Source organism: Excalfactoria chinensis, chromosome 8 (assembly GCF_039878825.1).
Source record: "Excalfactoria chinensis isolate bCotChi1 chromosome 8, bCotChi1.hap2, whole genome shotgun sequence".
NCBI classification, from domain to species: domain Eukaryota; kingdom Metazoa; phylum Chordata; class Aves; order Galliformes; family Phasianidae; genus Excalfactoria; species Excalfactoria chinensis.
In genome coordinates this window covers 4,444,028-4,516,116 of record NC_092832.1, presented here as the reverse complement: position 1 = coordinate 4,516,116, position 72,089 = coordinate 4,444,028, and the positions used below count along the sequence as shown (strand labels likewise).

Genomic DNA, 72,089 nt, shown 5'->3' with positions numbered 1-72,089 from the left:
CCCAAGACTTGTGCTCCAGACCCCTCACCAGCTTCATTATCCTTCTCTGAACACACTCCAGGGCCCCCACATCTTTCTTTTAGTGAGGGGCCCAAAACTGAACACAGTATCAAGGTGCAGCCTCACTTGGGCTGAGTACAGAAAAACAATCACTTCCCTGCTCCTGCTGGCAACACTATTCCTGATACAAGCCTGGATGCTGTTGGCCTTCTTGGCTACCTGGGCACACTGCTGGCTCATGTTCAGCCAAGCATCGACCAACACCCCCAGATCCACCTCCTCTACACAGTCTTCCTGCCGCTCCACCTCAGCCCTGCCTGGGGTTGTTGTGGCCAAAGTGCAGGACCCAGCACTTGGTCTTAGTTTGCACCATTCTATGTATTTGGTGTCAAACACTTAGTATGTTACATTTAAAGGCCATGTTGTATAGATTTGTATTTTCAATGTTGTAATGGTATTGGGCTACAATTCCAGTATCTTTTCAAAATGTTTAATGGCTGTCAATATATAGACAAAACTATGCTGATGAGGTCAACTAGATAATTAGCTGGAGAACTAGAGTCTTAGAGGTTTGATTAAAAAAACAGCTGAAGTGAGTGCAATATTCATAATCACACAGATTTGTTAAACTCCACAAAAGTAGTGTATAAAAATAAGCTGGGGAGACATGATTACTGCATTTGCCTAAAGCACACAGCATGAAAGCAGCACAAACTTCTTTTCAAATCTGCAAATGCATATCATCTTCATATGCACATGAGCTGCCTTCCATGTCTGAATATTTCTCTCTTGAGAGTATAGCAATCATGCCAAATAACGTACTTTTTCTTCAAACAAAATGAGACTTTCAGAGCTCAGGTCTTCCAAGGTGAAATTGTTCAAGTCCTAGAAATGCTTGCTGTGTCAAGGCAAAGACCTTTTTTTTTTTTTTGTCTAAAATTTGAGATGCTGAAACCAGGGATACTTGGGGCTTAGAAACAAGTTCTCATCATCTGGAATTCAACATATTCCCTCTTGATTCATGCACAGCATATAAAAGGTAGTATATCGAAACACAAGCAATAAAAATTCTAAGTGTGTGGGGGGAGTTAAGGATCTAGATTATGGCCTTATTTAAGTGCTATACTCCATACAAAGAGCACTAGACTGGCTTGTCACTATTTTTCCACTGTCACCCTGGAATTGCAGGTAACATACACACATAAATATAAATTAACATGTCCTAAGTAGCATACAACTCATTACAGATCCAACCCCTCCTCTTACTAAAATACTTCACTAACTCTCCTCCCTCCAGTTTCCAGTGACCCAGTTTAACACAGCGTGGCAGCAATTGTGGGGACCCTCAAGCTTAGCATATGGCAGAATGGGGACTAGGCTCTGACCTCTGCCAAGGGGCTCCTCAACAGTTTCTAGCAAAACAGACCTGAAGTTCAGAGGCAGCACTGAAACAAAGCTGGATTGTGTTCTGTTAGTTTCACTTGCGTTATTCTACATGTTTTCTGTCCTCTCCTCAGACTGAATAATCACCATGCAAGCAAATTACTCCATGTCAGAATTTTGCCTATATACTGGAATGTTTGCTACTTCCAGTCTGAAGTATTTCAGTCTCTGCAGGGAGGAAGATGTCAAGCTAAACACAATTAGTGCTCCTTAATTGCAAATCCACCAGAAATGTTAAACAGACAAATCTTAAAAAAATAAAAAAATAAAAAAAATAAAAAAATTAAAGAAAAAAAAAATAAATAAAAAAGGAAAGCTGGCAAGGATTTCTGAGTAATCCATGAGACCTAACAGAGCATTTACAAATTATATCACATACCAGTGTGACTCCTATGCTGATACAGAGAGTCCTAATCAAAAGTAGCTCACCTCCTCCTCTTTTGCTGCAATTACCCAAACCAACGGAGGATCAAATGTTTCTCATTTCTTCCAACTCATTGAGTATATCTGTGTAGAAAAATAATCATATGCTCAAGGGTGAGTAACCTGCTGTTCTTACATGAGCAATTCCTGAAATTCTGAATTCAGGCACACAGAATGTGAAAGAGAGAACACCTGAGATCATGCTTTAGATAAACAAAGACATATAGACCCTTGTTCCAAATGTAATTCAGAAATACTTCATAGATGAACTATTCATTGGCAAGTCTTTCTTGTCCTCTGCTTGTAACAGCCACACACCTACTCATCTCATACCTGAGTCAAGAGCTAAAGTTCAGAACAAAACTTGCCATATGAATCACAGCTGCTGTTGCACAGACAAATACATAAAATAATTCAGGAGTACCAATTGTTTTGGTCTGTGTGCTGTAGGAACTGACCCAGGTAATAAGGCAAGCATCAGTGATGAAATGTTATTTGTTGAACACTTACCACAGATATAGCATACTTCACTATACAGTAATTAGCTAAATCATTACTAAAGTCCATCTGAAACGTTAATTGTGTGAACCATCAACCTATACTACTAACTGAGATCAAAAAGGGAACTGTCTATTTGGTGAAAGAATCAAAAGGTCAGTAGTCATCTTTTGGCCTCTGCAAGCAATTATTAATTCCTTTAGATCCTCAGATCAATTTAATAGTGATGGTCAAAATACTCTCACTCAAAGTAATTCAAGGCCTTGGTACTACTTTAATATGAACTGTAGCCAATCAATTTCCACCCAACCTAGCTTCCAATTTCCAGAGACCCGAACACAAACACTCAAAATTTGCTCTGCCTTTTCAGCAGTATTATAGGGACCAAAAATGCATTTTTCTTTTAGGGTTTCATTGACTAATACTTTTATCTTACACATAGACTTTTATGGCAACTGTTTTCTTCCATGACTGAAGAAAGTGGAAGTTGTAGTATGCGTGTTCTTGATTCACAATTACTTTGGAGTAAACTGAGTAAACTTTCTTTTGGGTGAAATGCTTCTGACAGTTCCTGACTTCACTTCTTAACACGCTGCACTGTGCGCACTTTCTGATATTAGAAGGGAAGGAACACAGTCATTCATTAATTGATTCCAACACTTCCAAGTTTGCATATTAGGTCCATTTCACATTCAGCAGTGATATAACATTATATGCAACTAATAATCAAAGAATATCAGTATAAATTCATTGTTCATATGATAATTCATACAATTCTGTGATTCTGTTATTGTTAGCTGGTTATAATAACATAGTGAGCATCTTCTCCTATGACAACACTCCAGTGTTAAATTTGATTACATGGAGACATAATTCCCAGATATTTCCTAGGGAAAAACAGAATTTACCTTTATAATTAAAATAAAAATTTATAAACAAAACAAAGCACTGACAGTTCTGTCTCATTTTTAAACTGATATATAAAATGTGAACAGTTTTCACCTGTTTGGAGTCTGAGCATTTAACATCAGATTTATATTTATTCCAGTGCCAGGTTGGTCTAGATCATAACTTTTTAACTTAAATGTACAAACAAGCTACCTGTTCCTTCCAGTTTCCTCCTCCAACCTTCTTTCATTCTAAGGCAGAAACAAACTCAGATAGGGAAACATAAAAGAATTAAAAGGTTACCATAGTACCTGTTTACAAGCAGGCTAGATCTCACAGAATGTGACAGACCACATACAATTAGGAAAACATTAATATTTACTTCCATACATCTTAAAAATATAATATTATGACAACGAACCATTCCAGAGATCTGACAAGGCAGAGGGCTCCTGGAAAGAGAAAACTGAAAGAAAACCCTTAGCATTAGGATTTATCCCCCTATATAACCCACATCTATTTATCCTAGGAAAACTGTCAGTAGTAACTGTGGTGATGAAAGATGGCTGATGATGGGTATGATGACGGCCAAAAAGCTAATGCTACAGATGGATCATTCTTCTTTTGATTTGTAAGGTGAGCTGGCAAATGTGGGAGGAAATCATGTGCAATCCTAACAACAACACACACTTCAGTTGTATCTGCATTCTCTCCTCCTTTAGAATTCTGTTTTCAGTTTGAAGGAGAGAAAATATTGTTAGAGAATATATGCTTCCTGCTTTCAGAAGTAGTCCTTCCTCGTGCAAGGAAACAGCAGTAAAGAAACAAAACCTAAAATGAATCTGCCAATAAAGAACAGCAAGAGCAGGGTTGGTCTCTTCTCACTGGTGACCGGTTGAGGGGAAATGGCCTTAAGTTGCACCAGGGTAAGTTTAGGTTACATATCAAGAAGCACTTCTTTACAAAAAGGGTTGTTAAGCACTGGGATAGGCTGCCCAGGGAGGTGGTTGAGTCACCATCCCTGGATGTGTTTAAAAACAATTCAGATGTGGTGCTCAGGGACATGATTTAGCAGAGGGCTGTTAGAGTTAGGGTAGCACAGTTAGGTCATGGTTGGACTCGATGATCTTTAAGATCTTTTCTAACCTGAGTGATTCAATGATTCTAACTGTAGTTCCAATTAAAATTAAATCAGAGTGGCATTAGGAGTGGGTGAGATAGCAGTGAGAGCCCAAGGACACAGAAGATCAGCTTATACATAATTAATACATTAATCTTCCATACTATTTCATTGAAATGTGTTATTCTCTCAAATACAACCAAAGCAATGACAAGTTGTCTTTTTCTGTGTTTTTATGTGCATGTGTTCTGCACCGCAGATTTCCATAATAAATACAACAGGACGTTGGTGTTTTAACATCTCTCCTAGCATTCTGGGATTTGTTTACTTTGTCTTGATACTGTTTAGTATCACAGTTTTGATCAATCAGAATTTTCAAGGACAAGAATCTATAAACAACAAACAGCACTGTTTTTCTTCATAAAGAAATCATCAGAAATTGATGTTTCAGAAGTAATTCAGTGTGACACTTTGCTGTTAAAACTATTTTAAATTGTTATGGTTCAATCCAAAATTCAGAAGAGTGCAAAACTTTTTAACAGATTTTAACAAATCTGTGTTTTAGTTTTTGCTAACCATACAGTAAAGTGTGTTCAAGATAAACCTTAAAGTATAGTTAACAAAAGTATAGATAATTCCTTAGTATAGTGAACTATTTTGTATACTGCATACTGTAAGGGAATCATCAATAACAGTGAGAGACAGGTTTTACAATGAACACTTTCATAAATCTATGGACTCCTAGACTGCTTTGGTATCACGTGACAATTCACTGCCTTCTCTCTCCCAAGAAGATAATAAGTCTGAGAAGATAATAATCAGCTGGATGCTTTTAAAAACGCTATCAAAATCTTTCCATTTCCCAGCTGAAAAATGATGCTAAAAGACAATCGTACTTTGAAGTCTTCAAAGTACTTTCATCCACATAAAACACTGAAAAGGATGAGAAGACAGTTGTAATATTGTCTGTTAAATACCTTCTTTTTGAGATCTGTATATACCTATTGTTGGGGTGTTTAAAAATGTGAACACCCAGCAGACCAGGAATTTATCTCTAATCAGAGAATATGGTTAACTGAAAAAGGTTCAAGGAATACGGTGATACCAGCATTTTAGAAATCAACTTAAAATGGTTTCTTTTGTACAAGTAAAAATTTGCAAGCACCTTGTGGAAATGAAGGTTATATTTTACCATCTACAGCTTCTGAGCAGGAGCTGTACTATCAAATGCTTCTACTGAAGCTGCAAATGGTAAGACATGTATTCAACTGAAATGATATTCCACCAAAAGTCTTTTGATCTCCATGTGTTACTAAAAGAAAAATCAGGCCACAAATACAGGGGACACTGAATACTATGGTCGGTACTAATATAAAGAATTTGGTGCTGACTTTGAAAAAGTAAAACTATTGTATATAAAAATAAAAGTGCTGTACCTCTGTGATGACTGGTGAGAGGACGTTGACCTACACCAACATTTGATTACCTTTTAGCACTGATTTTAAGCTGAGCCAAGGTAACATTCGGTCATTACCAATTTCTTTACTGTTCCTGTATAAAATAGAACATCAGAAGAGAAAATTTTCTCATCATCTTCATGCAGTGGGACATGAACACATCTGGCAGCTTTTAAAAGAATTTACTTTCAGAAAATCACAAGGTTCACCTAGACTTCACATTCTCTTCTTGTAGCTCAGTTACAGTCTTTTATCTTTACTGCTGTACTGGTGTCATTGCAGGCAGCTGGTTCAGAGCCTGCAGCATAAGTATTCTAGGAATCCTTTTAAAGGAGTGCTCAGACTGCACCTGTGTCTACGTTCATGGGCACTGGACCTGATGCTCAACAGTGTTGTGGTTGATGCCCCGTCCCTGAAAACTTCAAGGCGAGGCTGGATAAATCCCAGGGCAACCTGATCTAGCTGTGGTGTGTCCCTGTTCATTGCAGGGGAGTTGGACTAGATGGCCTTCACCGGTCCCTTCCAATTCTAAAGATCCTATTATTCTATGAAATGCACTCTGTTCCCTCCAAGGCATCCTGTCTGACACAGAATACAGTACCAAGGAAAATGAGGAGCTTTCATCCCTACTAACGCGTCAGTCTTTTAAAAATAAAACACAGGATATGGTAACATACAACAAGCAGAAAACATATATCATCTTAAAATCATTCATGAAAAAAGGTTAGCAGTCAATGGCAAACATATTAGATAGAAACTATATTTGGACTGGGGAGGGATATGAAGTTGAAAACAGTGCAGAAAGTCATGGCATATGGGGAAAATCCTGAGCTTTGAGGGAAATATGGATTAAACTGGTATGAACTAAAATATCTACTTGTATAGGTATAGCTCTTCTGCTAGCAAGACAAGCTGTCATTTGGAGCTGAGCAACAGGTATAATATTTAGACTACTGCAATCTACATCAAGGAAAATGTCAACTAAAGAATACCTCAATTCCTGTCCAACTCAGAAATGCTTTCTCTTACAGTGCTAAGTAGCAGCTTGACTTCTGGGGAAAAAATAAAAATAAAATTAAAAAAATTGTTGGTTACCATGTAAGTGTTTGATATTAAGTGTAGGGAATATATGCTTCTCATACAGATTCAAGACATCTGTTAAGACCTATTAAGTACTGGCATGCACCATGCCTGAGAGTTAAAAAAAAAAAGAACAATTTTAGAACTACCTTTCCAGGATAAGAGTTTATAGGCCTGGTTGACTATTATTACACTCAAGCTAAATAAATAAATAAATAAATAAATAATGTGTTTTAACTGCATCTGTTCATCATCTCTCAGCATACAGCTAAAAGTTCCGAGCGCCAAACATCTGCTTCTCATCTGATTATTATAATAAATACAAGAGTGGAAAGTGATTCAGGATTCATTCATACAGATGATGTAAAAGCTGATGGTTTTTTTTTGTTGTTGTTGTTGTTCTTGGTTTCAGTATTCTAGCTACAATGAACCAAATTACTGCAAAAAGTAATGAAAGGTCATTGCAGTTGGTCTTAGACTGAATGTTTAAACATGTAAACAAGGGTGAAATTCATTTCACTATCAGTGAAATAAGTGTGGCAGAACCTAAGTTTGAAATAGACCAGAATTTGAACGTTCTTACATTTCTTACATCCATAGAGTTTTACCTGCATTCCAGCATTTAGATGACAAATTATAATGCACTCTTAAGTCACTATTTAAAGAAAAAGAGATTTGTTGCAGTCTCTCATATTTCAACCTGAAAAAATTACAACCTTAATCCCTTCTTTGTAGTTATTATTACAGTATCGTATGTGCAACTCCTGTTTGGTTCAGGTATAATATTTCCCTGAAGACAAGCTGTACTTTTTTTTTCCCCCCTAAAAGTACACAGAAATAATTTTCAAGCTTCTCAAGTAATTATCTTAGAGCTTCCTTATTTCTAAATAAAAGCAGTCTTGAACTTCAGGGAATAATTTTAATGACCATAAGCTTCTTTAATTTTTTCAGTTTGCCCCTTTTTTGTTTTGGAACTTCTTATTTTCATGCACACACACACAAAGAAAAAAAAATAAGAGAAGAGAAGAGAAGAGAAGAGAAGAGAAGAGAAGAGAAGAGAAGAGAAGAGAAGAGAAGAGAAGAGAAGAGAAGAGAAGAGAAGAGAAGAGAAGAGAAGAGAAGAGAAGAGAAGAGAAGAGAAGAGAAGAGAAGAGAAGAGAAGAGAAGCAAAATGATTATGTTTAAATAATTGTTTCTATAAAATACTGTTAATGTTTATGGGTATAATTAAAAGGAATTTTCTGCATAGTGAAGTTACTCAATTAAAAATAAGTTAATGTGCTGGATTAGCAGGGTGCTGGGAAAAGAATGAAACAGTTACCTGGCAATTGATCAAGGAGTCTTGTCTTACAGAACAGTATTAGCATAAAAATAGCTTATAAATCTGAAAGGCTGAATGCTAAAACCATTGTGGGAGTTTTATTTTTTAGAAGAATATTGAATTAATGAGAAATAATACAAAAGAGAAATTTAATTATTTGGAATAGAACAATTTTTGAACCAAGCCTCTCAGGACAGGTCTGATTATGTAGGTCACAAATCAGAAATGACTTTTATGCATATTTCATTAAAAGCCACATTTTTTCTTGAAGGATAGTCAGCAATAAGCCCTGTTCAGACAGTACTCTCTCTACAGTGCCTTAAAATAAAAGATATTTCCTTTGTGGTTATGGAGCACTTAAAACGAGCAGTTAATAAATAAAAAACAATTGTTTTGAGGTTGTTGCTTTCACATAATAATGGAGTTGGGTTTTTTCCTCACTTCTTGTTCCCACCATCACATCAAACGTATAACAAAGGATTTTGAGCAGGACTCCTACTCTGTTTGTGCTTCTAGAGGGCTACTATCAAACCAGTGAGGAGAACAGATAGGCATTTTCACATACATTTAAACAATGAGATTTTAGTTTTGAGTTCTGTCCGAACCCAGAGCGAGACAAGTTGACTTCTAAGAATTTCAATGAAATTTTACAAATCTAAACAAAAATAAATAAATAAATAAAGGCCCAACAATAATTAAATTCTTGATCAAAAGTATTAAATTTTCTTCATTGGCAAACACTTTGCCAATAGATTTCATATAGAAAACATCTTTATACTCTTTTTAGTGTTTCTCAGTTTTAATTCTTAACTGGATTTCATCATGAAAAGCATCCCCCCAGATTTATACACACAAACACTTTCAGTGAAATACATACACAGCCTTAACACTGCTGTCACCTTTTCTTATCTGCTAGACTGACATTGAGGGGTTTTTCCTTACATGCAAGAAATGGTGGAAATAGCCATCAGCAAGTCTACTTAGAATTTAAATTATCATTTTCTGTTTAGTCTTAAGAAGCTAATGTGCATAGCATGGGATCAGAGGGTCTATCCACCAAACTAAACTAGACAACAGGGGAAAAAGCTTTCTATTCCCCAGAGAGGCTAACAGGACACTTGCAGCTGACAAAAACGCTAGTCACACACTAAATCAATAAGAGAATGGGTGAGAGGATGTTCCTTATCTACATCTCACACCAGCAACCTTTATGTTCTTCCTAACAGTGGAAGTGTAAAAGTCTCCAGGACAGATTCCCAACAACAAAGTGACAAGCCCTACAAACCCTGCCATACTCCCACAAGGAAAGACTCTAGGAAGAGTCTACATTTTAGTCTAACATAACCACATGGTTTTGGAATCAATACCTTCTCCTGACTAGTTTTTTCCCCATAGGAATTTATAATATTTAGCAGATCCCACACTAGCACAACCCTGCAGCGATTCATACACAACACAACTGGATAAGACAAGTGATAGAATCATAAATGTTAGAAAAGACTTCCAAGACTATCTAGTCCAATCATCCACCTATCAGCAATATTGCCCACTAAACCATGTCCCTAAGCGTTACATCTACTCTTTCCTTAAACACCTTTAAGAAGACTGACTCTACCACTTCCCTGGGCAAGCAGTTCCAAAGCCTAACCACTCTTTCAGAGAAAAAATTCTTCCTAAAATCCAATCTGAACATCCCCTGTTGGTACTCGAGGCCACTCCCCCTTATCCAATAATATATGCTATTTACCTGGGAGCAGAGGCCAACCCCCACCTCACCACAGCCTCCTTTCAGGGAGCTGTACAGTGCAATAAGCCTCCCCTGAGCCTCCAACAAATTAAACAATCCCAGTTTCCTCAGCCACTTCTCATAAGGTCTGTGCGCCAGATCCCTCACCAACTTTGCTTGCCCTCCTCTGTACATGCTCCAGGGCTGTGATGTCTTTCTTGTAGAGAGGGGCCCAAAACTAAACATACTACTCTAAATGTGGCCTCACCAGTGCTGAGTCCAGAGGGACGATCACCTCTGAATCTGAGCTGCTTCATAATTGCAAACAACTCATGAGCTAAACTTTGGCTCGCATAGGGCCACTGAGCATCTACAGAAGAATAAGTATTTGAATTCTTACATATCTGCTAATGCAAAGGTCCTATGGCTAAATATTTAAGCTTATGGATATCTTTTGTACTTAACTTTCCATCTTGCTTGTGATTATAAGTTTCTGCTAGCTTAGTTTTCATATGCTGTCTGTATTTAGAGTATTTAATCTGGCATAAAAATTGCTCCTGGTCTGCACAAGATGAGATGCTGCACTTAGAGAGCCGAGCAAATACAAGTAAGGAGCTTTCATTTAATCTCCTATTAACTTGCAGTAATCTAGACCACAGTGATTTGAAGGAGTACCACAGCAATACAAAATACAAAAATAAATAAAGTGTAGGGACCACTGCAATAACTAGATTGTATCTGACCCTGAACACACAAATTGTGAATAAACACAGTACAGGCAGCACAAGACTGATCAGAAACAACATTTTTCCAGCAATTATATTTCTGAAATGAACAGAAGCAGCAAAACAAGGTCCACAATCTCTGCACCCCACCGTTTTTCCTCTACCATAAACTATCCCCAAGTTCTTGGAAGCAGTTTGATTCAGCCCTATTGTTCCCAACGTACTAGCGTTAGAGCAGTTAAGCCTGAGCCTAGAAAAGAACCCAGAAGACAAAACTAGCTCTTATCTAAACAACTAAATACTGGGAGGCATGCACTTAACACAGATAAAGAGTGAGATTTGAATAAAGTCAGAATTTTCCCACCTACATGAGTGATCCTGTCTAGCTGTACTTATCCTTTAATATACCTGAGGTTCCACCTTTTAGCTCATTTCTATTTTCTGAGACTATTTTATAGATAGCAGTACAGTGGGTGTGCTTCCATGCAGAGCAACTGGTTCTTTCCCCCAAGACATCACCACAAACAGTATTTGTACTCTAAGACACAGGCTTTGCCAAATTCTGACTAAGGCTCAGATTGGTTTATCACTCAAAAGTTCTGTCTTAGTCATGTTCCCTCTTTATATGCCTCCATTCACAGCCTCTCCCCTTCTTTTGTCTCATTTTCAATTTGATATATATATATATATATAACTATATATATATATATTTATACACACACACAAAATAATTAATGAATGTCGTCTAGAGTGTAAGCACCTTCTACATTACCATTCCAAAGTGTTAAAAGTCTATAATGGACTAGGTCAGGGCTAATAGGAAAGATCTCCTTCCAAGTAATATTCTGATGTTCTTTTAATTACCAAAAAAAACCAACCAACCAGACAACAAAACCCATCAGCAGTATTTTTCCCAACAAAGATTGAAAACTGTTTGCCAAAATCATGAAAACTGTTTCACTTGTTCCTCTATGCATGTAGGTCCTATATACCTGCAATATAAAATAACAGTTCTCATAGGAAGTGTTCAACCAGCCCAAGTCTATATTCTGAAGTCTACTAAAAAACGAATAGCAAAATTTTACATGAGTACTTTAAATACCTTGCTTTGCTAGCTTCAATAGCTGCGCCATTTTTGTAAATCTTTCTTATCTGATGTAAAGCATCTTGAAAAAGTACCCACTGCTAGATCTGATTTTACTCTTAGATGAGAGCCTTTGATCCTGCTTTGATCTTCTTGTTTTAGTCAAGTCTCGTAGAACTTAAGATTCAAGCCACATTAGAATCCCGAGCATGTTTTTAAAAGCTATAATTTAACACTTTGGGAAAAAGCAAGGCTGTTAAAAAACTTGCAGTAATATTTCTTTAAAGACTTGATTGAATGAGGGTAGTTTAAGGAGCTTTTATTTTTTAGTGTCAGTGTCAGTCACAATTCCAAGTAATTTCTCAACCGATTTAGGTAAAAAAAAAAAAAAAAAAAAAAAAAAAAAGAAGAAGAAAAAGAAGAAGAAGAAGAAGAAGAAGAAGAAGAAGACAATCCAGAGTTTCTACTTCATTGTTTTTAAACAAAAATGTGTGGAATGCCTGCCAGTTTCTTTTAGGTGGAGGATAATTCCTTGTGAAATTACATTTCAGAATATAACACCACGTTTCTATAAAATCTGAGGGAACAAGGCTCATGTACTTAGTCTAGTCAAGATGCTGCTTCATAACTGCATATTCTGCTAATGCCTTAAGTAATTCAATGGAAGTTTTCATTAAATCTTTGAAGATAGGAAATATTTTAATGTTTTTTAAAAATCATTGTAGATGTCAAGGAAAAAAAGAGAGCGTTGTCAATTTTCTATCAATAGTAGCAGAATCACTGAAGTTCAATATACATTTTTCTCAAAAAAAGAAAAACTTAAGAAGTGCAACGCACTGTATTGATTGTACTTCCACAATCAAATTAATGTCAGGTTAATTTTTATATCTAATATTCCTTCCAGGGTACTTAAAGTACAATATATTATAACAGCTTCTTTTAAAACATTATAGAGAAAAGTCATTTCAGCTATTTTTGGTCTTTTCACACATAGCTTTATCTAAGAAGAACATAACAATCTTCGCTGTAAAATTAAGGAATTAAAAACAAATTCTTAATGATACTAAGTTCACGTGAGCTACTTAAAAAACAAACAAACAAAAAAACCTTCAAAAATTCCCAAATATATCAGTAATAGTATAAAATTGTACTTGTTCTCTGAAATGTAGCTTTGGATGTTTCTTTATAAAATTTGATATGCTCAGAAATAAATGTCCAAGATGTCAATTGGCTATGAAATAGAAATTCCAGAAGCTTCAGCTTGTTCCCTTTTAAGTGTAAATACTTATAATACAGTGAAAGCAGCAGTGCAGTAACTTACAAACTGATTTTCATAACTCTCTCAATCACTTTTTCTTCACACAACTATGAGGTCACTGGCAGACCAAAAATTCATATATTACAAGAAAACTTGCTATGTCTCCCATTTCAAAGATGCACTTTAATACTGATTGCAAATACTGGGATAGAAACAGCATGAATTACAAAGAGAGTACTGAAGCTGTATATACACACACACATTCTTTCAGGATGCAATTGGTAAGGTGCTACATAACTTTTCTAAGCTCCCTTTTCCCATGAAAGGCTGAACCCCACCATCTTTTGAGGTCCCTCCCAACCTTGTATTGTATTTTTTTATTGCTTTATGATTCTGTACACAACAATGAGCTTATAAAATCAATTTATATCTTGCTGACCAGAAATTCATCATTATTTTCCACATACTCTTCCGTAAATATTGCAAGAAGAAAGCCTGACTCAAAAGAAATACAAGAGAGTCATTCTGAGGTCACCCTTTCCCTGTCACTATCAATCTTCAATTTCCATACTACAGAAAAAAATTTAGAGAGCACGAGTAAACTAAAAAAGCAAATGTGAAAGTCAAAAAATAATGTAAACAAAATTAAGCTCATTAGGAGTTAATTCTTCTGCTACCTTTCTTTGTTGTCTAATATGTCAACTTGGCTGTAGGAGATATGTTAACATTTCACAGATATTTAATGCTTAGGATGCACACTTTATACCTACACACTTCCTCCTTCATTTTTAGAGACCCTTACAGTTCTAAGCTTGTACTTTTATTTGAGCACAGAGTCACCAGGCTCATCAATCTTCTGAAGAAATTCAGTTGTCATTACAAAGCAGGAAGAACTTAGTAGAAGACAAGTTTGACTCTACACAAAAGCAGAAGAGCCTAGGACATACAAATCAAGATGTAAACAAATACCTTTTTGTTTGACACACAGAAAATTATTTTAAAAGGGTGGAGGAGGAGAGGGAAGACAAATTGCCTGTCATTGCAAATTGTCTTAAGCAGTTATCATACGCTTCCACTGATCTTATTCAAATAGTTGATAGTATGATGACTGCACTATACTGGATCCAGCATTACCCTAAAAGAAACATGGCTTAATTCAAAGGACATGAGCATTGCTGATAAAAAAATAACACACAAACCTTTGTTTGGTTACAGCGTAGCATTTTGCATGACTTTGCAGGACCTGTTCTTCAACACCCAATCCTGGTAGTGCTTCAAGATGTACATATGAAGATACGAAATTTGAAATTAAATGCTGGGGTCCTGAATTTCACCCTGGTTCTAATCATTTTCCTTCTTCCAATACAGTTGGAACAGTAACAGTAACTGCTGTGATTGCCCCTTCAGGGTAAAGATGATAATTTTTACACTGAAAGATGAAGTTTCCAGTATGACTGACCTTGAAAGCACCAACAAAGTAATTACTCTGCTAGTCAATGACATGGCATCTTAAAGATACAAGCAGATACCCAGCCAGCTAACATGTATGCTGCCATCTGCTGAATATAGCAGCAAGAAATTTTAACTACTCTGAAAGAAAAACTGCATAGAACCTTCCAAGAAATATGGCATCCAGTCCCTCATTCATAGCTTATTTCAGAAGTCAAACAGAGGCAGTCTTCTGCTTCTGTAAGATAATTAGTAGTACCTTATATTTCTTTGACCCACAGCTTTAAAATAATATATATATATTCCAAGAGCATTCATTAAAGCTTCTGTTTTCAGTTACAGCATCTATTTGCAAAGTGCTTTATGTTCTAAATTATGAGAAGTATTTAATATTAAAACATTACAGACATTCCTAAGGCACAGCTGTGGAATTAATTTTCTGATCACCTTCCACTTAACTTTAAGATAAATATTTAGTATTAAAACATTCTACGTTACTAAGGCTTAACCAGGGGATTAATTTTCTGTTCATCTACTTAGTCCGACTTCAACCATAATTTCACACGCTGCAAATATTTTTAGATGTGAATATTCAATTTTAAAATATGGCATTAAGGCAATAATAAATGATAAATATTTTACAGTATAAAAATACTATTTCTATTTATATTAAGCATTAGTACCCTCTCTAGTTTCAAAGCCTATCAGCCACCTCACATTCCTGTCAACCCACTATGTTCTACTATCTACACTACAATTCCGATGTAGAACTGTAGTTTTCCAGGCTTCACTTATTCTATGTGATCATACTATTTTAACATCAAAAAATCCATAAAGAATAATACATTTGCCATCCCTATGGTCTTTTATAAGAACTTTTATAAGATAATCATAATCCTCATGATTAACCTCATGATTAATTTATTTAATATTATAGGGGCAAAATTCACATGTACCCAAAAATGCACTCTAACTTCACTCCGTTGAGATACTTTTTATTGTACTTGTCCACATTTTAGAGAAAAAATACTAGAAAGTAAGAAGCAGAATTCCATAACGTTCCAGGGTGAGCACTTCTGGTTCATAAGCATCTCTGAATTTTTCATATATTTTGTTGCATTCACAAAGAATGCCATTCTAACATTTCACTCTGATGTAATGTTTAATTATATGTTTTTATTTCTATTTATACAGCAATTTATATTTAAATGTAACCGATTTTAGATCTGAAAAGACCAGAGCCATATGGTGATCTAAAGAAAAGATGATGTTTACTCATAAAAGAACAGAAAGAGGATTTATTCTACTAATTTGTTTTCTAACGCATAAACAAAGTCCTTGATAGAAAAGCTGAAGTGACAGCTGAAAGAAAAACAAAGCAAACTGAGTTACCTCACGTCAATATTTAAAAATATTCATATTAGCTTTAACACAACTTATATTTCCGCAGAATGAAATCTTAGTATGAATGCTAAATACCCAGGGATGACTTACCAGGAGAGTATCTCCACAAACTAAACTTGAAATCAAATGTCAACACAAGTAAATTGCAAACACAGACCACTTCTTAACAGGAAATGATAGTTTCTTAAGTGCCTAACTCTCTGCTTCCCTATTAAACCTGCCTACTTCATGCAGTACCCACACAAGTCTGTATTTCTGTCCTGTGCAACTCCATATATTTCACAGATGCCTGTAAGAAAATTATGCTTATTAACAGATGCTTGCATCTACAGTGTACTTCCAGACCAGCTTTGCCAGTAATCTCATTCAGAAGTGGCATTATAGCTCTTCAGAAACATTAAGTAGTTTCAGTGCACTCGTAGAAAGTATGACATTCTTCACAGACAAGTTCCTCCCCAAAAATGTAATCAACTCTAAAGCAGACAATAAAACACTTTTCTGGAACATTGTTTCAGCGCTGCTTCTTTAAAAACACAAGGAAAAGGCAGACACCAGAGAACTTAACATCTAATCAAGACTGAAAAAAGAAAGAATTACATATTATGTCTTATTATCATCCCTGAATCAGATTCCCTTCACTCTTCTTTCACCTAACCAGCTAATATAAACTGAGTTTCTCTTCATTCCACTTCCTACAACCCCAACTGATAGTAGCAAACCACACCAAAATAACAGGGATGCAACTAAGCATAAAATCAAAACAAACCAAAGCAATAGGGATGAAGCCAATAACCCTCTACCTACTTATTATTTCTATCTCTACGCACAGTAACTCCGTACCCAGTTAGCAGCTGTTTCTTTCTCTCCTTCTGTGGGACAATGAAAAAGAAACGCTCTGCAAATTCTTAAGGGGAGAAGAACAATAATCCAATAACACTGTGATTAGAAAATATGGAATGAGAGCATCATCTTGTCAGTCAGCTCCAAGTAATAGAAATTAGCCAACCTCCTAAAAACAATGATTTGTTACAGTTCCTATTTCTGCTGTGTATTTAAATGACACTCTGGTTAGTTTGGTGAAGAGGAAGACCACTACCACTGAGGGTTATAACATGGTATACATTATAATAAAAGCTAGAAAATCCAACACAGCATCCAGAACGCAGGGCTCTTTAAAATAAAACATTAAATGCTGTTAGGTTCATGACACCATTTAGAATCACAGCTTTAGGATAGAGCTATGACAACAGAGAAGACATGTTTCTTGGTCCAGAATTAGGATGAAGAGAGCAGAGAGACTCACTTTTACTGTTGATCAGCAGGTTTTAATTCCCTAGACAAACCATAACTTTAAAAAAAAAAAAAATCAGATGTTATCTCATCAAACAGATAGTTAAAATTAATCAACAGCAGTAACAGCCGTAGGAAAGAAGTCCTTCAGCAGCCACTACGGGGCAGCGTGTAAGCAGAACTGAACTAAAGAGTAGTTGCTTTCCTACTCCAACTCACACATATCACAGCGTATTTGAGAAATGGTAACACGTGAAATCTAAGATTACTTTGACCATAGATCAGGAACTTGAGTCCTGTGAGGTAAAATGATTAAATTTTTACCATGCTTTTACAACACCAACAGGCAGGTGATGTTATAAGTACGACTAACTGACTTTCTGGCCATAGACAGCTGCACAGACTGTGCAACCCTGAGGAAACCAAAGCTCATCCCTGCCTGATCTTCCCTATGCACGGTGGTGGAAAAGCTACTCTGAAGCACAATATAGGCAGACAGCACACCCAGAGTCTTGGTGGGCAGAAGTGTTGCAGAAGTGTGTGTGTTCAACCAGAATAAAGGAAACTTGGGTGACCATCACACATCCTTAGGGAGGCATCTATGAGAATTCTTCACCCATGGACTCCCCTGACCTTGACTTCTACAGGCTTTACCTCTGCAGCTCATCAGCCAAAGAAAAGGAATGCAGATGTCCCTTGCAGGTCCACACTCCAGCTGGCAGGTGGAGGGGTGGCCTCTTCCCGTCACCAAGCACTGGCTCACTGACTAGAGAAGAAACTGCCTGAGGTAAAAAGGGTGGGAGCCCCCTGCTAAGTTCTCTGACTGTCGCCCTCCCCTGTGGCAGCACCCAGGGCTCCCCAGCACACCCAATGGCCAGCCCGGGGATGCCAGGTGTTCCTTTTGGACAAGCCGCACGTCCTTGCCTGCACTTAGCAAGAGCGCAGAGCCCGGCAGCTCGACCAACAGAGCCGAGAGCTGCTGCCAGGCCCCGCAGAGAACTAATACTGGGTTGGTACGCAGGGTCTCGGAGAGCCGCCCTGGGACGCGGAGGGATGGCTCCCCAATCTCGGCCCACCAGCGCAGCGGCACCGTCGGTGGTGATGTCACACCCCGCCCATCCCACCGCCTCCCGGGGCTCCAGGCTGGGCGGGGCGGGCCGGGGCAGCAGAGTCGCTCCGGCAGCGCCGTCCTCGCCCGCCCTCCCCGCGCCGCTGCTGTCTGCGGAATGAGCGTCCCCCGGGCGGCCGCCGCCGCTTCCACTCGGGCTCCGGCGAGTGGGCAGCAGAGCGTGGCTGCCGACGCGGTCTCCGCAAGGAGAGCGGAGTGAATGACCGAAGGCAGCGGCGCGGAGAGGCAGCCCCGGGATCAGGATGCGGGCGCCCGCCAACATCCTCAACCTCCTGCTGCTGTCCTTGCTGGCCGGTCTCGATCCTTCCAAGGTAGGAGGCGGCCGGGCTCCGCGGCTGGCGCCTCACCCGGCCCGGCGGAGCGGAGCGGGCGGGCGGCAGCCGGTGCGGCTCGGATGGGTCACGGGAGGAAGGCGGCTGTGCGCCCTTGGCCGCCCGGGCTGGACAGCTCCGGGGACAGCGGGGGCGCGGCCCAACCTGCGGCGGCTCCACCAGCTGCGCACCGCCGGGCCCGCCCCGACCGCCTGCTGCGGGCCCGGACCGAGGCACGGCCGCAGCGCAGCGCCCAGCGGCTGCAGCAGCCGCGGCTCAGCAGGGCTGCGGGAGAAATCAGTTCGTGTTGGGGAACGCGGGGCGTGGGCACGTCAGGAAGCTGCTTTGGAGCCCTGCTTCCGAGCACCGCCGAGTTTCATTGTTGTCAAATGCGTTCGGGTTGTCAAAAGATCGAATCTAGTGCTGAAATAACGCGAACAACGAGCGGTACCGTCTTAGCCGTGCAGCCTGTGACAGGGAGGGTGGGTTTAGATGAAATCATTGGAAATAAGAACTCGCAGCACTGGAGAATAAAACTCGCTGGGCCTGCGGATGGCTGTGGTGCTATATAACTTACAACTTCACCTTCATCTGTGTCATGCAGGTTTATACACGTGAGCATCATAAGAACGAGAGAGAAAAAAACATTCTTATAGCATTGCAGTCCCCCAGCACCCAATGCTGTGCTGCCATGATCTGTAATGTGCTGGTGAATGACATTTAATGATGCCATTTCAGTACCAGATGACCATACAAAACAGCACTTACCTCTTCTGATGTGTTGGTTTTTTTTCCTCCTTCTAAATAAAAGAATTAATCACATGAAAACATATACAGAATTTGCAGCAGTATTGAAGAGGTATTCCACCTAAACGTACACATAAAATAGAACTTAAAAAGCAATTCAGTGGCAATCTGATCTACAGCTGCGCTATTTATATTGCTTTCCTATCTACGAAATACAGTGAGAATATAACAAAAGCAGGAGGTGATGCAGAATTAATAACATCAGTTGATATAGAATTACATCTCCATGTTTTTGAACTGCAGCTCTTGCCGTGTTCTGCAGAGACTTAACCAGACAACGCACAGGAGTTCCACGTCTGTGTCAACAGGAACACATGGGCACATTACTATAATCACGGGTTTCCACAGTCACTTTTTCTATTGTCAGTTGCACTCAGATCTATTAAAGTCAAAAAGACGGCCTGAAAGCAGGAAAAAATATATACCACCAAAATTTGGTCACCGTCCGCAGAAGACTAAAACACTGATGAAGCAATCCAGGTTCAGCTGGCAGAAATCTGCTTAGCTCAGGTGTCAGATCAATGTCCCAAAACAACAGTGGGAAGACATGCTCCATCTTAGGTGTCTGTCACTGACCAGCACTGAAAAATCAGGATGAGCCACCACAACCAAGTCTCATCACTTAGCTTTGAAACTTTGCTTCTAGTCCTTTTTGGTATGGTGTCCTGTCTAAAGGGCACTAGAAAGGCTTTTTATTCACCCTTAGGCAAGACATTTTCAGGGATATTAAAATGCTAATTGCAAGCCCTTTTAACTCTGTGAAGAAGCCCTGAGCTAAAAAGATCTTAAGACCTTAAGAATAGGTAAAAATGTGAGCCCTTAATCAAAGTCTGCTGTTTACTGGAGCTAAACTGGGTTTTCAGAAATAAATGAGAGTTTTGCTGGTTATTCACATCCCTAGCAAAGATACTACAGCACATTTAGCATTTAAGAAGGTGTCACGTGGCAAATAATAATTCAACTTTGTTGACTACAAACATCACATTTCACCTTTCTTTGAATAATTATCTGTGGACTTATGGCTAATATTGCTGTTTCTGGGTTTTGGGGGGGGGGGGTTTCTTTGTTTTTTAGCAAATAAATACAAGCTGCAATGGAAATCACTTTAGAAATGGAGTAATGCTCGAATATTTATCTTACTTCATGCTAAATGGAGATGGAATAACAATTTTCTGCCCTGTAGGCTTTGAAGCAAATAGATCATTAGACATTTGTGATAGGAAACAAGGAGATGTTCACTTCACCTCTCCAAAACACTGTGCTTTATATTATGCTCATGGCCAGATGTACAACTTTTTCATGCCCTTGACACTCACAAACCATTCAGCTAATGAAAATAAATTGTCTCAGCTATTTCAGAGTATATACAATATATTCCCATTTATGACCTGCATTATTACTATTCAAGCAATAATTTAGGTGATCAATTACTTAATTTTTTTTGCCTGCAAAAGAAAAAAAACACCTTTTATTTAGTACCAGGCTAACACTGACTCTTAAGACTGTTGTTCACCGCCAGTCTTATTATGACGGGGTTTTTCTGCTAAACTTAGTACATTCTCTACAGTTGTAAAGTATTTAGGTATCGTCATCTTATGGCAGCATATGTAACCCCCAAAAAGTAGGGTTCATCACCAAAGTTTTGACACGTGAAAATGTTATTTCAACAACAGCCCTTTACTGCCCATGCTGTTGTATTTCCCTTCTTTTTCTGATAAAGAATATTGGCCAGCTCTGGCAGTTCTCCTTTAGCAAGCTCACTACTGCTTGATTTTAAACACCTATATTGCTAATTATAGAATATCAGCTTTAAGACTTATTAAAATGTCATGTCTGTTAATTAGATTCTAATTTTGTTCTATATTTATGCAGGGGGAAAAAAACAAGAAGAAAATATAATTATTCATCATCATGTGTTTCAGTGATTTTTTTTATTTCCAGCAGAGTGATTAAATACTCAGCAGGAAACCAACTTTAGGAAAAGACTTGCAGCACATTATCTTTCTTTTCTCCTACATTCAAATGTAGTATCTTAAAAGAATGAATAACTACTAGGAAATTTCTAAGAGTTACTGCTAGATGGCATCTCTGTGCTGCTTTTCGACAAGCCTGGAGTTTTTTGAAATGACCTTCATAGTTTTCAAAGTGGACTTTTCTAAGTTACTCTTATTGGCCATCATTTGATTGCTACCAAATTATCACATTAGTATAACCAACAAGCATTTTACAGCAACATAACGCTGCTCCATATAACAGCAAGCTCATCAGGTAGCAAAATCCAGGTGGCATTAATTTTATGCATTTCGATGGATCTAAAAAATATGTATTTTTATCAACGCAGTTAATGAACTTTATGCCTTTATCTTTTATGTGACTGTACATCCTTGATCTGATGGCTTTCTATTCTTTGAATTCTGCCCCCCAAAAAAGTAGTTCAAAAGATGACTGGTGGGTAAAATTCCAAATACAAACTATGTCTAGTATCATTAAAGGACAGTTGCAAAAGGCAACTATTATCCATATCCACAACTTGGAGTAACAGGATATTTGGGAGTATTAGCCTTAAAATAATGCAGTTTTAAAAGTTGACTATTTTTGAGTGCATACTTAACCTCTGCATTTTGATTTTTGGAATAGCTGTGTTTCTAGACTTCAAAAACCTACAATTTTCACATGTAACCAAACTACATAATTAACCACTATGATCTTTCTTTCTCCCAGAGACTAACAGAGCTTGCTGAACTGCTGTTTTGTAGTAGAAAGCCATTTATCCCTGTCGTGAGACTGTATAACAAGAACAGTATATACAAACACGGGCTACTACAGAACAAATTTGCTGTTGAAAATAATAAGCCTTAGTGCCGTAATACTGCAAATTTGCCTGAAAATCTCATTCACTTCTTGGGAATTAATTTACACTGTTGTCCACACTATTCTTCATTAGTCAAAGCGAAAATCTTACCTATTTACCATGCAGGATTAAGAATGTTGTAAATAATGAATTGCGGAACGTGGAGAACTCGTGCCTTAACATTTCCAAGCAACACAATTCAAAAGCCAGGGAAGAACACTCTAGAGCTGTCTGTTTGTCCTGGGTCATCTCTCCTGAATGTGATTCCAGTTGTTATTCTCCATTAACTTCAGTTACTGGTTAACAGTCCACAGAAAAGCACTGCAATGGATATCAAGACAGCACCCAGCTGTAACTCTAAAAGTGGTGGTTCTAACTGGCTACAGATTAAGAAGTTAAAAATATCAAGTTCAGATCTTCAGAATCCATAACAGACCTGTTAATAAATCAACAGGGAGTATTCAGAAAGACTTAGTTTATGTTGGGAACCAGAAACCTCTTTTCCAGTACTCCAGTATGATACAAATGCTTTGGGACATCACTTAGGTATTCTTCATGGATCTTCACTGAAAACGAGGTAAAATTCAAAATCTGAGTAAAAACCAGCAGAAGCCTGGGATGAGCCTTCTCAAAGTCTGCATTTCACAAGAGTAATCTGTCCTACTACTTCGCTTCACAAAGAAGTGGATTTCTTACCAAAGCTGAAACCAAGAGAAGCGAGTTTTGTATGCCTTGTTTTGCGTAAATAACTCTTTCATGAGGGAGAATACCAGCAACCAGGAACAAGCTGAAAACTTCATCCTATAAATGAGCTGAAAAATCCAGAATTTCTTGCAGTTAAGACTATTGGTATAAACAAAAATAAAGAACACTGCAGAATCCCATATCAAATCTGTTTTTTCAAATGTTTTTAACTAAGATGTTAGTATAACATTAATACATTTCTACATGGATTAATCATCCTACCCATTTGGAGTCCCCATCCCTGCAGAGGCATTTAGAAGATGCACAGACATGGCACCAAAGACACAGTTTAGTGATGGGACTCAAAGTCAGGTTGACCACTTCATTTCATGATCTTGAAGATCCAACCTTAAGTGATTCCACACTTCTAAGAACCTCACTACCTGAATTCTTAGTCTTCCAATAGAGATATAAACAAAACTATACACACACACACACACATAGTAGCAGTGCATAGTACTCTATAAAGTATTTAGAATACTCAAAATACTCTAGAATATTTTCTAGATAGAAAAACATTCAGAAATGAAATGTTTTTATATATTTCAGGAATTCCAAAAGGATGATCCAAGAGCTTAAATTGCACTTGTTTAGCATAAAGAGACAGTGCGCACTCCTTTTGGCATGGTCAGCTAATAAACAGGTACTTGGTGCACCTGCAGAACAGAACAATTTACTGTTCACCTGATCTACCATTGTTTTTCAAAAGGTCTTTCACAAAATAACAGCTCCAAATCTGTCCCCTTCTTCATTTTTACTTTTTTTTTTTCTTCCCCCCTAATAGTAATGATCTTAATGTGTTCACTAGAAGATCTCTTAAGAACCCTTAAGGTACACAGCATCAATCTTCACGTACTTAGTCTTGGCATTAATGGTGGTTTTGGTGAGTTTGCTGAAAAAACAGATGAGTGAATAAATTACTTGCTAAGATATTTATCAACTGGGATTTTTTTTCCCCAATGCTAGAAAGATAGACATTTTCCAAAGGACATAACTCCTCTTATATCAGTACTACATTATCTTTATCACCAATTCAGAAAGGGGTGGGAGGATGGGCAGAACAAGTGGAAGACTCAGTTCAGAGAGCTGCAGCTTGATGCAATCCCTGATGAAGCACCAATCACAACACTGTAAATAACTGCATGAACTACTACAGAACAGTTTATCTTATAGAGTTCTTAATTTACCAACTTTTTTTTTCTATTTTTTTATGCAAATATTTTAAGATATGTTTCAGTATATCACTTTAAAGGTAATAACTAAGCACTCGAATCATTTTCCATATGCATACACATATTTAAAATTGTAGATGCTTTCTGACCTTGGATATTGCTTTCTAAATTGGATTTGTAGAAATACATTCTTCAATCCATTTAGAATACATTACTAGTACATTTATACATATTGGTTAAACTGGTCCAATCCTACCCCCAGTACTACAATTACTTTCTTTTATCATTTTTCCATATAGCTTTTCATATGCTGTTCTCACCAGTCCACCTTCTAATAGGATGATGTGCATTTTCAATATATGATATTGAGACTTCCAAGAAAGTAAGAAGTAAAAATATTACTGTAATACCAAGTAATAAACAGTATGGAGAACACAGACTGCAGTGGCAAGGAACTCCATTACCTTTCTTAGACTAGATGCAACTTTGAAGTGAAATTTCTCTGCTTTTTAAAACTGAGCTATTAGTAATTTGCTTTTATTTTCATTTGGTCTGGATCCAAGTGAACCAGGACCTTTCTCACTGAATTGAATAGGCATTTCATTGTTTTTCTTTCACAGAGGAGATCCCATTAGTTGTAGCTTGCAGCTCATTGGCAGACCATTGTTTTCCAATTATCTATTGGTAACCCTAAACAATGGAAGTTCTTAAAGCTGAAGTTCCCCAGCAGCCTCAAACTGTTCACAGCCACCCCAGCAATACTTCTGCTCTGCACGACTCAGACCTTTCATTGTCAGTTTCAATGCACTAACCCAATAGAACGCTACGGTTTTTCTAAAGGTGAGATATGCTCTTCTGTTTGACTACTTTAAACTTTTTAATAATTCTGAAACACGAGAGCACACTTATGATATTCATTCTGTTTGCATAGTCTTAAAATTTCCAAGGGCTGTCGCATGAAAGTTTGGCAGAGAAATTACAAAGAAATTGTCTTAAAGACAAGACCTCTCCTGCATACTGTAATTTACTTAGCAAATTAATGCTGGTTGTTTTTTTCCTCCTTTTATTTCTTCCCTTGCATATAAGCAAGAGCTGACTAATTTTTCAACCTTGTGATTAAGTGTACATACATAGCAGTTGTATTAAACTTACACGTCACTTGAACTTGTACTAAACAGCAGATCCTGCTGCGCCACTAATTTTCACAGTAAAGACCCTTTCAGTTCTGTGCCTTGAAGACAGCTATCTTGGCTCTGGGTGTGATATAAACTATCATACAGGTAATGGTATGAAACATACAGCTGTAGATATATATACTCTCCGCTCTCAAAGTGAGTGTGTAACAGGTTTGGCTTCATAACAAGATTTCAGATCAATATTATTTGCAGGTATTATTCACAGGAATCTGTGAGAACTTACATGCCTCATGCAGAGATGCATGCTGAGTATAGTAACAGACAAGACCCTTTTGAAGCATATTTAGCAGCTAGCTCATATTTGGAGAAATCAACTACCAGTTCAGTCCAGTGTCTTCTCACAAGTCAGATAAGATCAGACATGACAAAAAAGGCTACAGTTAAATAAGAAAAACCACTATTATTATGTGATAATCATTAGTTTATCATTAAGACCATTGCAAAAATGAATGACCAAAAAACAAACAAACAAAAAACAAAAACAAAAGAACAAAACAACAACCCAACTGGTTAACTAAATGAAGACTGCTTGATTCTGAGTTTTTCTAAAGAATTGTGACCTCCTGCATTATTTACAATACATCCTGCATAAGTAGCTCTCAAACTGACAATAAATAAAGCTTTTTGAAAACATATTATTCAGACAAAACTCTTCGGCAAAACAGATTTGAACTGAAAACTTACTTCTGTCACCTGACCTTAGCAAAGGAATTATTTTAAAATATATGTTTAATTGATCAAAGAATGTTTAAAACTGTGGGTGTTTGCTTCATGGTAAAATTACATTTCCTATGAAATCAGCATCATTCAACTGCGCACCTATTCAGCCCATGCAACATTTCTGTTCCGTTAACTGATTTATACAGACCACCAGCTACTTAACATGCTTTCAGGAACGAATATACAAAGAGGGGCAAAAGACTGTTCAGACCTCCCTACTATCAGTCTCAGTGCGTTCCTGGATCTGTCCTATAGCACAGGCTCCCCAGTCATCATGTCTTCATGACAATAGTACAGTGACAGAATCAGAACCTTGCACAACTCTTTCTACAGTTTTAGAGGTTAACCCTCCTTGTAATTATTTCAGTACACATATATGTAGAAATTTAAATAGGCAAGTGCAAGCCTCAAAACAATCATAATGCAATGTAGTGTAATGAAACTAAAAGAAAACACAAGCTATTTACTAAATTCTCCCCACCTTAATTTTGTGTGAGCTTATTCACAGAAGTAAAAGACTAAAAGATAGTTTGGGAGTCAGCAACCAAAAGCATGATGATAAACTTCTGACTTTATCAAAGCATCCTTTTTGTTACTAATCCCTACTGTCACAAATTAAACAGAAATCGTGTTTACTGTTTTTTTAATTGCTTCCTTTTTCACAATATAAACTCAGGCCTGACAAGACTGACAATACCTTATAGAAAAATGAGGGACCACATCTGGTTCCCTGCTATTCCATTTGATTATGTCCTTGGTTTTCTTATAATGTGAACAATGGCACCTTATAAATACCTTTGTTGAAAAATAAAATATTACTTACAGAGAAAATCAGTAACTACAGGTAGTAATAGTAGAACAGTCCTATGTTTTTAGATTATCTCACACAGTTTACATTTCAAAAGCCAATACTGCTTTTGGAACTACAGAGTTACTAATTCAACAGGACTGTTTAGAGTTGGTGTATTTTTAAACAGTTTCCATTACCATGGGATTACCAAAATGTTAATTCTTCCTATCAACAAGACAAAAAGAGATGAAAATTGGGACTTTTAATTCACTTTTCTTTGTCTTTAATTCTAGATCCAGTGTGGGATCTTCTACAGGGCACACAAATGGAAGAGTATTTATTAAACGATTACATATTCTATTGAAAAATAATATTTTGGAAGTTTTTGCTCACCAAACATCATATTAATGCATACATAATTGAAAATGTATGAAAAAAGGTGTTATTAATTTAGTATTGACTGACTGTAAGGCTAAACTAATACTTTTATCCATTTTAAATATAACCTTAAGTAGGTGGGCAAAGCTTCTTCACAAACTCCTGAACAGCTGGAAGACATTTTGTCCAAAACAGTTCACAACATTTTTTTGGTGCAACCACAGACTTTTGGAGAACTTACTATTATGACGATTTTAACAATAATTAACACAAAATGGCCTTCAAGTAAGCATATCTCAAGCCAAATTTGCTGTTAACCTAAGAAAAGCATCCCAAAGTGCCAAGAATTCACATGATTCTAGATCATGTACCGTACACGTCTGATTTTACTTTAATAGGCCAAAACAGACAGATCTGGTAACATGTTCATTGGACTGGAAGGACATTTCAGCTATCCTTGCAAGGGCACATATCCAAATTGTGAAACTGTTACTCCAATTAATATCAGCTTAAATAAAATGCTTTATGACAGGTAGGGGGAGAAAATCACTGCCTAAAGCAACTCACATATATATTTGTTGCTTCAAGGAGGCCATGTTTTAATACAAGCCTGTCTGAACAAAATATTCACTTCAGCAACTAAGGATCAGCATACCTACCACCATCAGTTTATATGTAAGCTTAAGAAATGCCTTAATCTGCTTGAGTCTTTTAAACAATGCCTAGAGTTCCACTGAACAGTCCTGACAAACTCTTTGCTGATTCTTCATATTTTATGATATTCTTATTTCAAGATGATTTTGAACTGCACCACTGATTGTTAAGGGAGAATGTGCATGATAGCTATAGTTTCTGGTATGTTTGCCCTAGAAAACCTTTCTGCAAGTAGAAATGAGTCCAGACGACAAAGACTAGACTGAACAGCAAATACATGCTGTTCAGAGGCTTGATTTGTTCATAGTCCAGACAGATACCTGGCCTGTGAGCACCAGGACTTCTTTTCAGCTCTCCTCAGGTTTGTCACCCACTGAAAACAGCGCTGAAATCCAGGCAAAATGCCCAGAGCCACTCTGATGTGGTGCTGGTGCCACAGTCAGTACCCATAGCTTGCAAACATTCTCAAAAAACCCAAGTTTAGAAAGTCAGTTTAGCAGACAAGTGCATTTCAACACTTTTTTGCTACTTCAGTTGTCATGTGGTACATGGAAATCTTTTTCCTTTGAGGAACAGTGTATTAGAAATGCAGAACGCATGAAATATCTGACTTACAGGGTAGACTGTAAAATCAATTTTACATAGCAGACTGTGATACAGTGATAGCTTGGAACAGGAAGAAGGATGAAAGGGTAGGTTTAGCAGAATGCACTAAATAGCATGGGTACATTGTGATAAATGCACTATGTACACTGAACAATGAAGAGAACAGGCTTAGGCAATGATGATAACAGGAAATCGAATGATACAGTGTGAGATTAAGGTAAATAATTATACTGGAAACACATTGAAAATTGGAATGTCCAGGGGGGAAAAAAAAACAAAAAACATTTCTTCAGGACTATTTTGTCTTTCATAAATGTATTTTCATAAACCCAGTAAATGAGTATATTAAAAATTAGATGAACAGTATCAAAGTAAATTGGCATTGCATTGGGATTTCTTTCATTAAAAAACATACTGCTGTTTGCCCAAAGAAACGCCTATGGCTGTATCTCTCACTGCCATTCACCAAGAACAAAAACAGAAAATCTCCAGGGAAAAAGCAACGGCTTCAGCAGCAAAGTTAGATTCATTTCTCACCTGCAAGATCAGTCATGAGTGAGAATATGTTACTAGATCGATGACTCATCAGCTTGCCTGTGCCTGTCAATGATGGGCGTATGAGTGCAAGATGCCTGCAAAAAATAAAAATAATAAAAGAAGAAGATTAGAAAGAATAAAGTAAATCAACATTTCTAATGCTACTTCCGTCACTCCAAAAGTAATGCCTCATATTTATTTCCATAAAAACTGCAACAGCGACAAAGAGCACAATAACACTATGTGATAGAGAAAATTACCAGCTACAAAACGCTATTTTTCAACATGGTCACCACTATTAGCTATGCATTTCTGCCAACAATGAACAAGAGTCTCATGCTATACTTATAAAAATGTTGATGAATGTCAGTGGGTGCCATTTTTTGCACATGGAGGATTTCAGTGTCACCCTTTTGCTCCACCCACACTTCCATGTCAGATGCCATTTTGTCAGACTGCCCCTCCACTGTCATTTGTCACATAGCAATAAAATGCAATGGAATATTGCTGGGAAGATTCAACTTCTACTGCTGTACCATCACCATCTCCTCTGACATTGTGGGCAACATTATTAAAACAGAAGGCATTACTTTCAGAGCAGCCCTTGTTGACAGGAAGTACAAAAATAAAATCTTCCATAAGCATTCATTCCAATACTTCTACAAACAGCTTTAAAAGCCTGTGCTCCTTTTCTACCAAGTGAAATTGATGCTTGAGTAGAATAGTAGCATAATATTGTAAACTGTTTTTGAAAATGACTATATAATTTTTACTTGCATTTGTACTTGCCTACTCATTTAAGAAATACCAGTATATTTTATCATTTATCAATTCAAAGCATCTCAAATTTTAACACTCAGATTTGTGAATTATTCATAGAAGCAGTGCATCAGGAACTATGTATGGAAATGTTGCTGAAAATAGTGCTCTGTGTTACACTAATTCTAGTCAAAGAGGAAACTAATTTTGTCAGATTGGTTAGATCGCAGTATCTGCTCAGCCTCGTTATTGAGTATATTGTGCATTCTATTTTTAACCGTGCCAGTGATGGGAGTCAGCATTTTACAGAATATTACAATACAATTACACATTGTATCGCTGCAATTTTTATTTCCCAGTTCTTCACAATCAGATTCAGTCCCTAGTATAACAAAATCACCCAGAGGGGCCCTTCAAAGTTTACACAGAACCAATTCTATCTCCTTCTGCTCCGCTAGCTAATGGGGTCAAAATCAGAAATCATAAGTATCGTTCAAGGAACACCAAACAATATCTGTGTTACTGATTGGCAGGGAGGGGAAATGCATGGTCCCGAAAGTCTTGCTAAAAAATAATTCCATGCAATTAGAGCAGACAGTAGAGAAAATAGGCAAAAGATATCTGACTCATTGTACAGAATCAAGGAAAAAAAGGGACAGAAAAGGAACAGTCACTGAAATATTGCAAACAAATACTGAATACTATTCCGTGGCAAGAAAGAAAAAAAGACTAAGGGATGGTTTTCCTTCAACCTCAGAAATGTGTCAGTAAGCAAATAAAGCAAGGAATAAACTACTATATATTTGAAACAGAATCCTAAGCAGTATGATTTACAGCTGTTTTTTCCATGTTTTCATTTACATTTAGTAGCCATCACTTTCAAGCAGTTTGCAACAAGAAAGTTGTATCCTACTTCTGTTAAACATTTTTCACAGCGCTGTGTTTACAAAACTTTGAAGCCATTATTCATATATTTAAGTAACGTGCACAATTAAATATGTTTTCAAGGTTAAGTGGAAATATTATCTGCACAGATTTTTAAATATTTCATCAGATCTCTTTTTCTTCTCTTATTGTATACATCTTTGAAAGATGGATCTAAAGAAATACATAGGTGGATGTTCATGAATAGAAAAAAGTCATAGTAGTCATCATAAGATGGTATTTTCTGTGGTGCTAACAAGTTACCAAATAGCATTTCCAACTCTTAGTATTCTCTCATATTGCACTAAGTATTATGGGGATTTTCCACCAATTTAAAAATTAAATAATATCATTATCCATAATTACTTTTTTTTTATTATTATTATTTTCAAGACCATTTTTTTCTATTAGATTTTCATTAGCCTAGATGTATATAAAATTTCAAAGTTATAAACTGAAGTATTTGCATAAATAAATGTTCTTAAATTTAGATGGGCATTTACACTAGAAATACTTGACCAGGTAAGATACAAAATAAGCACGTACAAGACCGATCATTCAGAATTAACCATATAAATTGGAAGAGTGGATGCTGTCAGAGGCAGATGTGTATCAAAAGCTTGAAGGCTAGATCTGAAGTAGTTCAATACCCTTAGCTTTTCCCAGAGACATGAGAGGACATTCCTTTTATGGCAGATACATTATGTCTGATATTTTTAGCAAATAGACAACTCCAACAGTTGTCTTTCTAGGTGGTTATAGATACATTCTACAATAGGTCCACTGGGTGCTTCTATATGAGAAAGAGTAAACTAGACTGCTACTGTGGGATCCATAAGTAGATTCACACAGTACTTGTATAGCACAATTTCAGGGCTATAAATTTCCTTATTCTATAGTTAGAACAGAAATATGTTGAAGTTAATTTAGTTACAGGTACAATTAAAAAGCATTAGAACATCTAGGTCAAGGATCAATACAGTTGCAAATAGTATCTGCACTGCAGCAAACGAGTAGAGGTGAAGGACTGACTTAAGCCCAAAGAACATCAGAGAGGCATCTGATCCTAAAAGTTCTGCCTGCTCAAGGAATACAGAGGCCTGAGCTATTTTACAGTTTTTATTTATTCATGATGCAAAGCTATAAAGACATTGTATCAGAAAATATGAGCACCAGCCTTCCAAAGCAGGTCCATGGGGGAAAGAGTGACTTTATTTTCCTATTTATTAGCCTTTTTCTTTTATTGCCTGTGATTTCCAAAGATTTATACAGGGGAGGGGAACGCCCTCTTAGAATGAGGTCTGTAAAAGCTTCAGGAAATGGAGAACGGAAAACAATTTCTTCATTAGTGGTATTGTATTATGTTATTCATTAATACAATTAATGAAGAAATCTATTGTGACTTAAGGGGAAGAGGAGCCACAACAGATCAGTGCAGTCACCATATTACTTGCATCACACTGCAACTCTGGCAATTTCCCAAGAACAGACCAAGGCTGTACTATGGATGACAGGACTTGCAACCATTCTGATGAGCCCTTTTGCCTTGTCCATACAACTTCTACATGGTGCAAGAAGATTATATAAGATTGATGGTGCTCCAGCTTTGTTAGCAATCACACTGTTAGCAGTGATCCTGCCATCCCCAAGCCAGTAATTACCAGCTATGCCTGTAATGACAACCTATGCAGCACTAAAAAGCTCGTGGAGTGATACAGAATCTGGCCACCATTATTTTACCTCCCCACCTTCATTTTCCTTCTTTCCTCCTCCTCACTAAAGGAATAGAAAGGGACATTTTGGGAGACATCCCTGTCACCAAAGCTTCTTGGAGAGGTCAGAGTCAGTCAGGAGCCGCATTCATTCTACTGCTGAAGAGAAGTCTGTTTCATGTGCAGGGAAATTCTCAATCGTCTTTTCTGCTTGAAAGATTTGTAACAAAGAAAGCCATGCTGCTATTTACTCTGTATTTGTCATTAGGGAAATAAAACTACCACATATTCTGTCAAGTCCTTAGTATTCGAAAAATACCAATGCATTCTGACAAAACAATTGCTCATTACTACAGGTTACTCTGAGCTGACCAGGCACATACAAAGATTTTCTTCCCCTAAACAATAAATACAATTTTTATGCTTTGGAAAGCAAAATTCATCATTTTCATTCTATTTAAGTGATGAACCAACAGGGAAAATCAGTGCCCAGACAACAAAAATCTGACACCCCTTAAGTTGCTTTAAACAAGGCAGTATTCTGATGACAGCTACTGAGTCACTTCAAGTTTGCTCTTAGATTATCTGAAGACTCAGTGGGGTTCATTACCTTCAGAGAAGACAGGTAAACTTGCATAGTCCACTTCTGTTTAATACTCAGAGGCACCACTGGTGATCACCTAAAGGCAAGCTCAGAGTTGCATTTTGTACACAGAAAGGCCTATGGAGCTAAGCTTATTTGTACTCACCGAGGATCTTGCTCGTCATTTTTGTATTAATTAGCACACAGGCACTGTTTCAGTTATCTGCTAACACTGGGAATGAAAATCCACCAAATACAAATATTGTAGCTTCAAAATACATGCTTGTTTTGTTTTTTTTTTCCTCAGCTCAATTTTCAAATACTATTTTGAGAACATTGCAATAGCAGGGTGAGAAAAATTGAATTATATCTTTTGTCTCTGCACACAGCAATAGCCCACACAATTTCTCTTACCATGCACACTTACAGTCCAGAAAGTGCCGTTGATGACAAACAGTATGGAGCAAAATCCTCTATCTTTAACCTAACTGAATAACAATTTAGCTCAACATAGAAAATGCTTCACATTATTAATGTGTCTACCTTTATAATGTTTAATGATTTAATGATAAGATAGTCTGCTGTCATCTGGAGTCTAGTATTTATTGTACAAATGCACATCTATTCTTCATAGGCTGTGAATTAGCATATAGACATGCTGATAAGAGTTACACCGAATACATACTTATAACACATGTAAAATAACCCTTCTATTCCAGATTTACAACTTTTGGGCTAAGTTTCATCCCAGGAGCACTCAAATACAATCAACAGACTTTGCACTCAGCTTAACTCTGCGGCAGACAATCCAGTGTTCTAGGAATTTAACTGTAGTTTCATATCCATAACAAGAACGCACTCTGTCACACTGTTCATATCATATGGAAAACTTCTAGGATTTAAATTAGAATCATTAGTACTGCCCAAAGAGAATTAAGAAGCAATTTGGAAGTCAAAGACAACATAATGATGAGATCAATCAAACTTAAATGCTTAATAACCTTCTGAAAATTAAAATTGTGCTGAACAAAGAACCTGAGACTGGATATCCTACAGTTGACTCACGTGGTAATATCACACAGACCCTCTGAGGAATTCCTTTGGCACCTGGGAGATGGCTGATTAACAGGGCTGCTTGGGACAGCTTCCACCTCTCTGGATTTTCCACAGCGTGCCTATCAGGAAATCCATAATGTAAAATTTGTCTACTCTTTACTGACTGAACCTGAAAATTATTTGCCAAATTTGACACAAATTGATCTCTTTAGGAAATACAGGTTCAAAACCCTTCAAGCTTTTCCACTGGGTAGAATAAAATTCATTTCCAGATGATCTAAGAGCATTCTTCCTTTCTTTATAAGATTAAGCCTTTGGAAACTATATAGGTCATCTATATTATGCCCTCGGGAAGCAGTTCTTAATAAGCATTTGGTTGCTGTACTGTTACATGAATGCAGCACAATGAAACTATTGTTTCCCCTTTCCTCCCAGTGATGTTAATCATTGCTATTAGTATAAGGAAAAAATTCTTATTCTCATCACGCTTGTTCATTTGCAGTGGCAGGTACCTCAGGAGGAGAAAAGGAAAAGCTGTATCTGTTCTTGTATTCTTCCCTGCTTGAAATTCTGTATGGCGTTCTGTGGTGAGCACAGAAGAACAGGACCCATTCTTCCTTATTTTCTCAGCAGGCACACAGTTGATTTCACAATATAATGCTGAGTTTGTAAAGCTTGCAATGTTTACCTAAAAAAGGGAGAGAATGCAGTTTGTGTGCCTGACTTCAAACCATGAAAGATCTCAAGAATGTATATTCCTTCACCAATGGGAAGAAAAAGGGAATGGTCCAGGGCTGCTTGGTTTTTCATGTTTCTTTCACTTTCTGTTCTTACGCCATCTCTTTCTATGAAAGGAATAAAGTACAAAAAAATATATTTTTAAAGGGAAATGGGAGGGATCCTTCCTTTGTTCACTTTGACATTTCCTTGGCATTTACTTTTACTCAGTTTGGCAAAATTACATTGCAGCTGTTTATAAGTGTTATTTAGTCCATTATGAACTCTGCATGAAGTATTTTTGGATTTGATGCTGTTGAGCCTCCTCTGTTTTAGTAGTTATTTCTAATTCATATGAGTTCCATGAATCTGAGAGCTCCATTAACCTCCATTGCGCTATCTCTGCCATTCACAGCCTTAGCAAACAAGCAAATACAATGAAAAGATACACAAGAACCAAAGAGTCTTAGAAGGAACCAAATGTATCAAACAACTAGTCTGAAGAAAAGCCAAGAGGCTCTGCTGGATTATATAAAGTAAGAAAGCAGGATTCTTCTATTTGACTTCTTAGCAGACCTGAAGCTAGACTTCTGTTTATGGCTTTTCTGTCTTGTTTTCTTGTCATCTTTATCAAGGAGCACACTTACTGTCACTTTGCTGCACTTTAAGAGTAAAGCTCATTTTAACAGTATGCATTATCCAGGTCATTTTTTTTCCCCTTCCATCTTACATGAAAAGAAAAAAAAGTTTTCCAGGTACTTCAGAATTTATAATTCTTTTAAATCTTCCCAGTTCACTCCCTCTCCCCAGAAGTGGATTTTGCAGTCTTTATCTTCATCCAGACTATCAACAGAATCATAGAAAATAAACCCAGTGAAGCTCAGAGATTCCTTTGTTTTTGAAAATCCGAATCATTTGACATATTGACATATTGACATCGCTCTCATCAACTGTTAATTTAATCAGTGCTTAAGCACATCTACTGTTGAAGGGGATAATTTCTCTAAGCAGTGTATCCCAGTTCTTGCCTATCTTCACTTTGAATTGTTTTTTATTAATTTGTTTCGGAAAATGCACAGATGATGAAGTGGTATTTCTATTTTTACAAAATAAATAAATCAATAAATAAAAATGAAGGCACGCTTTCTTATAAATTCGGTGCCCTGCTTCATCCTAGAAATAGGGCTGAAATGGATTGCCTGTGTCTGCTGTAAAGGTCAGAAAACCATTTTCTTAAATTGGAAATAAACTAATTTTCCTCAAACGAAGAAAGACTTGTGTTAAACAGCTCTAAAGTCTCTAAAATAGCTTTACAGAATTTATCATTTAAGAGTTTGATTTGTCACACGTAACTTACTACTATGCATTGGGAACGTGCCTGCTGGAATGAGAAGATCTGAAACAATATTATGGAAAAGAGAGGAAAAACTAATACAGTCAGTGTGTGGAAAGTGGCATAAATTGTGTAACTTGAAGTTAAAGAACTTCATTTGGAAAACACACTGCTGGCATTCTCTGCTCCCTTTAGGAGTTAGGGGACTTCCAGTTCAGTATTTCTTTGTTCCTGTTCCTACAACTACAAATAAGTGTATCCTAAACTGTACTTAAAATAAAATCATAGTACAAAACAGTGACTTTCCTGCAGGACAGGACACGTGTGACCAGAGTGATTTACTTCAGTACTTCAGGTTCAGAAACCAAACAGGAATACATATCTTTAAAGATAATTTGATCACCTGATACTGAAGTACCAATCTATTAAGAGATAACAATGATATTTTTAGAAATTTTTATATTTTACAGAACTCTTTAAAAGGCTTTGTTACAATTTCAAAACAGACTTTCTGCCATAATTTCACTCATGAAGTACAATAAAATTGTAGCAAGAAAATTTCTCCAGTTGCTCATTGGAGTAATAGAGGTTTTAACTGGGTACTATTCGTAGGAAATTCATATTTGAATTTCTTTATGGTTCAAATAGAACTGAATGAGATTTGGATAGTAGTGTATACATGGAAAAAAAAGCCATCAAAAAGCACCACCGCACACAAGATTTTTAGTAACGTGTAACCTCTCTTCCTAAGAAACATAGAGGAAAGAGTTGCATATACTCCTTCTCCTTCTAAACTGTATTTCAGCACTAGAACCTGTCATTTTTGCTGCAATTTTCTAAAGATTACAGGTTTGTTTTTCAGAAACCACTGTCACCTATCCAGTAAAAGACTGGAGAAAAACTAATATGACCATACATCTCTTGCACTACTGAAATCTTGGTGTTGCCAGGAGAACCTGATCATCATAACATAAATCAGAGCTGACTGAAGCCTACAGTGCCAACAAGTGATCATCTCAGAGGACCACGAAGACAGTGAGCAAAGGAGCCACGTTATATAGCCTAGAGATCTCTTCATGCCAAGGCATTCATTTTCAACCAGCCCAGGAAAGCCTGAGATTCCCAATGCATTGTAACAGAAGCCACAAAGCATCTGTTTCTTGAATTCTGTCAGTCTTAGTTCTTACTCTTCTGTTTCATTCTCCCTCAGCGTGAAAGAGCTCCATGTTCAACTACAGTAATTTTCTTCTGGTAGACGGTTAATATATTACCTAGTGGGAATACTATACTAGATTGAGGGAAAATCTTATTTAAAAGGGTCACTATAATAAGGAACAAAGAACATTACCTCCTTTGGCTTTCCATAATTATGTTCCACTGATTGCTTTAAGTTCACATACTCGTACTGCTTCTCATTTCTTTACCTTGATTGACTCTAGTTGAAAAGAATTATCCACTAAATATCAGATTATTCTGTTACTACATAAATTTATTTCCATTTTAATGTGCTATTTTTATTGGGATAATACCCAATAATACCCTTCTTCTTCCCTAATTGTACTTTTAATATCATAAATCTTTGCCTATGTTGTATTCTTCCTTTCCCTCCCCACACCCCATTTTTACCATAGTTTGCAGGCTGTATCACAAACCCAAATAAATTACAGCACAAATACAGACTGCGAATCATCTTGGACTATTCATAATTACTAAACACTGACTTTGTGCATTGATGTAACTGTCTGTACAGAATGCTGGAAGGCTTTTATCCTAATAGTTACATTTGTAATGCTTAAAACAGGATACTGTGCTATAGTTGCACTGCAGTTCATATGCCCTTGGCATAACTAATGGCTGTAAGTAATATGGAATTTATCATCTGTCCTCCAACATCTGATAAGCCATATTCTCCCTCAGGGATGCTTTTCTTTTCCAAAACATTGATATTTGCAACTGTCAGTCCTTTCAGCTTCTATTGTGTTTTTAAAGGGTCGGTGTGGTCACTTCAGTCAGTTTTCTCCAGGCTGTCTCAGTGATGGGTAATATGTTTCATTATCTTATCTACAGTTATCTTATACTTAGAATTTGAAATTCTTCACATGTAGACTGCAGGACCAGTTTTATTTCCTCTTCTGTTTAGAAGACTCCTGAAAAATTGTTCCATCTAATGAAGAAGTACTTGCATTTTGTGCCTTGAAACAGCATTGTTTCCAATTAACTACACAAGGAGAAATGAAGTAAGCATTAAACTGTGAAGTCAGAAAGCCTGCATTGCTAAGCCAGAGTTGTGTTTGGGGAAACTGGATGCTTTCACCCTACAAAAAGGCCATTATAATTACATTCTCAACTGCCAAGCAAGCTGCACAAAAGACTCCATTCACGCTCTCCTGAATGCATACTTAAAGCATCTGACTTCTAATACCCCACTTCTGAGTCAAAGAAAAAAAATTTTCTATTCTTGTGGTTCTTCTCCTCAAGCTCTTGATTCCCAAACTTCACTCCCATACCAGTTTCACTTGACCCTAGCATCCTTACCAAATCTACAATAATATAAAATTGCAGTAACACAGGAGCATAATCTTCTGAATTAAATGCTACTTTAACACACTAAAATCAGTTCATAATAGCCTTTCTTTTGCCATCATTTCATTTCCTGTACATTTCAAGTTAAATATATACATTGAGATAGGATAACCTCAGACAAATGACCTTCATTACAATATGAATTTCAAAATAAATATATACAAATGCAACATATTTAGTTTGTTTCTGGGAGTGACATTCATCTCAAGGGATTTAAAGCCATGAGATTTTATTGTATACACTCGGGAATCTGTAGGAGAAATGAAAGTAATCAAGAAACACTCTGGGATGCTGGTTTTTTGTTTTTCTGTCAGTTCTAAACCTACTGCACAGTCCAAAATTAGTAATACACAGGCAAAGTTAGTTACACAGTTTTTCTCAAGGAACTACTAGCAAAGTCCATACTAGGATGACTTCAGCAAATCTAAGTCTACACTTTCCTAAAGCGAATGCAAAATCTAGAGTCAGGTCTGAATTTTTAGAGATCTGAAGAGAGATCCAGATCTGGGAATCTGATTCTGAAGTCAGTTCTTCTAAACAGAAAGCTAACTTCAGTACAGAAAACCAACCTATGTTACAGAAACATTCTACATCCATGTGCAAAAGTAAGCTGAAAATTTGTACAAATTCATCACATCATTTATTAAATCCAGTGATAAGAGATGGATAAAACAGTTTGCAAAGGAAAGAATCTGGCAGTTTATATTGCTTAATAAACCATAACCATGAGTTCTAACAAATCAAAAAGCACACTGCACTGAACTTCTGAACAGCTCAAATATGTATCTTAAGAATAAACTAACTACAAACCTTTTGCCAGCAGCCAAACATTCAGATTACAGGATGAAACAAGATTGCTTGAATGTTGCTAGCAAGTGCATTTTTGTGGCCTGCTTTCCCAGGCTCTAACCCATTCCCACAGGCTCACTTCTGCACTTTTAGTATGGCGACATCCAGTATCCTGTTACATAATGAACTATTTTTCAAGTCTCTACCAGTTTTTCAGAAGAACTGAAATGTCTAAGCTCATTTTTATTCTAATCTCTTGGAAAGGCAAATTTGTTTTTCAGCCCAGAATATCCATTCACATTACTAATAAACCACTGAATATACATGCAACAACCTAATTCGAAAACTTTCTGCTGATCAGAAAGTCATCTGTGACCCAGGTCCTTGTTTCTTTAACATACCAACAGTCATGTAAAAGGTACCATTCCAAAATATTTCTTCTTATAGCAAACTCATTTAACAAGATCTCAATGGACAGATTGTTTTAAACAATTCTCAAGCCACGTTCTCTATGGCTAACTACCACTTGACAGCTCACCACACACAAGCTAGTATTACACCCATACTAGTTTCTGACACTCTCAAGTAGTTTTTCTTGAAGCCACTTTTGCTTTTGTTTTAACAACAGTAACTCCTTATCAATTTTCACACCTGTGTGTATGGCATTTACCCTCATTACTTTGTCCCTTCCATTCCCCTTGCCTGGAAGAAATTCAAATAGAACAGATTTGCTTCTGTGTCACCATGATATCACAACATTTTTTGTTTACTGATCCTTAAGAGATTTATTATTACACATTTTTAAAATGATCTGTATATTTGCAAATTATATTTATTCTTTATATTTATTCTTTATATTTATATCTGCAAATTATATTTATTCTTCTCCTCAAATTCCATTTTTCTCTGCACCTCTATCAGCTTGATATACAGTCTTTAATTCATTTGTTTGTGTAGTAGAAATCATTTAACCAATTTCAATAAAATGTACTTCCCTTTCAATGCATTTCCAAATGGTTGAGCTTTGTTCTTCTCTGTGTTCTGAAGGTTCTATATTCTTTGCAAAGTGACTAACATTATTCAGTGAGGTGGTTTTTTTCCCCATACTTCACATTGTTTGAGAATACTGTTGAGGAGAGAAATGATGGGACGCTTTCAAATGAAATCATGGAGGTGACACCTACTGCAGTCTAGTTTTAGCTATTCTGTAATGAAAAGTATCACTATATACAGCAACCAAGTAGTGATTATCCTGTTTAAATGCAACACTTACACGATCTGATATTTTGAGAAGAGCCTCTGGTGTGTGTTTTCTGAATGCACCTCTCCAATTAAGCAATATAAACTTTGTAGACTGTCATATATGCATTTTTTCAGGCCAGAATTTTATTTTTTAATGTCTGAATGCAGTGAAATTCTGCTGAATGGCACACTGAATGACAGTGCTCTGAAGGATTCTGTTTAGTCCTTCAGACAGCATAAATTAATATCTTTTTGCTCACTTCTGCTAAATCACCTAAACCAAGTTACTCTTTGTTCCATAGTAGGGAATCTCAGCTTCTCAACATCTTCTATTAAGAAACAACATCTATCACAGGGTCACAGAAGATAGTCTGCCTTCTGATACTGCTTTTAAATATCAAGCTGATGATTACTTTGCAGACACGTACCGCAATTCTGAAGCAGCTTGTTTTCCAAGTACCACTGCTAAAGTAATTTACTTGTATTTGTCACTTCAAAGAAAGTACTGGAAGTTCACTACAGCCATGATTAAGCAGCTAACAGATAACAGCAGCTAGCATTCCTCTGGCTTCCACGCTGTAGCAGTACTGAGGCTACAGCCATAATAGTATAATTAACATAGCAGAGTTTGTGAAGATAGCTAGTGTCTTTTACTACTCCCACTCTTTGACACCACTAGGGAAAAAGTAAATTCAAAGATTTCTTGGGAACATGAGCTCATTTACAAATTCAAATTATCAAGAACAATCTGAAAACTGATTAAACAGTTGTTTTTGAAGATTGTTATTGCTTCTGTGGCAACTTCTGCTACTATTTCAGTCTGACTTTCTTCTAGCTGCAGCAACTCAACTAATAAGCAATATGATCATTTTCTGACAAATGGTATTGGCACTAAATCTAAGTCCTTACACACCACCCACTTGGATTCCTAGAAATTGTTCTCAGTAAAGCCAGCTTCAGAGTCACAACAGTTATTCTAATGACCTGGTACAATGCTGGCATAGCAGAAATAATTTTTCAAAGCATCAACTAATTGCTGAAAATCAAATCAGAAAATAAACTTTTAAAATTAACCCACCAGTTTAGATAATACCTTTTAAAGAAGATTGTTCATTTATTTATTTATTGGTTGCATGTTCTGAGATTTTCAGACTAAGAACAGCACTTTGGTCTTTATTTTTAAATAAAAGTACATCAAATGTAGATACTGCTACACTCTGGTGAACTGCAGCACCACTAGAGGCTATTACTGATGTACTTCCAGCTACCTAAAGCCTTCTTTTTCCTTTTGAGGAGGATCAAGAAGTCATTTATTGTATTTAGGTTGCTGGCATATTTCCACATCAAGAAGACAGCACTGCACCCATCCAACCACTTTACAGAGCTGAAGAGCATTTAGCTACTATTGATATAGAACATTCTTAGTTCATCATACTACAGACATGAAAGCATGCAAGTCGCTAACTCTCTCTACTGGGTTTCCCTTCTATTCATCTCATATAGTAACTCATCTCTTAGTACACTCATCAATGAGTCAGAAAACTCATTGTCCAGAAGCAGAGCTTAATAAAGAAATCTATCCAAACCAAAAAATTGTTGGGACTCTTGGGCAAACAGTGCCATTCATATTTTGCCAATCACTGATTCTGATTAGTTGACTACAGTGAGCAAAAACCATTTGCAAAGTGACTACCATTAAATTTAATTTACTCCAGATCTGAAATTTAGCACAGTTTATGTCCATATTTTTCCATGAAAACCCAGTATAAATTCAAGCTGGGTTTTGCTAAAAATTCCTTACTGGATATGGCTTCTACTACCTGTAAAACATGCAAGTGGTAGCAAAAGAAGCACAGCTCCAAATGGAATTAATTTAGAAAAAACAAAAACAAACAAACAAACAAACAAAAAAACCCACATTATTAACAGCCTTCAGCCTGAAATGGTCATTTACTGCATCAAATTTTAAATCTGCAGTCTGTTTCCTAAATAGTCTGAAATAGGAGAAAAGATGCTACAGCTAGTTAATGATTTTCTTATTTCTATTTACAAAGCCCATGTTTTTAAAATTATCTGTCATGGTTTATGCACTGTGCAACTTTTCTTGTTATTACTGACTGCTAACTTAAGGAATGCACCAATATTTCTGATTTCCTTGCTCCAGCAACCCCTTCCCCTTCTCTACCTGCAAGAAACCGACAACAAAAGATTCCACAGAGAAAGCACATTTTCAAGTTAGAGATAGTACTTTCATCCTTTTTTTGTTCCCTTGCATGACATTTCATTAAAGTAAAAACACATGCTTATTGCAAACAGTCTAATGACATTCATCTAGACTGAAAATGACAAATATCATCATACCAAAGCACTGACTGAGGTGGGCTCTCACCAGAATCACTCATCTTCTTACTTGTGGCAGACTATGTGGTATTATTCATAAGAAAATAAATTATAATTTGCTAGTCTATCAAAAATCAAAAGTCAGAAAAAGAAGCATCCATGAAATGCAGTTTCTTCAGATTCCCACTTTCCCCCTCAACCTTTGCAATATTTTCTTCAGTCTCCCCCTATTTCTGTCACACGATCTTCTTTTATGGAGAGTTTAAATCATTTTATCCTAGTTATAAATCTAAAACTGTTTTCCAAAGCTTACGGTGATGGATGATGACACTTTTCTATTGCTATTTAATTGCTTCAACACCACTACTTTGATAAATTGACTAAGATAAATCTTTTTTTTTCCCCAAGTTTCATCTTAGTAGTCTTTACTTTCATGGTTTAACCCCTTAGTGCCTTTAAAAATGATTTTGCAGTAAAGTCTTTAATGCTAGAAAAGATAAACCTTGGCAAATTAGATAGTGGTAATTAGTTCTGTGTTATACCTCATACATTGTAGAATGGCAATTCAGACCACCTTTACTGGAATAGTACCTTACCCACAACTTGTAATGTACACGTGATTTTTTAATTACCCTAATATTGGATATAAATATCTATTCCTTCTTTATATCTGTCCTTCTTCGCCATTATACTATTCTCATTTTCTGAATGTTGATAATCCCGTGGGTCACAGGATTACCAAAGCTTTAAACATTTGCCATTTGATCCTCAAGCCACTTTACCCTTAACTTTCAGAAAACAGGGCCAGTTCCCTGTAAGCACTGGCTACCCAACCTCAAGATGGTTCAGTTAGACTGACCACTTTCACAGGGTGTAGATGGGCTGCTGTTCTCAGTAAATACCTCACCTCAATTTTCTGACACACAGTTGCATTCAGTGTCTCCCAAAACACTGACTTTATTCAATTACAACAAATCAAATGCACTGATTTTCATGGCTCTAGCCCATCTCCAGGATTATATTCTCTACCTTCACAGTTAATTTCAGCTTCTAAACACCTGAGAATCAAGTTCCTTTTAAAATTCAACCTAAGCGAAAGCCAGCTACCTCAGCTGTGTACAGTACTGAGGTTTGTTCCCTCCCTGAATAGAATTATATGTATTTTGAAAACAGGGAAAAAATTACAAGTGATCAAAAGCATTAAGCATGAGGATTATCACAGGGGGGATTATATGTAAATCCTTACATGCAGCCCCCTAACAAAAGAACATGGAAATTGCAGTATTGTTTCAAACCTGAGCAAGACCAGGAACAGGAGCATATGGCATTGCATTGGCCTATTCTGTGGCTCTTCATGTGAAAAGAAGGCACCCTGAGGTTCTCCAAAGCTTATGCTGAGAGGGAAACTCTCAGCACAGTTTTTCATCGTGCTCTAAGCAGATGTCTCTTTGTATTTTTATTTATTTATATTAAGTTTTTTAAGTAAGCATGAATAAACTAGATCACCCAGAGAAATCAAGAGAACAGAAAAGGGTGATTCCACTGAACTCTTTTTCTCCCTTCAGCACTGTTATTATATTGCATATCTGAGGGGAAAGCTTTTAAGATAGTACAGAGTACGCTATAAATGTTACTGAAAATTCAGATAGCAGGAATTCAACCAGAAAACAAACAAACAAACAAAACCAACAAAAAAACACCAACTTATTTTCACTTCAACTAGTCCTTCTTGCCCACTCTTTCTATTAACTGCCAACTCTCCTAATGCACACTGCTCAGCCTCCCCCTCATTTCCAGCAATTCACATCATGACCTATGCCCACTTACTTGAAACTGCTCTCTAAGAACTTCTTCCTTCAATCAAAGGGAGTAAGAGTTCTCCTGAAGCCAGAAAAATTAAATAAATAAATAAATAAATAATCCCCAGACATATAACCATGTCAGAAAGAATGTCACCTTGAGAGCACGGACAAGGATAGAGCAGTCCTGTAGTAAGCCTTCACTTGACACATGTACCATCAGTGGAGATGCCTGACTGGGAAATGCCACAGAGGTGAGGCTGGCAAAAGGATACTATCTTGGAAAGACACTTGTTTCCCCATTTGCTCAAAGAATCTGGCTATTACCACTCACAAGTGACACTGCAAAGCCAGAGGTTTGTCTTAAACAAAAATGTATTGTTACTAAACAGCTTTTTTGTTGTTTGTTTGTTTGTTTTTTTTAAACACACAGTTCTGAACTGACAAGGGTAAAATGACCACTCCTGATCTTCTCTATTTTTGCTTTCTTACCATCACTGTTCCTTGTCCTCCAGCTGGGAGACAATTAAACTTGTTTCTGCATTTACATGCATTCACATATTGATGACTTGCAGGACATTTGCTTCGTTGATATTTCTAACACTAATGGTAACTACTTTTTATTGTATCGAGTATATCACACCTCAGCTGTGATAAAAAGGTTGGGTTGCGATCTTATTTACATTAAAAATAATTTGAATGAAAATGCAACAATCTTGAAGTAAATTAAATATCAGAGACTAAAAGAGCCTCAGACTTCTCTAATAACAATAAAATGTGATATCCTTACTTTTCCAAGTAATTGATAATACAATACGTGACTATTACAGAGCTTGTATTCAAGTAACTTAGATGAAAGCATTGAAGTTGTTACAGACTTGCATGTTTCTACATGAAATAAGTACAGGTCGTAAGTTTTGTTTCCATCTCCAATGAGATGAGAAAAACTCTTCAGTTATTCCACGTTTTCTGAAAAGATCTTTTTATGTAAGATTTTGGGTATGTTTCTCACTGAGACTGATATTTGTCTGATATTTTTTTCATTCCCAAAATATACATGGCAAAAAAGAGCTAAAATGATTTCAGAGCTTTAGATCCTTGCCAGAAAGGTGTTTTGTTTGTTTGTTTTTTTAGACATTTACACAATTTTACTGAAAAGAGAAATAGAATGGAATTCTAGCAAGCATTTCCACCATTCAGCAAATAGATTTTTCAGAGAAAGTTCCCACAGATGAGTTCCCTCACACTGAAGCAGCAGTTGTTTTACAAATTGGTGCACTGTTGAGTACACTGAATGTTGTACTGCACAGGTAAAGTACATGTCTAGGAGAAAGGTATAGCTTGTATGAACAAACCCAAGTTTAGCACTCTATTTGCAGCAGTATAGGACACAGTCACCAAATATTTAAGGTCCTAGAAAGACATTTTTCCAGCTCTCCAGTGTAAGCTACCCTAACATCAGTCCCTAGGCTAAGTTGCTTTAGCAGACTCACATCTCTCTCTCCAGTCTGCAATTGCGTCACTGCACTGCAGTGCAAATGTGCTTTAAAGCCCTTATGCACTTACAGCAGATCTAACTTCAGCATCATGGGAATCCAGATAACACTTATATGGTAATCTGTAACTAGAAGCAGCCAAGAAACCTGGAGAAGAATCTCTTGCTACGCTATCTTTAAAGATGTACCTAGGAGCAATGCCTTCAATCACAAGTCATCAGGTTTTCAGTTTAGAGGGTAAACTGATTTTTGATGTCATGTCTATATTTATTTAGAGAAACTAGCAATAAATAAATAAATAAATAAATTTTTCTAAAAACTACTTTTCCATATGTTTTCAATAAATAACAGCATTGAGGTAATTCCAAATGAACGTTGGAAAGTTTAGCCTACATTTGGTGCACAAGCTCTGAGGGTCAATAAAGGTGTTTGCAGGACTATAGTAAGTTTAATAAATGCATTTGTGATTGCACTCTTAGAAAAAGGCAATCCTTTCAAATTCATGATGAGTTTCTTTTGTGCAGAAGGTCCAAATTCAGAAACGCACCAAATCCATGATTATTTTTCAAGGAGCAAATACAGCATTCCGTCTCTACAAATTTTAAAGCAAGTTCTGTCCTTAATAATAACTGCCATTATAAATCCTTGTTCAGTGTTTCTTCCTTTTTAAAATAATTCTTAAAAAACAAAAAACCAAAAACACAACACTGTAACTACCCCAACAGCACAATGATACAGAATTTCTGCACTCCTTTTCCCTGTGCTTTTTTCCCCCCACAGTTACTAAATTTCTAAAGAAGATAAATTGCTCCTGACCATGGAGATAATTCTACAGCACTAGAGAACAGTGGATTAGAGCCAAAAGAAGCCTCCAAATGCTACACGAGCAACCCACAGTTTGTTTTCTGTTCCTACCCAAATGGCAATAGAGACATATGGAGCCTGCCAGCCTTGTAACACAATAATTCTCAGTAGAGTAACACATGCACTAACAGAAACACTGAACAATATGAACATGTACTACTTCAATACTCTTTTATGAACAATTATCACAGTAACAATCATTCCAAATTATAAAATCTACTCATGTTTGTAATTTATGTGTGGTCAACAAATCAAGGAATACTCTGAAAGGTTTCTGAGAATTCTTTTGTGTTTCCATGGGCAGGCAGCTCTCCCCATTCTTCTGTCTGGGGTGTGTATAGTTCCTGTATCAGATTCTGAAATATTCCTGAGTATAGTTCTGCTACAGGAGTAATGGGAAGTGGGGGATTATTTCTGTTTTGTGACTATACTTTTGAATTTCAGATAGGGATACATACAGTTCTGCAGGGACTAAACCAATTAAGTGGTAATTGATTTTCCAGCACCTATAAAGAGGTAATTCACTCATCCCATCTCCCACTGAAAACTGCAATGACTATTAAGAGGACAGGTTATGAAGTGGACAGCATAAGATTGGTATTGTAGTCAAAAGTAGTAAATAAATAGTCACAGAGTATTTGTTAGTGAGAGCAAATAAGGATGTGAGTTTTTAATGGATGATTCAATCTGGGCTCCTTGCTCTCCATTCACGCTGTAGCTGCTGTGTGCTGCAGTCCCGCCTCTCACTGCCAGCCTGCATCGGGATGATAATCAGTCACTATGAAAACTCATTAGCTCCACAGCAATGAGTCCTCCACTGCTGAAGCTTGGTGCTGTTCTTAGTACCATGGCAATGATCTCTAGCTGGATGTCCCAAACTCTCCCATCTCTGGTAGGACTAAATACCACCAGACTACCCACTTCAGATACTCTAGTAAGTAGCTGTGATGTGTTGCAAGCCATCTTAATGCTGAACTAGAATTTCAGTGCTAGCTAAAGCTTTACTCTGTTGCCTCTTTGTAAATCTTTTTAATACTAACCTTCCTATCATCACTTAATGCATGCTACTCTTTGGGCATCATAAATCGGTGAGCATGTTGTGGTCTTACTATGGACAAAAAAAGATTATCAAGTAACATCCTTATCTATTTGCGAAAAAATGTTTTCGTCTTGAGGGTGAAATGCTAAAAATAGTACAGCAGTGTCATTTTATTTGCCTAGACATTTTTCCTTTGTTTACTGCTCCAGAAAAATGTAGTGCATTATTAAGGAAAACAGATTTCAGGCAGCAGATTTCTTGTTAATTTTTGTCTGAATACTGCTATATATTTCTCCTTCTTGGAGCACAAACAAATAAATAGCTGTTAGAAGCAAAACAGAATTGGTACTAGGAGGCTGAGTATCGGAAAATTAGAAAGGCAAGTTACAAATGACACAAATAGCAGTTTGTGTGGCTGATTCTCCTATATAGCAGCATCTGTTAAAGACCACCTACAGAAAACCTGTGATTAGCTTATTCATGAAAACTGTAAAAAGTAAGCATTTAGTTGGACAATAGGGAACACCATACTGGTATTCATAAGCTGAAGTGAAACAATGTTTCCAAATGTTTTATATGTTCACTGCAATAAGATGTTTATATAACAGTGTGTTATGTAAAATGTAAATTTCACTATTTGTGCAGAAGATTGCTATGCTCAGACTTTAGTTTTGTAGTTGTAAACAAAAATGATGTATTTACTAATCAATGTTCAGTTGAATATACGTATGCAGGAAAAGCATCAATGCAGAAAGTCACTGCATTTAGGCTTTAAATGTTGCTACTTTAAACTATGTTATGCCATAAGAATCTGTTAAGTTTTAGAACAGCACAAAGCTGAACAGATGAGGAAAAACCCCATTTTATTTTCTTTTAATGTAACTAATCTCCAGTGAACTACATTACAGGTGGCAACATGATAAAGTAGGAAATAAAGTTCTCTACTTAATTTAAATCCTAGTTTAAAGTTGCAACTGGGCAGCCAAGAGGTTTATCCTAGTAACTATATAATGTAGGCAAACATATTTATACACACACACCTCTATCATTATATATATATATATATACCAACACGTTCAGATTCCAAGTAGTGTGAACTGCTGTGATTCCCTTCACTTCAAAAGAACACAAATTACACATAGACCTCCTGGGTGTTCTTTCAGTGATGCACTTTGCACTTGTTAGGTGGGAGTTACAGACACATTGCACGTTTCAAGAGAGCTAACATGAGTGCCCAGAGATCCAGGGGCACAATCATAGAATCCTGATTATCTGAGCTTGGCAACATCTGCCAAATGGAAAAAATACCATTTTCAGTCTGGTGGGGTTTTGTCAGAAAACCAAGCATCCCAGGCTTTTCCTTAACTTCAGCTGTTGGCTGAGAGATTTTATGCCCCAGATGTTTGGCAATGCTGCAGTCACCACTGACCTGTTCACCAAGCTGCCGTCATCCACTGGCAGCTTCCCCAGTGACCAGAGCAGCGTAAGCAGTACACCAGAAGTAATTCTTCTAGGGTATATACAGCTCAGAAACATCAGGAAAACAAAAGAAAACCTCCTCATCTTCACTAACTTTTTCTCCTCCTCTCAACTGGAACAATCCATACAACAAGGTGGTGTCAGGGGAAACAGGCTTCCTCACTATCAGTACCCCCATCCCTGAACTGAATACACAGGACTAATTGACAAATACTGTCTATATCTAAGCAATGATATGAAGTACGCATGTTGCAATTTGTTCTGCCACTAGTTACAGTGGAAGCTCCTATAACATTTCTATAAGAATATCTACAATTGCAAGTGAAAAAAGTAAAAATTTCCAAGTTAAGTGAAGCGATTGCATAGCACAGCAGATTAATGCAGGCTTGGGAGAGACACCTCTGTTTTCTCCAGATTTCCAAGAACTAGTATGATATACAATCATCGCTGCTGTTTGCCAGCTTTTATTTCTTTCCTTGTTTATTTTCTAAGGCCTGTCAGCAGTAACCCTGTATCTGAAGAGTAGATTCAGTAGCTCTTCTCAGGTTTTGATGCCTGCTAGATTTTCCCCCAGGTGGCATGGAGGTTTCTGCTTCAGGTAGGGTTTAAAGGGCAAAGCAAAGCAAAATAACAAAGGGAGAAAAAAAAAAAAAGCAAAGTGCACCTACCCAAACATGCTCCTTTTTCTCTGTGACTGTATCACCCACCCTACTTAACAAAGGAACCCTACTGGCATAAATACAGGTAAACACAGACTACCAGAAAGAACTACAGCCTAAACTGAGGGTGTGACCTCAGCACTCATTTCTGCACATGTATTCCATCACAGCACACTCATACTGTGCCTGAAGGTCTTTTCCTGAGAGAAGTCATGAATAGGTAGAGTTGATCGATGATTTTTTTTCTTAGACAAACCAGACAGAGAAACATTACATCATTAGAACCATTAACTTCCATTGACAACACGGCCTGGACTATAACTGCTTCACTACAGACTGTGTTTGACGGTGCTGCCTCATCCATTCTCCACTGTACAGAACTCATTCACTGATGTAGTAAACTGAATGCAGTAAAATCTAATTACAGATTTTAACATAGATATCAAATACATTTGCAAAAATCCTACTGAGTATTCCTGTCCTATAGAACTTATAACAAGCTCTAGGTTCCTGAACTCCAACAAAGGATTTCTCCTGCATAACCACACTTTCTGGGCATTAGTTCTACATAGAAACATACAGACTTGTGGAGTGAAAAGAGCTTACACGTTTCAAGGGTTACCAGCTTCAGCTGGTCCAGCCTGCAGTTTCAGTAGCTGCTCAAAACCAAATTAAACTACCTCTCCAGCTGTAAGTTGGATTCTTATTTTTGTAAACATGTTAAACTAAAGTCCTTTTGCCCTAAAAATTAAGTACATCATAGAAGTGGAACCATTTAGCACTGGATATGCCTTTCTAGCAAATTCTAAAACAAGTTTAGCTGTCCCCTATTTACAGTCATCTAAGTTAAACCTTCTCTTTCCTTGCAAAACAGAGGAAGAATACAACTCCAAAATTTTCACTAAATTCTACAGTAGAAGAGATCACTGCTGTCTTCAGTGGCTTCCTCACAGAGTCACTGTAAGAAAAAAAAGCTTGCTCTCTGACATTGAACCAATTCTCAGCAAAGTAACACTGCCTTCCCTACTAATTTCAGGCTACAGAGACACTGCACATTTTCTAAGGTGAGGAGTTATGCAACTTAGTCCTAGCTACGCATCAATAGAACCCTGCTGGTTTTAATAATCATTCTCCATGCTGACAATTAGTGCAATTTTATAGTATAATTAGTAATTGATTCCAACTATGTCCAGAAATATTTCAGTGATATCCTTTAGCAACTGTACTATAAAATTCAGTCAATGCTTTATTATTAGGAAAAAATAATGCTTAATATTAATTTTAAATTAAAGATTGGAAAAAGACAGAAATATTCCCGGTGTCCATTAGTCTTTATTCTCTCACCTGAGTTCAGTCATCTAATTATGTTACGAGTCTCATTCCAACACTCTAAGACTTCCATAAATCCCATTAAGCAGACAGATACCGCTCTCACAAAGTACCACCCAAGCTTTAAAAGCATTTTTAAAGGAATGCTAGGAATTTCCAGAACTGTTCTGTCCTAGTGAAGCACAGTTCAGTGTCTTAACTGCATTATGCCATACCTGCCATCACCTCCCTCCATCTAAACTAACCTGGCACTTCTTAGCACTGTCCTGCAGCAAGCCTTCTCCCTTTAGCGTAAACATAGTTGAATTCAATTGAGAACAGTTTTCTGTGCTGCATCTTTAAGAACAAACTTGCTGATCCCCATCCAGAACCATTTCCAAGACATCTTCCTATTGCATGACTCACATATACTGTGCTCTCTCTTTGGGATTTTATATTTGTTCTTTTCTGTCTTTGTTGTTTCCATTAGTCTAAAGTAAAAGTCATTCAGGCTGAAAGGACGTATTTGTTCTCTGTTAATGAAAAACCATAACACTGCTCTGCAAAGAATTAAATCAACCAGCTTGTGCTGAATCCCAAGCAGGAAATTGTTCTCATGCACACTGGAAACAATGCTCACAGCACACTGCTGGAAAACTATTACAGATCAGTTCAAAATCACCAGTATAAACAGTCAAGAGAATAATGAGCAATGACTAGAAGGAACCTCACTGTAAATATATGCTGCAAAAGTAAACCAAGTTAGGTAGTGTTCTCAAGCAACAGAATCAGTTCAGTTCCCTTCATTTGCATTGTTACTATTGTGTGTTACAGACTCAGATTAGCCCCAAAGAAGGGTGGCAAGTTTATAGTTCAGCGCAGGATCCTGATGGCCGCTGCATTTGTACTGTTGTTGCACCTGAACAAAACCTGTGCTCAAGAGATGCCAAGAGCAGACAGCTTAGACAGCTGCTAGAGAAGGTAAGTCCTTAACTTACTAACTCCTTACTAACTTAACTCTTCCTTGTGGTCAATACATTTCCCACAAAAATCCACTTATTTCTGTATAAGATCAATATAAATCGTGTCCTAAAGTGTTATCTAACAAAACTACTTCTTCAGGGTATGTTCCCTATCAGCGTTTTCAGTGCTTACCCAAATTTGTCTGCTGTTGTTATAGCACACCACTGCCAACCCAAGCCACTTATGTAGCAAACTGAAGTTGAATCTTTTCTTCATTCCTCCCAAAAGCTTTTCATATGCAAAGTCAGGACTGATATTCCCTGTGTTGAAAGATACAAATCCCATCTCAAACTACCTACTTGTTGGAGGGTTTGAACTACAGCTTCTGCTTCAGTTATGTCTTTTGAAGGTCATTCCTTGCCTCTCATCAACTAATAATGAAATACAGGCAAGAGAGCATGATTAAAGCAGACAGTACAAAAGAGAAATATGTTAAGGTGCTTTTAGTTGTTTCCTCATTTACTCTATACTAAAACTAGCAAAGTGTAATTTTGTACCAAAAAAAAAAAAACAAAAAAAAACAACCAAAAAAAACACAAAATACTGCAACAATGAAAACACAAACTATTGTCCTGCATTCTCTACATAGGTAAGTAAGTTGATAGTGGTTACATAGCCTCAGAGTATGAAATAGAATAGCTGAACAGCAGCATCAGAAAGCAAAACGTAGACAAAAAATATATACTTTTAACATATTGCATTTTTTTCAGTATAGTTCTAGCTAAAAAAAAATATTATGCCACTGTTAATGTAATGCCAGATCCTGCAGATTTTCTCTCCACAAACCTCTGTGAACTTCAGTGGATACTTAATGTTAAGGTTTCGACTGGATCCATAACATGACATGCAGCAAAGTAGCTTTAGAAATATTTTAAAACAATCCCTTTCTCAGAGGGAAGTTGAAAATAGGGAAGGAGACAGAATACTCGTTAAAAAAGAATTACTGTATGTGAAAAATGTTACTTTTAAATCTGGCAAAAACATTGCTTTCTTAATAAGTGCTCTTAAAAATATAGAATTTACTCTAGATGGAAGTTCTTGTCTTACTAAAGTGCAAGTGCCAGCAATAGCTACAAAGTCACTTGCCATACATACAACAGTTGACCGTATGTTCACTTCTTCTCATCTATTAAAAAAATAAAATAATAATAATAATAAAAAATTCTACAGTTAAAACAATTGGCTAACATTATAATCTTATACCCATTTATGAAATCATAAGCAAACACCAATTTAAATATGAGCGCATCCCAGTCTTCATCTAGACAATCTCATGTCCTCCTTATACTAAATTGTAATATCAAGACCCTCTAGCTAAAAATTATTCACTTCATAGTAACTCAGCAAACTTATCCAAACTTTAGACCTGTCCCTCTTCAAGTACCTGGAAGAAAACACACTACATAGAACGCCATGAAGAACACCTACCACAGAAGACAAAGTAGACTAGTAGACTCCAGTGCTTAACAGTATTTTTTCCAGCCCATCAAAACTGGTGCTGAAAGGATCTACCCTCCTTATTCAAAATCCCTTATGGCTCTAAGATCTCACACCTGCTAGTCCGCTGTTAGCCCTGTTTCCCAAACTTTGTACTGTCATGTTATGAAATTTAAAACTTATACAGTGGTATAAATGACTCGCAGCTAAAGCTTTGCTATAAGGACAGTTTATTGCCTGACATTTAACTACCTAACCAGGAATAAAAAGTAAAGCAACAAAAAGTACATTTAGAGAGTGTTCTTCTTTAACAGGTTCAGAATATGTCCCAATCTATTGAAGTTTTAAATCTACGGACTCAGAGGGATTTCCAGTATGTTTTAAAAATGGAAACACAAATGAAAGGGCTGAAGGCCAAGTTTCGGCAAATTGAAGATGATCGGAAGACATTAATGACAAAGCATTTTCAAGTAGGTTTTATTTTAACAATAACTTTGAAAGCCTGCTGGAAGCAATGTACTAAGCAGCAATGCATGGACTGCTAAGGTCTCAGCTTGAAATGCTCATACAAGGGAAACATTAAAAATGAAAAGCAAAAAAAGGTTCCTTTGTGATGATCTTTTGCTCTGTTCAGGTTAACTGTGCTAGGAAGTAACTATTAGTTATTAAAAAATTAGATAAATGTCATTAGAAACTGAATCCTTTCTTCTTTTTCTCTGTACCAATGTGCATGTCATACTGAAAAATTATTATTCATTCAAGATACATTGATAAATGGGGAGATCCAAAGAAATTAATAGCAAATAAGTAGAGAGTTCTGCATTTTTTTCTGTTACCTGGTATTTACTGCAGCTGAAGAAAAGAAAGGATATGATACATCAGTTGCTGCAATTTTTATCCAGTACAGCTTATATCTAATTTCACATCTGAAGGTTTGCTATTTAGAGTTTGGGGTAGGGGAGGAGGGCAATCATTCTGTCACATTCATGTGATTAAAGAAAGACTTCCAGGGAATATTAATGACAAAAGAAAACAAACATTTTCCAATCCTTTCCTGAATAGGAGGTTCAAAAAAAAAAAAAAAAAAAAAAAAAATAAAGATATAAGAAGAAAATATGTTCAACAAATACCAGGTATAATAAATTGATATTTCTGGTCTGCAAGATTGGATCTAGAAAGACCATTCTGCAGATAAAACTATTTTTAACCAAGCATATATCTATTTGTAAGTGTTCATGAAACAAAGTGTACTTAGTTTTCTAATAAATGCTCAAGTAAATAATTACATAGATTACATAGATAATTTCATTTTCAGATATAGTAAATATCCAACAGGTCTTAGGAATATCAGGAATTATTACATTAATGATCTGACTACCAAATTTAATATTTTCTTTCATCGTTCTTTATATTAGAGTTTGAGCACATGCATCCAGTCATTTTCAGGCAGTAAGAAATGCCTCTGCCCTTTTTGCTTTTATCACTCATTGCTACAACACCATATTTGTGTAACATCATTATATATTCTTTATGTATTCTGCATTCCTGTTATAAACTTCCTTGGAAACAAAATATCTAAATTGACTGTCTGATGCTTGATATCACAGGTACTAGATTTCTGCAGTACTGACCTTTTAAATATTCGATATTTGTATTGGTCAGTGGACAAAACAGATTTCCAGGCATATAAATGATAGAATAATTTGAAAGGTCAGCATCACACTGCTACCTTTCTGAAATTTGATGTACTAAATTTCCAGTTCTTTATCTCAATTGACACATGGAAATTCATTCTTAACATCGCATTACCTCTCATACCAGCAGTCACTCAATGCTAGGATGTGTCTGCCACCCATTCACACTGAAATACAATTTAATTGTTGTACTGTCATAGAAACAAGTTAGGGGTGTCCGAAGACACCTTTTTATTTATTTAATTAATGAAAACACCTAAATTGTCTCTATATCATTTACGGAAGTAAGATGTTCTACTGTTGTGGTTCTGTATTTACGATAGACAAAGAATGCAAACTTGATCCAGGTCACACTTTAGCATATGGCCATACTTCTGTCAAATCATCATTCGTGCATTCACTATGTCTCTTTAAACACATTTTGCTGAGTTACAATCTTTTCATTTATCTCCATCATGGTTTACCCATGATTTTTGACTGTTTATGGCTTCACAGAACCAAAGCCTAATTGCGTTATCTCAGAATTAAATAAAAACTTAAGCTTCTGAAGCTCTGCTTCCCACAAAGCCCACTCTTGCTGTCATCAAGAAAATTATGTTTTTACAGATAAAGTAGACTAAAGCCGAGCTTTCACTGAGAGCAATCAAACAAAAATAGTTCTAGCAGTAGAAGAACTCAATAATTCAGCTATTAAAGCATAATTGGAAGACCCTTTGACAATAAAATCAAAGAAAAAAAGGAAACTCTCGATTCTCATTCATTCATAACTATTACTGTGATTGAATTTAAAATGCTAATTTCCAGCTATTAAGATGACCTGTGCGCAAAATACTCTTCTGAACACCACATGTAGGTCTTTATTTTGAACAAATTATAATTTTAACATGAAATGAATTGTTAATGCCACACAGATAAAGTAGCTGAGTGATGAATAGAGGCTGCAGACCTCAAGCGATTTTCAAACCTGTTTGAGAAGTGAAAACTCAGATGTAGACTTTCAAGCACCTGTAATGGCCAACCCCATCCACTTCTTTCATATTTCCTTACTAGCAAACCATTCTGTTTGGCATCAAATTATTTATTTTTTAAATGTTTTACCATGTTTATTGTAACCTATAATACAAGTGATTAAAAAAAAACTGTGCACATGCATCTCTGTGCATTTGTTATTATGCTAACTTCTGAGCACATTTGCTTCTGCACCTTTTTTGTGCCTAGGCTTCCATCTAGTTCTCTTCTGCTTTCCCTTTTAAACTGCTGACTACACTCCAGCCATCCATCAGGACTGCATTTTCTAATCCCTTCACAATAGCCCCTCCCAAGGTGTGCTCATCCATTCTCTATTATCACTGAATACTAGTACCTAACATGTCTCTATCTCCACCTTTTTTATTGTTTTGCCCAGTCCCATATCCCCATATCTCTAAGAATTTGCTCACAGACATTCTGCTGTTTTCACAGTTTTAAAAACAGATATGCAAATCTCTGTGTACAACTGATACATCAAGGACAAACCTTCATGCTTCGCATAAAAGAAAATATTTCAATTGCAAGGATTCTCTGAGGATTTCCAACCAATAAATAAATAAATAAATAAATAACCCAAAGAAATAGCCACAACCTGAACCAATCTAATTTAATACAGATTAAGATTTCTATCTTTAAAAAATAATTACAAAACTGAGGATGATTAGGCACTGTAGGCTGCAACCAGACAAATTCTCAACATGACAGTGAAGTCCAAGAAAGGGTCAGCCAGAAATACCAATCTGAAGCCTTACTTCTTTAATAAACACTTAAGGATAGAACTTGCAAAATAACAATGACTGCACATGGCAATAAAATGACTTGCACACATATTCACAGCAAAAAAGAATAGAGGAAGCTCAAAGACACCTAGTGATATAGCTGGATGACAAAACCAAATCTGTTTAAGAACCACAGATTATTTTTTGCATCAGAAGAAAGAGATGTATACGACTGTGGCTAGATCAGAACTAAATAGGGCTCAATAGACACTAAAAAAGAAATCAACTCAGTGTTTCTAAGGAATGAAATAAAATTTAACAGTTCATCTGCTATAAAAACAGGTATGATATCTTTGGCTGCCACTATGTGTTCAATCACCTCCTCTCAAGAATTATACAGTTAGTTGGGAGTTTACACCCTCTAGATGGCAAGTCAGACCTTCAACATTTTTGTTCAACATGTAACACAGCTGAAACAAACTATTCTCTCGTGCATTTTATCTACTGCTTACTGCCATTAATTCTCTAGTTTCTAAAGCTTCCACAAATTAATTAAAAAAAAAAAAAAAAAAAAAAGATCTGTAGCAAAAATCAGTAATCATTTTCAAGTCATTTTAATAATTAGGCATCAATATTATGTAATGGGGAATGAAAGGAGTGAAATCCTCCTTTAAACTGCTCTAACACACATATGATTCCCTTTAACAGGAGTTGAAAGAAAAGATGGATGAGCTCCTGCCACTGATCCCAGTTCTGGAGCAATACAAAACCGATGCCAAATTAATCACCCAGTTCAAGGAGGAAATTAGGAATCTGTCTACTGTTCTCACTGGTATTCAGGAAGAAATTGGTGCTTATGACTATGACGAACTACACCAGCGGGTGCTCAGTTTAGAAACAAGGCTTCGAGACTGCATGAAAAAACTCAGTAAGTTTCAAATTTCACATATGATTTGATCCTGACCATTTGTAACTTTTCTCAGAAAAAAGAAATTTTCCTTCATAATCAAAGACTGCATCATATGCGTGCTATCCTAATAAATTGCAAGAGTAACTCATCATAAGGACAGTCCTGTTGCTAGGTTTGCATTAACATATCTTAAACATCTGTTTTACTGTTTACAAAAGGAATTGTGATAGAAGATTATAAAAACCAGCAAATTTAAATCTAGGAGCCTTACAACTGGTCAGAGAGCTACAAAGATGCTTCCTAAAAAGTTCAGACAGGTAATCCTATTTTGAAGTCGGAAGTAGAGTGGAACCAGTTTGGTATTGTCAACATCATAATAATGATGCAAATTTTCCTATGACATCTGAGAGGCCACTCCAACTGCATTGTCTTTAGACCTGTAGTATTAACGCTAGGATAGCTACGCCATACTTTCATCTACAACACAACATAGTTAGTATTACATCTAAGGGAAATAAAGAACAACTTCACTAAAAAAATACAGCAACGGTTTATCAGGAGCACCACACAATAACAGGGACTCTTCATTACTCAAGTAATAGCTTTAGTTAGAAAAAGTCAAAGTTGAGCACCTCCAAAACTCAGCACCAGATCAGTATCAACTACTACAACTAAACATCTTTAGTATTATTAAGCTTCAGCCTGAACTTTTATTACCTATATAAGAGCAACTAGTACCTACTTACTCGAAAAACCTTAACACAAAAATGCGCCCCTAAAGACTGTCCATGCATCCTGAGATACCTGAATGGATCACTACTGAAATCTTGGGTGCTACAGCCAACAATCCATCCCCCTAAGAAAGAATAAATACTTTCTAAGTTAAGAAAGGACACAAATCAAACAGAAGCTCTGAGATTCCATCCTGTGATCAGTAACTCAGTAAACAGGTATGCGATGTCTACCTTCAAAGGCTATATGTGACATAAAATACATTATTAACTTTATAGGCAGTACTTTCAGTTTTTTGAGGCAATGGAATGAGAAAAATCTAGGTTAGGTTACAGTCTTAAATTATTTATTTTCAATGTCTTCTTTTTAAATTAGAAATAGTACAGTGATGATAGGCTAAAACAAATGAAAGACTTTGTCAAATATATATTTTTAGAGTCTTATTTTCCCCTCAGTACGTAGCAGCAAGCTCAGCAATAAAATCTAGGAAAGATGGCTTTTCAAGGTAGCCATAGATAAAAGACTTAACTAATTGGACTTAGATGCTTAAATTACTTCTATTTTCGCTTACTAATAATAGTGATGCTAATATATTTTTTTGCCTACTCCTATGTAGTCTTCATAGTAGTTTTAAACCAGCTTGACCTAGGTTTACTGTGAACAGCTTCTGAAGAATGGTTCGGTGTGTTCCAGCCATATACACCACAAGAGAAGACCCAGCTATGACTGCCCATATCAGTTTGACAGCTAGAAGCTTGCAGCAGCAGAAGGCAGACTGGCCACAGTGATCTAGCTTGAACCTTAACAGACTTTGTTGCATTTCACAATATAATTACCTAACTTGCACGTTTAATAGCTATTTTCCACTCCTGTCCCTAGCTGCACCTATTCAGTTTGTTTCCATAACATTACCTAATAAAGATCTGTGCAACCAGTTACTTATTAAAGGAATAAAAACATTTGACCAGAAAAAAGTCCTTCCCAGTTTCATAATGTAGAAAAATTCAGGCTTGATGCAACCTTCTCCTGAACTGAATGACTCTCAATCCTATGTAAAATTTCTTTTCCACATTTCCTAAGTAGATTGGCTTATACACCATAGCACAACCAAATATCATAGTGAAATACTTAATTATAACTTTAAATAAATGAAATGACATGTCACATTTTTCCCCATTCACATGAAACATCCTTTGTTTAAAAATGCTACTTCACTTAAACACCTACACATCACAGTCTCTTGGTTACACACAGATTCCATCAGGGTCTTGCTGCTAATAGGTTTATTATTTATGTCCCCTGAAATATAGCCTTTTGGTTCATTAATAAGGTCAACAACCAAGATCATATCGATTTTCATTATTTCCTCTTAGACAGTATAAAACAACACCATAGAATGGATTAGAAGCCAAATGAAACAGCCACAGTTGCTGAATAATTCTCACATTCAATTTCTCAACCTCAGCCAGGCTCATAGTACCAGCTCAGCTGTATGTTTATAACCCCAGGGCAGTCAGTTGTGGGCCTGCACTTGTGCACAGTGGTACATTTTGTGTAGAAGATCCACTGTCTCAGTTTTCCCTTTACCTTTCCCCTTGTTGTTACCCTGATCAATGGAAAACTGAAACATTCATCAATCCTAACCTTCCACTGAACTTTCTGAAGGCAAAACTAAGTTGGGTTTTATGTCTTTTCATTTATTATTAAATATTATTTGTGTCAACTGGAAAGATATCTTACTAGGATGTATTTTTCTTCACGCTCAGAAAATTGAAAACATGCTCTAAAAAAAACACAAAACCCAAAATACTTGTTTTTTGTTTGTGTTTTTGAAGTTTTCTTTTGTCTCTTTGCTTTGGTATATTTATATTGCTGCTAAATGCAAAGAAGTAAATACAATGTGGATGACAATTCATCTTCAACCTAAGCCTGAGTTCCCTGGAGACACTGTTTACTTTTGAGCAGTTGGTCTACTACTCTGACTGATGTCAAGGAGGGTTGTGTAATTATTTGCATTAATGCATTTGCTTTTCTAATTTCAGCGTGTGGCAAATTGATGAAAATTACAGGTCCCATTACAGTCAAGATATCCGGAACCCGATTTGGAGCCTGGATGACAGATCCATTGGCATCAGAGAAAAATAACCGAGTATGTTAAGACCCTGAATATCTGTGTCATTCTAGAGTTTTACTTGCTTTATTTTCACCTTTAAAAAGAGATTTTTCCCCTGGGAGGTTACACTCAACAAAATATTTCTCCTACTTTCATCATTTTCACTGCTAAACATCTTCAGAAAGAGACCAAAAGTGTTTGTGCAAAAATATCTAAAGGCAAATGTTAGCATAGCACATTTGTGTCATTTTCTTAAACTGTGTCAGGGATAACATAAACCTATCCAAAGTGAACATACATAAAATTATTTACTCCTAAGTTTTTATTGATCTCAGCTCTTTAAGAACTTAAGTAATTTAATACAAACATCAACATCTGTAAGCACAGGTCTTCCCCATAATACAAAATTGCAGGATTAAGCTCTGTATAAGCTGAATACTGACCACTGGCCATAATGCATATGATGTTGTTGTTTGCATCTGTAATAAGATCCCAGCCTGGCCAGATATAACAGTCATCCTAAGAGTTCACTTGCACAAGTAAATCTTGATTTGGAAATTCAAGAGTTCTCCATACCTTTGTAACAGGAATTTGGACAATATTGTACTTTGACAGACTGCTGTTTAACCAAAATCTTTTTCCTTCTTTCTCTGTCATATATGCATCACGTCACACCACAGTCATGTGCCTCAAACTGTGTTCTAGATACTCACTTCTAACTTTTGTTTTCTTTCCAGGTCTGGTACATGGACAGTTACACTAATAATAAAATTGTCCGTGAATATAAATCAATTGCAGACTTTGTCAGTGGGGCTGAATCAAGGACATACAATCTTCCATTCAAATGGGCAGGAACCAACCATGTTGTCTACAACGGCTCCCTCTATTTCAACAAGTACCAGAGCAACATCATCATCAAATACAGCTTTGATACTGGGCGGGTGCTTGCACAGCGTAGCCTTGAATATGCTGGCTTTCACAATGTCTATCCCTACACCTGGGGTGGCTTTTCTGATATTGACCTGATGGCAGATGAAATCGGGCTATGGGCTGTGTATGCCACCAACCAGAATGCAGGTAACATCGTTATCAGCCAGCTAAACCAGGACACGCTGGAGGTGTTGAAGAGCTGGAGTACAGGCTACCCCAAAAGAAGTGCTGGAGAATCCTTCATGATCTGTGGCACCTTGTATGTTACTAACTCTCACTTAACGGGAGCCAAGGTCTACTACTCTTACTCCACCAAAACCTCCACTTATGAGTACACAGACATTCCTTTCCATAATCAGTATTTTCATATATCCATGCTTGACTACAATGCAAGAGATAGAGCTCTCTATGCTTGGAATAATGGACACCAAGTCCTGTTTAATGTCACTCTTTTCCACGTCATTAAGACTGAAGATGACACATAATTCTCTTTCGCTTTTACCTTTCTAACCTGCCCCATCTCAAAACAGCGTCATTTGTGAAAAATTCCAAAACATTCATTTTTCTCCATTCCATTTCTTTTACATTTCTTTTCTCCATCAAGGAAAAGTAACATTTTCTACCACGCAATGCGTTTCAAATATGGCTGTACCTGTCAAAAACAACTTGTTGGAAATAGAAGCATCATATCTAACAATTCCACAAGGTACTGACAGACTTTGTTGTGAAAAAAAACTCTACAGAAGTGGCAAAAGACAGTTTAAAATATAATGATCTGCCTTACTTTAGAGACAGAGACTAATGGTGGCTTAAGTGCATGAATGTCTTTTTTTTTACCTCATTTTTCTTTTCAATCTCTTGTTAAACTCCAGGAAATATTTTGGTAATGTGAGACATATTGCACATTGTATTTTTTATTTATTCTAGAAGAAAGATTTAGGAATTTAATTTTACTTGGACACAGAATACAGCTCATTTTGCCATCACCCAATTTCAGATGTGGTGCTGTACAATATGTTTTTAAATCTCTTGCAATCATTTTATCAACAGTATGTATTTCTACCATTGTAACCACCATTGTGCAATTGTATCTCTTCACTTATGTGAAAGTAAACTAAGTACTATTTTTTATAAAATATATTGAAGCTTAATTGCAATTCTGGCTATGGGTCAGTTGACAGTGGCAACTCGGAAAAGATTGTTATTTGTTAGAAAAATGGTTCAATAGTTTTTCAGGTGCACGATGCCTATTCTCAGCTTTGCTTGGAACATCTCTTCTTACTCACCATTGGTGCTAACTCAAAAATATGCAATTTTGAAGCCTCATGCCAATCCTTTTAGGACACAGCTTTTAGCACTGGGGATGTTTTCCAGCAAGAGCAAATAATACGGTGGCTATTTGGCTCGCTACAATATCTCATTAGAAACTGAACAGTAGAGGTAATATCTGGAGGAAAAAAGTGTCATAAGCCTCATTCTATCTCACTTGAAATTAGTGGAAGTTGACGAGGTTTCCATTAAGGAAAAAAATAAGATGCTATTTAAGCACACCCGCAAAGGAACTAATATTAATAAGTACAATAGACTTTATATTTAGCTAGGCTGTCACATAAGATAAGAGATAGGCACTGAAACCATGTGAAAAGTCATCTTACTCACAAAACCTGGGATCTTCGTCTTGTAACCCCTTTAAAATTGCTCATAGAAAACCAGGAACACTTACAAAGATGCTCCTGTTTAAGAACAAGGAAAAAAAATATGCACAGGTATTTCGCTAGATCCATTTTGAAGACATTTGATTCCTTGATTCTCCTAATGTACCAGCAGAGATCACCTTAGAATAATGAAAACATTCATATAACTTATGTCCTATACACATTTCCGTGTCTGCTTGACAACATAAGCCCATGTGGTGATGAATAGAAATTGCCTTACTTTTTCAGACTGGTTGCAAAACAAAAAGCTACCTGGGAGGTTTCAAGAACTGTTACGGGGGGGGGGACAGGGGGAACCCAAACCTAAACACACACAAAATCAGAGAAAAGTTAGAATCACTGAATCATTAAGGTTGGAAAAGACTGCTAAGATCATCTAGTCCAACCGTCCACCTGCTAGCAATGTTGTGCACTATGTCCCTAAATAACACACCTAAACACTGACTCCACCACTTCCCTGGACAGCCCGTCCAAGTGCCTAAACAGACTTTCAGAGAATAAAGTTTTTCTAATATCCAACCTGGAAAGCTACTCTACTACCTCCAATTTCTCCCCTTGTCTTCAGTAAAAATGGAAGTTGTAACCCTTCAAAAATCACTCACAGTGGAGACAGACACCAGGTGAACAGAAAAGTTAAACTATTGCACTACTATATCAACTTTCCATGCTTTCCAGTCTTAACAATTAAACTGTGACAAATGAACATGTATGTGACTACTGGTTAAACAGACATTTTATGTCATATAGGAATGTTTTATGGAAATGAAATATCTTCACCCTAAAGCAAACACTAACCTTTCCTCCCCGCACAGTAACAAACAAAACAGATTATTATCTCCTAAAAAGTTACTAGTGAGAAATCAAAGACTTTTCTACCATCATCAATACTCATATCTGGAAAAAAAGTTACTACTATTCTTCAAGTGTAATTACTGTATATACATTAATATGAGCTGGTAACATTTCTTAGAGTAGTATTAGTTTACTTAGCAACTGAAAGGGTAAAATGACCACACTCCTAATAATCAAAGGAAAGAGACTACTGAGAGGTGCTGAGGATGGGTAAGTAAGAGAAAGGCACCTTGGAAGAGTTATGTTTCTTACTGATAAAACTACAGCAATGAGGCTTAGGAGTCATACCTAAACAAATCCTGCCCTTCTAAATTAGTAACAGTTGAATTCCAAAGCCTTTAAACAAGAAATAATAGCTTGCACACAGCAGAACCTGGTGAGATACTACCAAAGAAGCAGCACTACTACCTTTCTGAGAAGCATTCATTTTTCTGTGAATGGTCTGATCATCTGAATATCTTTTTTAAATAGGAAATTCCACCCATATTTCCAAAAGGCTGCAAGCACCATGCCTTAATATGCGCCATTTCAAATTTTACAAACTGCTTTCATAACTGAACAGCACAAGCAAAAAGTCTTCATAAAAAAGCAGAAACCTACAGAGGTGAAAGAAAAGTTTTATTCTTACAATTGCAACATAGGCTGTTTGTTACTGGGATGTCACAATACTTGAGGAAAATGCTCTTTAAACACAAGAAAATGAATTGTGGTGCTTACATATGTATCTTAAATGACGAATCATAACCTCCTGCTTCAAGGAGTAAGCATGTTAGAGGTCCACACCTAGCAGATAAGGAGGCAGGTGAACATAAGGCAAGTACTGCATGCTGTAATGCCTGCAGTTTCCTCCCTGCAGAGGTAAACAATTCCCCATGACAGAACGGGTGCAACTCACCACAGAGAAAGCTCCCTGAACAACAATCGCCTTTTATAGTCATCCCCCTTCTGGCAACTCATAGCAGTGATTACTGCCAGTACTCTTGATATGCACACAGGCTGCTCAGCCAGTCTTACCTGTCACAGTGTGTTAAAGACAACTGGCAGCAACTCCGGATCCTATGTGCCACTCCTGTCCTACTAGCAAAAGATTGGATTTAATTTTAAAAATTAAAAAATGATTAAAAATAGTTGTAACTAAGAGTATTTATTTTCCAGACAAGATCAGGAACTATCTATCACTCAGTTGAGCAGGCTGGATCTACAGCAAAAGACAAGAGAATCTTTGCTTCATCCACAGCATGAATGAATATTTTACCTGGTAATTTGTCATAATAAGTACTTAGAAAACATGTGGGTGAGGCATGAACAGACCTTTCCTAACAAATTATTAATCTGGTTAATTTTATTCTTTACTGTTTCAGAATGTCCAGGGAACACCTTTGATTTGCACTACTTTCTATACTGGACAAAATGTTTTGAGGAATCCTTTGGGTGAGCATATTCTTAGAATCACAGAATGATCAGGGTTGGAAGGAACCTTTAAGATCACCTAGTTCCAACCTCCTGCTATAGGCAGGGACAACTCCCTCTAGATCAGGTTGCTCAAAGCCCCATCCAGCCTGGCCTTGAATGCTTCAAGGCTGGGGACATTCACAACCTTTCTGGGCAACATGTTCCAGTGTTACATGACCCTCATTGCAGAGAACTTCCTCCCAGAATCTAGTCTTAATCTACTTTCTTCCTTTTTAAGGCCATTTCCTCTCATCCTGTTGCTACACGCCCTTGTAAATAGTCCTATGCCAGCTTTCCTCAAGACTTCCTTTAGGTACTGAAAGGTCCCTCCAGAGTTTTCTCAAGACTAAAGAGCCTCAACTCTCTTCAGCCTGTCCCTGCAGGGGAGGTGCTATAAATCAACCAAGTGCTCCATGCTACAAATCAGACTCCACATCCCTAGAATCCCAGAGGCAATGCTGAACATTTGGTCATCATTTTCACTGTTGAGGGCTGCAGTTGCAGAGCTGCCACACTCCTACAACAGCGCTGCAGACACTGGCTCCTGTCCCACAGCGCCCTGCAGGAGTTGCCTTCCTCCAGAAGCTCATATGGCCTCAGGCATACACTTCATCAGAGTGGCCAGACCCTCAAAGTCACTTCCCCACTAGGAACATTTACCAAAACAAAAGAAAAGCGTGACAGCACAAATGTATATTAAGGTGCAAGCAAATAAAGTAACAATAAATGGACTCATGACATGAGTTATTTCTCCCGCAGGTAACAGATCATTTAGATTATGCAAAGATTATTTTCACATTCAGTTACTGAGGAAATGTGCATTTATTTTTTTCCTGAGCAGTTATTACAAAGCCCCAACATCTAACATTCAGATTGAAAAAACTAGGCCAAGCAGCACATAAGTAATGCAGCACTGAAGTACAAGTGGAAGAATTTGCATTCTCCAACCTTACAGTGTCAAGAGATTAGTTTATGGACCTGATATAGTACACTGGAGTTTTGTTTATGCAGGAGGAAGAGTACATACACATTTCTTGTTAACCATACCAGAACAGTCTACATAAGCAATTCTACTGTGCTGCAGACAAGATACAAACCAGGCCTTGATTATCAGTGTAGCTGAGCATTAAAGGTTTGATGCTTTACTTTAGGCAGGTAAAGAAAAATTAGCTCTCAAGATCCATTAAAACCAGTTTGAGTTCGGGCTTAACTTCTGAAAGACAGTAGAGATAATGCACAAACAGCTGTTCTGCCCTTCCTCAGCAGCAGATCCTTGATCTGGATGACAGCTGTACATTTTACTATCTTTAACTTATTTCTACAAGTCTCAGACAACAACTCGTTCCTGGAGCAAGAGAACTGACTGCTTGGTATTTCTTAGACACATCCTCAGGACTGTGAGGCCATTTACAGATACTAATGAACCAGAATTCCCACACCATCAAGGAAAAAAAGAATTTATTCTTTTTTTAAGCCAACCTCACTCGTCAGACGGAGTCATTTAGACTAAGAACAAACCACAGGTAATAAGTAACCAAGAGTTGATATTAAGATTACCTTTTTCTCAATCAGCGTGCCATTAATTCACAAAACCAAATAACTCTGCTCATATTCAGTTCCTGCACTCTTACATTGATTTTTAATGGCTTTGCACACACTGGCAAAGCATTGGTTTCAGCTCAGCTCCTTCAGTCCCAGCACCATGTATTGCTAGCTAATTCACAGTTAGCCTGTCAGATATAACAGCCTCTAACAGGTTTTGAGGAGGAAAATAAATAAATAAATAAATAAATAAGGAAAAAAAAAAAAAAAAACACTTCTATAAGCTTTTTTTTTTCCCCCTTCATAAAGAAGAAATCCAAGGGATGCTACACATGACTACTTTTGTGCTACCTATACATACAAAGGTCTGTCTTTCCTACAAACTGAATTGTATCAGCTCCAGTGCTGCTGGACTTTACCAAATTCCTTTGTCCATAACAAGAATTACCTGGAGTGCAGTTCTATCCAGCACAGATGCTCCTGCAGCAGGGCAGTATAAGGGATAACCCAGGGTACAACCCTTACTGGAAATCTGCGCTGAACCAAACTGCACTATGTATACACACTGGGAAAGAATAAAGGAAACCTCAATATATTTCAGGCTCTTATGTTCCTGAACAAGCGGTAGATGAGGAGCACAAACCTCACTGAAGTAGATACAAAAAATGGTTCTATTCAGGCTAAAAAAAAGAAGTAAATATGACAATTTGCATGTGTTTTTACACTGATTTGAGAGCTGAAGTAGGACTTGGAGAATCACAAGCCTCATCCTGGCCCTACGCCCAGCAATGAATTTCACTCTGAAAGACTAAATTGCACTCTTATGACAAACGTTAATATGCTGTTATTCTAACAGTATGGCAATGTAATGATACAGAGAAGAAAAACAACTCCATATGCAGAACAGCCACCAACCTAAAAGATGATAAACATTGCAAAGGATGACATTAAATAAATGAAGTGGTGCCAGTAGACTTTTTCACAATATATCAACTACCTTAATAGCACTTAGTTACAGGGATTCAATAGAATATACTAAGTAAACACTAAGTCTGCTGATTATGTTAGTATTTACCAAATGCCACTATGTATGATAATTATGAACATGGAAATTTACATACCACATAAACACTGGATATTTACTATGCCATGAGACTGGCTCACCATAAAAAAAATTAGAAAATCATATAACTGAAAATATGGAACAATGCTGATTTACAACATTAAAACAAGAAAACAGAGGGAGAAATGGAAATATTTTACACTACATGGTGTACACAACCTACTGATCAGTATAGGTTGTGCATCAAATACATCTGAATGACTAAGCAAAATAAACCTCAATTTCATGTTTTCCTTCCCAAGTTGCTGATAAAAATAAAAAAGCACAACACTGATTTTATAAATAATACATACATTGGCACAGATGTACACGTACATAACTGTGTCTGAATTTTATGTAGTATTTAAGGTCGTCACAAGAGAGAATATAGCGTCTCTGGGCAATCACACACCAACTGAAACAATACTAAGCAGAAGGAGAAAAAGAGGCCAAGAATACACAGTGTAAAAAAAAGTATCACCTTGCAAGTCAGACTGCCTCAACCTGGGATGCTGCCTTTATCTGGAACAATGGTTGTGATGTTAAACGGAGACTGCAGCATGCCAAAGTGAAGGACATGTTCATAGACCCTGACAGCTACCACAGTTTAATGCTATCAGCCCTATGCATGTTCATCTTAGGGGAGTTGTAAAGCTCTCAGCACATATTCTTGAGGAATGATAATGTTCCCCCTTTGCTTATCTGAATAATCAAAGGAACCTTTTAATAAAGCCAAGCAAACTGTAACATGTAACAAGCTTTATAAGGAAACAATCCCACTTAGCACAAGCAGCTTTGTCTAACAGAATAACCTAAAGTTTGCCAAAGATTCATGTACTGCCCTCTACATTTCACAGCCTCACAGACCAGGCATTTCTTTACTTGCTTGCCTCCTGGCCTCACAGGAATTAGGTCATGGCTGCCAACCTTCTGGCTTGCCTGGGCTGCTGAGTAAAGAGTAGTTGCCTAGGGCTGCATCTATGAAATTAGCTCTTAAAGAAACATCTCCTAATTACTTCCATGGAAACTATATAGTTATTACAATAACACTATTTTATAGAGCAAATTCTCAGCTACAAAACACTTTTTCTACATACTACCATTAGCTATACTTTTTCACCAGCTATGACAAGAGCCTGAATGCCATGCTTGTAACAATGTGAAGGTAACCCACTGTTGCCATTGCCACTACTGAAACACCCACCACCTCATTGTGCTCCCGCTCCTTGTTCAGTCTCCATAAGCATTCAGCAAGTGTCTGTTAATGAACATCACTGAGTGCCATTTTTTCCACATGGAGAAATCCAATGAAACATCTCTGCTTCACACACACTTTTCCATGTCAGATGCCATTTTGTCAGACTTTGCTGCCATGTGCTACATGACAACAAAACAACAGAGTAGTGGTGGGAAGGTTCAGACTCTACTGACATACCACCAACTTCTGCCTCTGATGTCATGGGCCAACATAATAAAACAGAAAGCATCGACGTTGGAGCAGCCTTCATTAAATATATAATATAGTTAATGCATAAAAGGGGAAACTTATTTTAATTTTTAATGATTTTAAATAGGACATACGATAAAGAGAGCAACAAATACATAAAACTAGTGGGATATGCAATCCTTTTTATGTGAAACTAATGCATCAGTCAGGTTCAGTGGAAGTGACTTGAGCACATCAACATGCTGTGCTCTCCACATGTCCTAGTTTCAGCCCAGAGAGGGTTAGTAGCACACCAGTGTTTAGTTGGTGCTGAGCATCAGCTGTGCACCTGGGCCAGGCCACTTGGCAGGGTAGAGCTGCCACCATGATAGCATGGGCCAGCAGGCAGCCACATTGCAAGCTACGCAGGCATCTGATGGGCTGAATGCAACTGAAGTAGGTAAAGCAGATGCAAGAAATTCACTGCAGGGTTTTTCTTATAAACAAGCAGACTGCTACAGAAGGTCCTATAAGGTTACTCAAGTTTTATTCCAACTGGTATTCTTTTGGGTTGCCTTGCTCATCTGCAGCTAAATGGGGATTCCTCTGGCCTGCCAAATAATGCCTTTCAATTAGCCTACATTTACATACATTGACATACAGACAGGGTCCACTGTCATGCTCAGATTTGAGCTTGTCTGAAACTACCCATGACAATGTCCAGCTATTGTTCACAGACACTGCTAGACACATTCCACAGAAGTTTCTCAACCCTATTATGAAGTGTTTCACTGAATTACAGACAAGAGACCTTAGCAGCCCAAGTAATTAGATATAATTAGATACCAGTCTTATAAATGTTCTATTTTCCATTTTCATTCTTACATAAAAAAATACAGTGCATTAACTTTAAAGGTGACATTAATGAAAAAAATATAAAGAGAAAATATTTAAAAATCAGTAAGAGTTGTAAAAGAACTGAGGAGATTCTCACCCAGAGACATGAGCTATGTGCAAATTGGTATAAATTGCAATTCTCCTTTTGCTCCATTTTCAAACTATCAGACTGAACAACAAGCCCCTAATGGAGTCACTTTTGGAAAAGTATAATGGTCTGTGAAATAGGAAAGGTCAGATTAGGTGATGCATTATGCATTATAGCCTTTAACTCTGACTACATGAATGTCTGACATATTTAGTTTTGAAGCATTTATCAGTTCTTTGTGGTACATTCTTCCATTCAGATCTATAAAGATTGAATAAACACATAGGCAATTATTAAAGAAATGTAAAAAGGTTAACATTAAAGACATTGTCCCATTGATTCATATACTTTCCTGTGCTTACTGATTCACTGATCTAGACAGTTGCATGCATTTAAGAAATTTATTGCCAAACTGCTCATGATTCCGTGATACTCAGAAGCTGATAACGCTTTTCTTTTCCATCTTTTCATAACATTACAGGATACCAACATTTAAATTTTTTTTCTGTTAAGGAGAAAAAGGTTAAATGTTAACATTGGGAATTTATTGAAGTATTTTACTTGGGGAAAAAAAATGTAGAGTGATTTCTGTTTTTTCATTGTCTACTGCAGACTTGGCATTAATTTAGACTGCAACCATGAGATAGTGCAAAGAGAGAATACAGCTTAATATTTCCTTGTCAGT

General features: G+C 36.9%; 1 protein-coding gene across 3 annotated transcripts; it reads left to right on the top strand.

Annotated features, from left to right (window-relative positions):
* Nucleotides 1-18,359: 18,359 nt before the first annotated feature.
* Nucleotides 18,360-63,515, top strand: OLFM3 (olfactomedin 3). Of its 3 annotated transcripts, none has more exons than XM_072342950.1 (6): nucleotides 18,360-18,606; nucleotides 52,578-52,724; nucleotides 54,518-54,673; nucleotides 58,354-58,573; nucleotides 61,330-61,436; nucleotides 62,138-63,515. In XM_072342950.1, exons 1-6 carry the CDS (start codon nucleotides 18,538-18,540, stop codon nucleotides 62,813-62,815), a joined length of 1,377 nt encoding a protein of 458 aa, XP_072199051.1. In that variant the 5' UTR covers nucleotides 18,360-18,537; the 3' UTR covers nucleotides 62,816-63,515. The 3 variants fall into 3 exon arrangements, with proteins under 3 accessions (XP_072199051.1, XP_072199053.1, XP_072199054.1); XM_072342953.1 differs by lacking the exon at nucleotides 18,360-18,606 and adding an exon at nucleotides 48,039-48,192 and having other exon boundaries at nucleotides 62,138-63,485; XM_072342952.1 differs by lacking the exon at nucleotides 54,518-54,673 and having other exon boundaries at nucleotides 62,138-63,485.
* The last annotated feature ends 8,574 nt before the right edge of the window (nucleotides 63,516-72,089 follow it).

Bases quoted from the DNA above. Each gene is read 5' to 3' on its own strand.
- OLFM3 (XM_072342953.1), top strand. From the start codon at position 48,064: ATGAGTCCTCCACTGCTGAAGCTTGGTGCTGTTCTTAGTACCATGGCA. The intron at 52,725-54,517 runs GTAAGTCCTTAA...CTTCTTTAACAG, and splicing joins TTAGACAGCTGCTAGAGAAG to GTTCAGAATATGTCCCAATC. The intron at 54,674-58,353 runs GTAGGTTTTATT...TCCCTTTAACAG, and splicing joins TAATGACAAAGCATTTTCAA to GAGTTGAAAGAAAAGATGGA.